General features: G+C 37.9%; 1 protein-coding gene and 1 pseudogene across 1 annotated transcript; both read right to left on the bottom strand.

Annotated features, from left to right (window-relative positions):
- Window positions 1-6838: 6838 nt before the first annotated feature.
- Window positions 6839-21836, bottom strand: LOC138396851 (taste receptor type 2 member 50-like; annotated as a pseudogene).
- A 117-nt stretch (window positions 21837-21953) lies between these two features.
- On the bottom strand, window positions 21954-40800 carry LOC138396853 (liprin-beta-1-like). Its single transcript, XM_069490542.1, is given in 13 exon segments — window positions 21954-22061; window positions 22203-22268; window positions 22949-23100; window positions 24425-24550; window positions 25256-25367; window positions 25454-25576; window positions 27414-27506; window positions 31564-31695; window positions 32645-32758; window positions 33855-33941; window positions 36550-36722; window positions 36725-36754; window positions 40737-40800. Coding segments are annotated over 13 exon segments (1380 nt in total).
- Window positions 40801-72089: the final 31289 nt, after the last annotated feature.

Consider the following 72089-nt stretch of genomic DNA (forward strand, 5'->3'; position numbering starts at 1 on the left):
TGTTTCATGTAGAGATAGATTATTCATTTTATTGCTGAATATTATTAATTGAATAAGTATTCACAATTTATATATTCTAATGGAAACATATATTTGGATTGTTTTGATTTTGGAAACTATTATGACCATGATGTCATGAACATTCTTTAACATGTAACTTATTCTTGAGCACATGAGCATACATTTCTATGATCTTGATCTAGAACTATTATGTTGCCTATTTCTCTTGATATTGTTCTTGATAGTTACAGTTTATAGATATTTGTCAATTTCGGCAAATAATATTTTTATGTACATTTGGTTATTCTATTATCTGCTTCATATCCACAGAATATCTCCTTTCAATTCTTCATGTTGTTATTTGCTTTTTTTCCCACAATTTATTTCACTAGAAGTTTATCAAATTTGTCAGTCTATTCAAATAACCAAATCTGCCTTGATTGATCTTATCAAATGTATTATCATTCATTAATTTCTAGTTTTATATATACTATTTACTTATTTTTACTTCCTTTGAGTATGTTTGCTTTTTTTTTTTTTTTTAAATTTTCTGAAATGGATATTTAGAACACCAATTTTCATTCTTTCTCCTTTTCTAACATATTTATTCTAAAGGTATTTCTCTAAGAATCTGTAACAGTTTCTTATAAAGTTTTATATAGTTCATTATACTTAAATTTGAATATTTTCTAATTTTATTGTGATTTTTCTTCAACTGTGGACTATTTTTAAATATAGTTTTCATTCCCATAGAATTTTCCATTTTTTTATTGATTTTTGGAAAAATTGAATGAAAGTCACAGATCATACTCTATATACTGACAACTTGTGATATCTGCTGAAATTTTTGTTATACATGTGGTCAATTTTGGTAACTGCCTTACGTTTGTTGAAAGTAACATGTGTTATATAGTTTGGAGGTGCAGTGTTTCATCCGTTCACTAGAGCTATTTGTTAATTCTGTTGTTCAAATTCTACTTATTCTTTCTGAGTTTTATCTTTTTGAACTATTATTTATTGAAACTTAATGTTAAACTATATTACCATGAGTATAGATTCATCTATTTCTCTTTGAAGTCCTGTCAAATTTTACTTCATATATTTTGATGCCATGTTAGTTGGTGCATATAACATTAGAATTGTAGTATCTCCATGGCCAATTTAACCTTTAGCCATATGAAGTGACCTTTTCTACTTTAATTTTTTTCCTTAAAATATACTTTGTATATGTTCAAATAATTATATTAGCTTATTTCGTTTAGTGTTTTATGGTATGGTTTTTCCAGATTTTACTTTTAACTTTTCTGTATTATTAGAGTTTAGACATATAATCTTATATAGCATACAGGTAATAAAATAGGAATTAAGGCTATGTGCTACCATTCCATTTCTTGCAGGACGGTAATAATGTATTATTGTAGAAGTCCCCTCTCCCTTTTGTAGTTATATATTGTCATGTGAAGTTTTTTTGGTCAATCAAATATTTTGGAAATGACATGTTGCTTCTGAGTGAGTGCATTTGCTCACCAGTTCAAAACACTGCAAAGTCCTCATTTTCTTACTTTGACACTCAAACAAGGTCAAGAAAGTCTCTGTCACTCTGGATTCCTATGTGACTACTATGAGCACTGGACATGTAACAGAAACTAAAAACAAACAACAAAAACTTTTCCTAGATGAAGTCCCTGAGATTTGGCAGTCTTGTTCACTCAGCATAGCCTAAGATATCTGGCCTCTTAAAATGGGGTGCTGCTGAAACAAAGCACCTAATACATGTGACATTGGCTTAATAATGGCTTCACTAGCAGTGAGTGGCAAGAAAAACATTACTTGTTACTGAAAAGCAAGTTACAAAGTATCAAAACACTTGATAAACTGCCACCTATGATTACTTGGAAGGTAGATCATATATTTGATGATTTTGTAACTTTAGGAAAAGAAAATTATAATCGAATAATATTAATAGTGCATTTGACAACATATTTTTAATTGGCGTCTGAAAATAATTGCCTACTGTCAAACTAAATAGCAAACAGAGAGGAAGACTGTCTAAAAGAAAGTGATATTTATTTGGAACTAGCATTGCAATGGGAATATGTGTGCCATAGTAAACTATGTGTGTATTCAGAGAGATAAAGGAAGACAAGAATTTTTAAAGAAAAAGTGAGGGGGATTATATAATTGTTTTGAGATGATTATCCTTGACTACAGGGATCACTCTCAAGGGTGGTGTCAGTCTAAGGTCGGACAAGCAGTTGCTGGACAGATGTCCTTGCAGAAGTATTTTTGTTGTATAAGGCTGCAGGTGGCCTTTGTGCAATGTTGTGATTTTTGTAGTCTTCCGTGGTAGCTCTTGTGAGCAGTCATAAGTGCATGAGAACCCCTCCTTCATGGCCGTCCCAGGCTCCATGGCAGGATTTTAGCACAAGTGACTCCATTTTGATTCTGACAACTTTTACACTACTTTGCATGCAGGAACAAGAATTACCAGAGTCTAGACACTTGGGATCTTTGAATGGAAGAGGCAATAGCTTCTCCACACCAAATAGTGTTTGAGTTTTAAAGCCTGGTTTTAACTCAACCTTTAGGCTAAGATTATTTCAAGGGTATGGTTGTTAAAACTTCTATTTCATATACAGATGAAGGACAAACTAATAGTAATTGTTCTTTCAGTTTGACAAAGTAACTCAAGGCACAGAGATTAAATATCTGATTTTCCTGATACAGCCTCAGAATGCTCAAAGCATCTGATATTAGGTCCAGAGAGAAAGGTGCGGGGGTGAAAAAGCAATGAAATACAGCAAATACAAGGATGGCTAGAAAAGAACTGCGAGTCATTCCCTGGCATGTAAAATTGACTGCAATCCAATACATAAAAACCTGGTTTTGAAAGAGTTGTACTTCTGAAAGGACTGCCAGCCAAAACGCAGATGCATGTGTCAAAGTAAATTAAAATGGAGACCAGGCCTGAAGAATCCCTGAGCAGACAAAGCCAGTTAGGCCTCATAAGTGACTTTAACTGTGCTTTATTTACAAGCATAAGCAAAACTTAACTTAAGCTATTTCTTATAAATCCCTATTTTAAAGAAAAACAGAACCTAAGCTCAGCCAATTAGAAGCAGCCAGCAAACTTGGCTTTCCAACAGAGTAGACAAAATAAGGCATCTATATAACTGTACTTGCTTTATTTCTGTGTGTCTCCTACAAAGCCTCCCCTTTGCATTCCCTCAGTAGAGCTCCTGACCCACTTCTTGTTTGGAACTGCCCAATTTATGAATCGTCATTTGCTCAAATAAACTCTTTAAAATAAATTTTTAGTGTGCCTCAGTTTACCTTTTAATACACATTGAGTGAAAAACCCATTCTAGAGATACAGTTTAATATATTATGAAGATAATAGGGAGACCACAGAAGATACGAAAATCTCTTGAAGATAATACTTTTTTTTCCCCTAATTCTAAAGGTACATCTTTTTTTTTATATATATAACAATTCCTTTATTCCTCCCTCTCAGGACACCTTCAGCTATCGCAGGCCCTAAAGGAGACCTGCCCTGCTACAGGACCCTAGAAAGGTAACAGTGCCAACTACATAACCCTCATGTTGGCTATGAGAAGGGTAAGTGGGAGGAAAGAGCCATCGCCAAGAAAGAGAAAAACCGAGGCATGTGGCAAACCTAACAAATGCGTGAAGGCAACGGTCAGAAATCCAAGTAAACGATCATTTGCCATTTTACCAGTTCTGTGAAGATCTTACAAGAACTCCCATAGCAATGGATTAGTGTTACCATCAAGAAATGCGTTTGGGAGATAAGCTGGTGAGAATGACTGAGGTGATGGAAGTCGATACCCTGTTCTTTCCTCAGCCAACACAGTGGTGAATCCCACAATTAGTACTACCATGAAAACGGCCTCCTCTGACCAGGCTTCTCTTCAGATAGAAAAATCCACGATTTTATCATAATTTCTCATTTTTAATTAAGGGATTGATATAATAAGGGCTTAATAATTTTTATTGTTTCAGTCCTTCTCTGTTACTATTTCTTTTAATGCCATTAAGAAATCAGTTCTACTGTGGACAGGGCCATGTTGGTCTTTATGAAATCATAACTATCATTATTCAAACGATTTAGCTAGCAATTTCCATACTAACATGTATTTTCTTTCTTATATAAGAGCCACAGGTGATAATTTTCCATATTCAAAATAGCACCCAAACAATGAAGTCTAGTGTTCTCAGATACAAATATGGATGGTTTTTCTCTCACTGTTTTCACTGTTTGGTTCACCCTTAAATGCGACTTATGAACACATTACAGTCCTCAATTTGGAGACTAGCAGGAGATTAAAGAATGAAATTGACAGATTTCTGAATTAAGAGATGGCAATCAGCATCACCATCACTATCAGCAGCATCATTTATTAGATTTTAAATCATTTACTAGCAGGAATAAACTCAAAACCAGCACTTTGGATTCAAAATCAGACCCCTTATACCATTAGTCATAAATACCTCTGTAGCCATTAAGTTTTAATTCTCACAGAGGTACTATATTCACACTCAGAAAACATACTGATAGGCTAAAAGACAAAAATAAATACCATGAATATTTATTCCACTGTTTTAGCCATTTTAATATATTCTATTTCATCTAAACAAAGCTTAAATGCATGTTCATATGAGTATGCATACACAAACACCCACAAGTATGCTATAAAAAACTTATTCCATATCAATAAATCATAAACATTAGTCATTCCAGTTGTTTTATGAGGGGGAAAAAGTTTCTATAATCAAAGAAATTCGGACAGCATATAGTATATCCTCCTCTTGGATTTTAACAAAATACCTTAGCATATTAAGTGCTCAGAGAGGTTCTGCAGCACAGAACATTGTGTAATGTGCTTCATCTGGTATTTACCAACTTTATTTTGAAAATGAGAACTGTTTCTACGCAACATTTATCACATCATGTTAACAAAGGATCCTCAGGAAACCCACTGAGCAGTACTGCTTTGTAACATCTTTCTTAATAATTACAGAGTGGGACATAGACTTATGTATTATTCATTTATTTTAAAAATATTCTTTTTTTTAATTCTTTTAAAATATTGTTTTGGATGTTTCACAGTATTTCATATAATAAACCTGCTATTATTTGAGTTTCTCCTCACCCAAAATCATGTTGAAGTTTGACCCCCAGTGTGGTGGTTTTGGGAGGTTGGCCGTATTGGGAGATGTTGGAGTCATGGGAGAAAATCCCTCATGAATGGCTTGGTGCTGTTCTTGCGGCAGTGAGTGAATTGTCTTTCTGGAGAGACTGAATTAGTTCTCCTGTGAATGTTCCTGCAAGCGTTTGTTTTTATAAAGCCAGGGTTGTTCCTGAAAGCTCAGCACTTGTCCCCGAGGCCGAGGCCGCAGCAGAAGAACAAAGACAAATAGTTTGATGAGAAGGAAAGAGGAGTTTATTAATTTGTTGGCAAATGAGGAGGATGGAGACTCCCGTCTAAAAATGTCATCATCTTCCTAATAAGCAGAAATACAAAGTTTTTAAGGGAGAGTTCTCAGCTTCAGGCTATATTCTGATCTGTCCCACCTCTTGGAAGAGGATCTCATGACCTCCACCCATCTGGGAGGCCCACTGGGACCTGCACCCCCAGGGACAGTTCTGCCAGGCATCTCCTGTAATATAAAGAACAAAGGACTCTCCCTTGCTCCTCCTGACCACTGGCCTGAGGCAGGCATGCAGGTTTTTGTTCCCAAAAAGAGTGAGAATGTTTTAAAGAGACAGAAAATGTTTTTATCATTTTTTAGCCATTTTGTCTTTTACAAGGTGCCTCTTGGGTTTGCCTCTTTGTGTCTCTTTCCTCTATGACCTTCTGCCATGTTGTGATGCAGCAGAAAAGCCCTCACCAGAGGCTGAGCGATGCCAGCACCATGCTTCTTGAAATTCCCAGCCTGCAGAACCATGAGCTAAATAAACCTCTTTACTTTATAAATTACTCAGCTTCAGGTATTCTGTTACGGCAACACAAAATGGACTAAGACAGAAACTTAGACTAAGGAATGGGGTGTTGCTATAAAGATAGGTGAAAACATGGAAGCAGCTTTGGAACTGGATGAAGGGCAGTGGTTGGAAGGGTTTGGGGAAGCAGGTCAGAAAAAGACTATTGCTGGGGACGCAGCATTAGGGTGATTCTGATGAGGGCTCAAAAGAAGAGAAAAAGAGGAGGGAAGTTTGGAACTTCTTAGAGGTTGGTTAAGTAGCTGTGACGAAAATGCTGATAGAAATTTGGAAAGTAAAGGCCGTTCAGATGAGGTTTCAGATGGAAATGAGGAGGAACTCACTGGGAACTGGAGCAAATGCACCCATGGTACACCGAAGGGAAGAACCTGGCTGCCTGGTGTCCATGCCCGAGAGCTCTGTGGAAGGCCAAACTTAGGAGTGATGACCTGGGGAGTCTGGTGGAAGAAATTTCTAATCAGCAAAGTGCTCAAGAAGTGGTTTGGTTATTTTTAATAGCTTTTTCTCAGTTACTACAGCAAAGGAATTAGCTAAAAGCCAAATTTCTAATTAAAAGGGAAGAAGAGTGTAAAAACTTGGAAAATTCACCATCTGGCTATGTAGAATAGAAAGAAAGAACATTTTCAGGAGAGGCTCCTAGAATGCAAAGAGAGACCTTTTGATAAAGAGATGAGCAGGATAAAAGGCAGCCAGGGGCTAATAGTCAGAACAAAGGGAAAAAGGCCCTGAAGGCCTTTCCAAGCTCTTCAAGGTTGCCCCTCCCAACACAGGCCCAGAGCCCTAGGAGGACAGACTGGTTTTGAGGTACAGGCCTCAGGCCACTGCACTCCACCACCTCCAGGCACTGACCCCACATTTTATCCACTTGAAGCAGCCCTGGCTGAAGCAGCACCAGGGGCAGCTGCAGCTGCAGTTGCTGCTGCTGCTCCAGAGAGCATCAATGGAGAGCCTGGGTGGTATCCATGTGCGTGTGGTATTAATTCTGCAGGCCCACACATCACAACCATAAAGCTGCATCTTCTTGAAATGTTTGCGTAGGGAACAGATTAATAGCAGAAACCTATCAGGGACATTGTAAAAGAGTATGAAGTTTGCTAGAGTAAATATAGTCCTATTCGAAAGGTATATAGTGCTCCTCAATTTCATCTTTCAAGTCAACGTTTCTTTCATATTCTTTTATCTTCATACTCTTATCCATGTTTACCACTACAAGATGACAAGACAAAAAGACCAAAGTCCCCAACAGTATCACGAAAACTACACTCTTAACTCTCCTTTTTAGGTATAGAAAAATATGGTTGGAGAAATTGGCGATCTCGACCAAATAAAGTATACTAAGGCTAGTTGCAAGTCAAATGCAAAATAGTTGGTGACTGCCCAGGTGACATGAGCAATAATTCTTACTTCTAGATGATATAACGCTGATTAAACACAGTTGAATACCAATTTAATAACATTATTCAGAGAAAACCAAATCTGGAGACCACGAGAGCAGTGAGAATTTGATTAGCTCAGAAGATCTTTCCTCTCTTGACCCAGTAATGAAGTTCACCAGTGCTATGAAGCCATTGGCAAATGTCCAAGAACAAATTCTGCATTACTACAGTGGAAATGTTGCTCAGTAGTAAACTTACTGTGTCTGGAAGCAAAAAAAAGACAAACCTATTCTTAGTGGTTGTGATCCCTTAATATATTAACCTTAAGTTCTACTGGAACCTGGTTTTGATTGTGCAGTAAAGTGTTCGTTTTCTTTTAAATTCTGTTACCAACCTCAAGCAGGAAAGCACCAGAGTATACTATTTGCTACGTTCAGTGCTGTCTTTATGGAAAACATTCTTATTCCCAAAGCAGCTCAAAATAACTACTATTGATATACTTTGTGTCCTTACCACACAGGCTGGAGTCTTTCATAGCTGATGTTGGCATGAAAGCTGAACTGTCATTTGTAGCATGCAAATAAAGGTGTATTCGCTTTCATTGTTTTGCAGTTTTTTGCCTTGTCTAACCTCTACATAATCTGGGTTCATGAAGTTTAGATGTTAGCTATTAAAATTTTTAAACTTAATACATAGATTGTGCAGGAAATGGCTACATTGGTAGACGGAAATTAGTAATCCGGAGATGACCTTAATGGCTTATTACCATTAAGGGTTTATTTTACAAAAACATTAGATCCATGTAGAAAGGCTTAAAGGAACTCATCTGTAGGTTTTTCAAATTTTTACTATCAAAAGCTTCCCAGTTTCCCTAGGAATCCCAAGGAAAACTAATATTCCCTCACATTGGGAGCTGATAACTACTTACTTATATTTAGCTTTATTGCTTACAAGCTCATAGACACACACCAACACACACATACCACCACCCATACATTTCATGTAGTTTACAGAAAATTCTAACGAGCCATAAGACATAAATTATTGTCCTGTAATTTCCAAAATAAAAAATGAATCTCCGAGGGCTGATTTAGATTTAAATCCTTTTCTTTCACACTCAGCTTTTTAGTCCAGAGCCTGGTACTGCAGAAACTGCCCATGCTACCAAGCCAAGAAATTAAAGACAATTTTTAAAAAGTGTATATATATGCCTTTTTTTACTATGTACTACTATTATGTTTCTAACATTGTCTATTAATATATCTGCTTTTGTCTGTTTATTGATTTTTACAAAGAATCCTTTAGTCTGCTCTCATCTGTATTTTATTTTAGTTTTCTATGTCATCAATTTCTTCTTTATTATGTGCAAATTATAAAATAGTTAAAAATACAAGCTTGGAGACCAAATTGCTTGTGCTAACATTTCAATTGTCCCATTTTCTAGCTGTGTAAACTTGTTAGGTATTTAACTTCTTTTATTCTTCAGTTTCCTTAAAGACTTAATGTAGTGCGATTGTTTTCAGGATTAATCATGATAATGTATATAGAAAACTGATGTATAGCTGTCTGTATACAATAAAACTAAGTGAACACTAATATTATTATTAATATTATTTTGTTTCTAACTTGATTCTACTTTTTAAAGATGACTTTGTCACTAATCTTATATCTTCTTGAGTTAAATATTGGCCCATTCATCTTTTAATTTTTTTTAATAAATACATTCATAGATATGAATTTTTCAGCTTTGGCTGAAATTTTCAAACTTTCAGTTTAGTTAATGCTTTAGTTGTTGTTCAGTTTTAAATTTGGGATTAACCCCAATGTGTGTGGGTTTTTTTTTCAAGATTTTTTTAGCTATGGTTGAATTGGAGAGTAATTTACTTTCCCAATTTATGGCATATTATTATTGTTAATCTTATTTCATTAAAGTATTCTATTATGGTAATCTGAGAACATATTTTGTGTAATAGCCATTCTTTGACATTTATTGAGAATTTGTTGGCTTAGTACATGGTCTATGGTTTGAAGAAGTTAAAGGTTTCACTCCAATGATTGTTCATTCTCTGTTAGTGAAGGACTCTACATTTATCTATTAAATTAAACTTACTTGTGTTATTCACATCCTTTTTATAGTTACTAATTTTGCTTGATCTATCAGCTTATGAAATACTTGAATTTTTATTGTATATTGATTCAACATTTTGTCCATTTTTAAAATTTCGATTTATTTATTTTGATACTGTATTTTTAAAAGCACTCATGGCCATAATTATTATATCTTATTTATTGTTGTTTTATTAACTTAAATATCTCTGTTTAAATACTGATACAATTCACCTTAAAAAGCATTTCCTTTGATATTAATATTGCTCCATCAGCTTTTGTTTGGTTGATATATTAGTTTAAGATTTAGCTTCGTATTACAAAGCTAAAGAAATGAGTAAAAACATACTAGTGATTTAATTAAGTGGAAGTTTGTCTATCTCTCATCTAACAGAAGGATCCAAAGTTTGGATGCCAAAATGCACATGATAACACAGGGGGTCTGCCAGGAACCAGGAAGGGGAGAATGCATGTTTGAAAGCCCCTAGCAGGCCTTTGACCGTTGGTATCCTTACATCTTTGCCCACGTATTTTCTACCATTTTTTATTTATTTCTTTTAGGTGTGTCTCTTGTATATAAGATATAATACACAAAATTAAAATATATCAAATTTATAAATGTATAAAATATATAAAATTTAATATTAATATGTTACATATATAACATATATTTACTAATCTAAAATTAGAGTGTTTCTGCCTTTTAATGACTAACTTAATTCATGTAGTGATTTTTGATAACTCTGAACTCATTTCTAATGTCCTACTTGTGGTTTTCATCATGCTTTCTCTTTTGTTTTCTAATTCTCTTTGTCTGCTTTGTCTTGGATTGATGGAATTGTTGCTATTGCTTTTTGCAAGCCATCTATTTAGATGTTTACTTCCTTTTCTATTTTTTTATTACAAAACATACATTTGTTAATATACATAACATGTTTCTGTTTTTGATCATGTTTCAATTAAATCACTGTCTTCTTTCAATCCAGGAAAAGTTCTTGACATGTTTTAAAATTTCTTTGCACTATCACTCCCTTCCAATATGTGCTATGTAGATTTTTTTGTTTTATTAACCACCTTTATTGAAGTATAACTGCATAATTTATGTAGAATAAAATTTAGCAATTTTGAGTATGCAGTTTATATATTGAATTTTAACACTAGCTTGCTTTAAACTATAAAATATCAATTTTATTACAACTTACATACAGCCAATGCTTACTTATTTTCTCAGCATATTTAACATTTTATTTGCTCAATATCACTTCTTCCATCCAAATTTTCCCATCTTAATTTATTTTTTGTCTTTCTATTAGTCTACTCAGGCTGCCATAACAAAATACCACAGACTGGATGACTTAAACATCAGAAAGTTATTTTCTTATGGTTCTGGAGGCTGGAAATCCAAGATGAAGGATATGAGCTAAAACTAATATCCTAAGCCCTCTGCTAACTGAATGGACCCCTCTTAGTCCTAGGAGTCCCCGAACACCTTAAAAGTGAGTTCCCAGCCATGACAGGCTGGGAGCTATAAAGCACAATTACACATGCACATGATTTCTCTTTTCATAAATACAACTCCTCCTGTAGCTTGTTAAATATGCATATTTAGCCACCCTGCTCAGTATAAAATCCTGTTCCCCTTTTCTCTCCCTTTAAGCATGTGTACCTGGCTTGTGGCTAAGAGCTGTGTTTCCAGGCTTGCCAGAATGGCTGCTGCGAGCTGTAAAAAGACCTTTTTATGGGAAATCATGCTCTCCTTTTTCCAAAGTATAACCCTCATTATATTTTTAGTTAACAGAGGGCTGCAGGGTTGGTTTCTGATGAAGCCTCTCTTGCTGGCTTATAGACAGGCCACCTTCTCATTGTGTCCTCACCTGCTCTTTCCTCTGTGCCCACGGACTCCTGGTGTCTTCCAGTCCCCTTGAATTAGGGGTCCATCGTCATGACCTCATTTAACCTTTGAATATCTCCTTAGAGGACTTATCTCCAGATACAGTCACACTGGAGATGAAGGCTTGAACATGGAAAATTAAGAACATTTACTATAACCACCAAAATTATATATTCTTTTATGTGGTTTTTCCACCAAACTGAAACAAAATACATATGGATTTTGGGGGCATGTAAGTCAGCCCATGGTAGTCTTTCTGAAGGAGATCCGTTAGTAGCATTTTCTGTGAGGAGGTATTTTTAGTAAATATCCCCAGTCTTTTTTATTTAGAAATATTATCTAATTCAATCCCACATTTTAGCCAAGAATTCAGGATTATAGTTACATTCCTTAGCACATTGAAAATATGAATCAATTATCTTCTGGCATATAATTTTTTGATAAGGTTTCTCTTGTTATTCAAATTAGGTTTTCCTCCTCCTTTAGAGATTATCTCATTACTTTGCGAATTCCAGTTACTTTCTGAATTCCAGTTTGCCTCTGACAGTGAAATTTTGTTACAATATATCTAAATGTGAATGTGTATATGGTGTTTCATTAAATCCAGAATGCATAGAGTAAAAAAATATACCTTTGTTTTAGGTGCCACTGTTAACAAGTATCATTATTTTAACTGGTCACAGATCACCTTAGTAAATAACAAAGTACATTTGATGCTTTTTAGCACAGATTTTATTAGAGTGCCACATGCAGAAAAATAAGACAAGATTCTCTCTGAAAAAGATTTTAAAAAGTATGTATTTGCAACGCCAAAGTCAGTATGTTTATTGTTGAAACACTAAGAAACACTCCATCTACAAAGATATCAGTTATCACCACAATTACTTAACATTTTGAATGTTCAAGTCAGTTCATTATACAAACCAACACCAACAAATTAAATTATAAATAATTAAAAGGAAGAAGTAAAAGTAATCATCATAAATCAATAAATGTAGATGATGTAATTTTCTATCTGCAAAAGACAAACAGAGTGAGCTGAAAACACGAAGCACGTGTAATGGTTTAGCAAAGAAGCTGGCTTCTAACTCAATAAACAAACAAAAACAATCACTTTTGTTTGCAGTGTTGGTGAATAAAAGATTGAAAAATTGTACAAAGTTACTTGAATTGGAAACATATTAATTAGGTACCAAATACTATAGAAAAAAATTAAGAACATTTAATATAACCACCAACATTATATATTCTTTTATGTGTTTTTTCCACCAAATTGAGATGTGGTTATGAGCAGCCTGTTCCTGCTGATGCGTCATCTGAATTTGGGGGAGAGCCTCACTCTGCTGGGGACTGTTCCTCTGCCCTGAGCTTGTGTCTCCGTGCACTACTGGGTAACACAGAACCTCAGCTTCTTCATGTGAAAAATGTTATTGCTCATATGTGAGTGTTAGAAAGTTATGAAGTATACAGATTACAGATTTATTTGCCTCATACATATTATATCTTCCTCTTTTTAGTGGCTACCTATGACATAGGCCCACTTTTTATTTTATAGCATATGTTTCTTATTAAAATATCTTTAAAAAACACATACAAAAGATGTTCAGCACAGATATGTTCAATGAATAAATGAGTAGATGAACTACATTAGGAGAACAAGACAATCCATTCCAAACACAGAGCCTGCATGTGAAGGGATTTCTTTGTGAACATAGGCTAGGAGCAAATTCATAACTTCTAAAAATATAGAAGATTCTCTTATATAGAAGATTTAACAATATTAAACACAAGGCACATGACCGTGATTCCCTCCCTTTTATCTCACACCTTTAACTTGTTTTATATTTTTCACCTATTAGTTTTTATTTCTGCCATAAAACCAATATTAATAACACATGCATATAATCAAATCACTGCTAATAATGCATTTGTTGATCACTCATGAGTTACTTTAAATTTCTGTCCCTATGAAAACCTGGTTGCATTCTTATTTTAAAAATCTCAAAAAGGTTAATGATTGATACAAAACTGATATGTTACTATAAAGACTTCTTATATATAAGTGGTCCATATTCATATCCTTCTATGTATAAGTATGTTAATATACATTCTTGTATATATTCTTCCAAGTTGTAATATGTTTGGATAGTGTTTATTTCAAGCATACTTTCATAAAACTCATAATTTATACATAATGGGAGAATATTGGGAAAGTATAAATTTATATAACATACAAGAATTTCTTATAAACTGATTTTCCTCTCTAATACTCAAGAGGATTCCCTAAATGGTGTATGGCTTGAGGGCTCCCCATCTTTGAACCTACACCGAAGCCACCATAGCACCCAAAGACAGGCCTGTCTCAGCTTACTGTTGTACAGAATCAGGACACATGAGTGGCCTGAAGGATAAGCAATTACAAAAGCCTGGCAAAATATCATGATCAGAGTTTTCTCCAGCAAGTCAGAGCTCCAAATTGGTATTAAATAAGACAAAAAGAAAATGGCGTATAGTAGGAGGAAGGCCACCACAGCTTGCATGGCTCTTATGTGGACCGTGGTGCTGGCATCTGCAGATCCTTTGGCACCATGCTGCATCTTCTTAACATGTTTCCACAGGGAAGAGATTAGCAGGATAACAGTTGTCAGGGACAAAGTAAAGGGTATGACAGTGAATGTAGTGTTGGTGAATAAAAGAAGAGTGGAAAATTGTACAAAGTTACTTGAAATGGAAATGGAAGTCCTGTTTCTTTCAAATCCATTAATCCAGGTATTAACATGGATGTTTATCAGTGCAATATTAAAGAACAAGAGGACCAACGTCAACAGAAGTATCACTGAAACCACCTTTTTAACTCTCCACTTTAGGTAGAGAAAAATCGAGTTGGAAAAATTGGCTATCTTGAGAAAATAAAAGATGCTGAGGCTTGTAGCAAGCCAGATGCTAAAATGATTGGCCACTGTCCAGGTGACAGTAAGTGTTCTAGAGAATTTTTCAGACATAAATAAAGCTGGATTAAACATAGATACATACCAACTTAAGAATATTAACCAGAGCAGAGCAGTTCTGGAGATTGCCAAAGCAGAGAGGATTTGATCAGCCAAAGAGACCTTTCTTCTCTTCACCCAGTCAACACAGTTCACCAGTGCTATGAATCCATTTCCCAAATTTCCAATTATGAATTCCACAATGAAAATGAATGTAAATGTGCTATTTATGACCCTATCCATTGTCTGCAAGAGAATGCTCCAATGTTTAATATCACTGCTGAAGATTTCTTAATGCATTCATCTCAAAATATTACATTTATCTGATTCTTGAAAATTCAATAAACTCCCTTTAAAAAACTGTTTACACAATATTAAATCAGCAACCATCAAGACTAGCTAATGACTGGATTGATAGCTTTCTTCATAAAAATCTTTGTAGTTCCCCGGACAGCTCAGCTGAGCTTCATCCAGATACTGTGTGCCTTACATACAGTAGGTTGAAGTCTCTTGTAGTGGGTGATGAAGGAAATGCTGAATTCTCATTTGCTAATATGCAAATAAAGAGTTATTTATTTTCATTGATTTGCTTGCTTTCCTTTTTTTTTTTTTGCCTCATCTGTATATTTGAGTCTGTCAACTTGAGTTCTGGGTAAGTACTATTACAAAATTCTAACATACATAGCAGGCAACAAGAATCTAAAGTGGTATAAGTGGCTTCCTAAGCACTGAGGCTTTGTAAACACTCTAAAGTTAAGGGTAGGGAAAATGGGAAGATGGCAGTGAAAGGGTACAAAGCCTCAAAGAGGAATAAGCCTTGTTTTGTTTGAGATCTACTGCACACTACGGTTAAAATAGTTAATAATACTGTATTGGACATTTCAAAATCTCTGAGAGAGTATATTTCAAATGTTCTCACCAAAAAAAAAAAAAAAACTTAGGTAATTGAGGTGATAAATATGTTAATTAGTTTGATTTAATTATTCCACATTATACTTATAAATCATAACATCACTTGATTCTCCATAAATATATACAAGTATATAATTTGTCAATTTACAGTAAATTTTTTTAAAAGAGATTTGATTTTTTTAAAAAAGTTAGTTCTGTAAAAGGACTTATCCACAGTTATGTAAAGCTCTTCCTACAAAGTAACAGTTTTCTAAATTCATAGAAGTCATCATTCCTAGAATGCTGGGTACCAAGAATAATATTTATTTATTGTTTACCTTTTACAAGTGCATGCATACACACAGATTTATTTATTGATTGATTTGGATCTAAATCCCCTTCTTTTTCCAATAATTCAGGCTTCTTACTTCTTCAACATTTATTATGCATCTTGTTCATGCTTAGCATTGTGATAGTTAAGACATTGTTTTAAAAAGGCTTACAAGTTTATATTACATAATATTAAATGTAAATATTCAGTAAAGTTTGGTAATATTTTTTCTATGCATTTGAAAAGAGATAGAAATCTTTCTGTTGTCCCATATAGCAATCGCTCGGTTTGAATGAGTTCAAACCCTCCTCAGAGACCCTCCTCTTCCCCTAAATGATGTTAACTACAACTGGCGCCAGAGCGAAAAGCCCGAAGCTTAGAGTCAATCAATCAGGAGCCAACGCGATCAGCCACTTCTAAAAGAACAAATAAACTAAAGGGGGATGGAGTGCAGACTAGTGTGTCGTGTGCAGACCAGTGTGTCGTGTGCAGACTAACGTGTCGTGTGCAGACTAGTATGTCGTGTGCAGACTAACGTGTCATGTGAAAACTAGCGTACAGAAAAGTATAAAAGCTTAACCTTTACCCCAGGGCCGGGTCCTAGTTCGTGGAGAGGCTGCTGCGTTGGTACTCTGGGACTTGGACCCTAGCTCGAGCTAGCCAATAAACTCCTTTGCCTTTTTGAAGCCTCAATGACTCTGCCTCTCTGTTCCTGGGGCCAAGGGGAACTGGCTCTAACAATACTTACCAGCCAAGTTGGGAGGACTGCCAGCAGCTCCCCCAAACCCTCTTGCCTTCTGAAGAGTGCGAGCAGATGAGGACGGAGGCAGTCAAAACCATTCCTGGCCCGGATGGGCAACCCACGACTGACCCAGTCCAAGTAAAATTTGTCTTCCTTGCCGGGCACCCAGTTGGGACCCAAATGAGAAACAAGATAAGGAGTCTCTCAATGGGTATCACCAGACTCTACTAGGAGGCATACAGACTGTGGCTAAAAGGCCGACTAATTTGTCTAAGATAAACAAAACCATACAGGGACCTAAGGAGCCCCTGGCCGCGTTCTTAAAACGCCTCTTTAAAGCTTACTGCCTGTATACTCCCATAGACCCAGAAGCACCAAAAAATAAACGTGCCGTTAATATTGCCTTTGCCACTCTGTCGGCCCCAGTTAGTAGAAAAAAACTACAGAAATTGAAAAGATTTAAAAAAAAAATGGTGTCTAAGTTAATAAAAATTGCCCAGAAGATCTACAACAACAGAGAAGACCCTGAGACTGCACAGTCTAAAGGGATGGCCAAAATTCTCATATCTACTATGATAAAAAAAAAAATATATAAAACTAAGATACAAGGAGCCTAAAAGACCAAATCGAGATAGAAAAAAAAAAAAAAAAAAGACCGGCTTAGTCCGTGACCAGTGTGCCTATTACAAAAAACATGGTCACTGGAAAAATAAATGTCCCCACAAAAAACATGAGGGAACCAAGTCCACGCCGGTCCTTATAAAAGACACAGGCTGACGGGGCCGGGCCTCCATCCCAATAAGCCCCCAGGACCCCAAAGTAACTTTAAATGTCAGAGGCAAACTTTAGAGTTTTAGGTAGACACAAGAACAACATATTCCGTTGTCCAACAAGCTAAAGGGCCCCCTTTCTAAAAAAAAACCTCTAGTTTAGACTAAAACTAAAACCCAGACTTTTTAGACTCTCAAACAAGCTCTCACAAACGCTCCTACATTGGCTTTGCCTAATCTAACTAAACCTTTCCAATTATATGTTGCTGAGAACCAGGCATAGTAAAGGGAATATTAACCCAGACGCCGGGACCCTAAAAAAGACCAGTGGCTTACTTATCTAAAAGACTAGACCCTGTGACTTCAGGTTGGCCAAACTGCCTGCGAGCCATTGGCACAACTGCCATTCTGGTCAAAAACGCCTCTAAACTAAACTTGAGGCAGGACTTACCAACTATAGCCCCACACTCCCAAAAGGTGGTTTTCAAACCCCTACATAAGCCAATATCAGGTGCTGTTGCTAGACCCCCCCCAACATGCAAGATTCACTTCCTAAAAGCAGCCTCCCTCAACCCTGCCATATCTCAGAGGGAGTCAGGTATACAGGGAGGCTGTTGTGACTGCTGACCAGGTTATCTGGGCACAGGCTCTTGGACATAAAACCCCAGCCCAAAAGGCTAAACTCATACCCCTGACCCAGGCCCTCAGGCAGGAGAGGGCCTTTACAACAACACATGTACAGGGGACATTTTACCAAAAATGAGGACTGACTCCCCAGTGATGAGAGATGATGCTTTCACCGAGGCGACAACAAAAAAAGTCATGCAAAAACCAGTGGGGCCTCTCCTAACTCTCCCTGCTCTGCCAAAACAGCTCTTGCCAGAGTCTCCAAACTACACAGAAAAAAATTAAAAAAAAAGTTAAAATAAAAAAACCCCTAAAGACCAAAACTAATTCAAGAGGTCGGATATTCTCGACTATACCACCAAGCCCAGCAAACTTCAACAAGGTGCCACGTCTACACTCAAGTAAATCCAGTCAAGTACAGATACCGGTAATTATTTATATTCATTAATACTTTCTCTAGATGAACAAAAGCTTTTCCTACAAAGTCAGAGACAACACAAATAGCTATAAAAAAACTAGTTACTGAGATTGTTCCCCGATTTGGCCTCCCACTTGCACTGGGGTCCGATCATGGCCTGGCGTTCATCACCCAAACAATTCAATTATTAACTAAGACATTAAAGATTAATTAAAAATTACACTATGCTTATAAGCCTCAGAGTTCAAGACAAATAAAAAAATAAATAAAACTTTAAAAAACATTAAACAAGTTAAAGCTAGAGACTGGCGTAGACTGAGTAAGCCTCCTCCCCTTTACTCTACTAAGGGATAAATACATTCCTTATATTAAAAGCTTAACCCCATATAAAATCATGTTCAGCTGACCGCCCCTACTTATCCCCAAGCTGGGGGAGGACAAAATAACAGAGTTAAATAACCATTCCCTTCTTAAGTCACTATAGGCCTTACACTCTGATGTCCAACAGACCCGACACCTTATAAAGGCCACTCATCCTAGACCAATTAATCTTCCCCCTGAAAAAGGCTTCATTTCAGGTACAGCCCCGAAATCTCGTCTAGATAAAAATACTCCACCCCACTACCTTGGAGGCAAGGTAGACTAGACCCCTGCCAGTAACCCTCACCACGCCAACAGCCATAAAAGTTGCCAGAAAGCACCACAAGATCCATCAAACCCAGATTAAAAAGACATCTTCAGATCAACTCCCAGAAAATAAATTATCCAACCAACTGAAGACCCGCTGAAAATAAGACTTTTCAAAGACTCCTCTCGTTCCTCCTAATTACTTACTTTAAACTGACCAAAGGCACCCCCCCAGCAACCTATAAACTACACTTAGGTACTTACAAAGACAATAAATGACACTGTCATAACATAAAATTCCACTCCATACTTAAAAGATAAATCCTTAGACATAAACTAAACACCTTATTTACTTAAGACATTTGTGTGGGAGACAGAGTGATACAAATAGCCAAAAAAAGTTAAAATAAATTATTTTTAAAAAATGTTCTAAATTACAAATGTAAAAAATATTTCAAAATCTTAATAAAATACACAATAACTCAACTTTATCTTTCCAAAACTTAAAACTTAATGGCGATATGGCATCTCTTTGGTTCTCCTGGAGAGAGCTGGAACCCATTCTATTAAGTGAAGTATCCCAAGAATGGAAAAATAAGCACCACATGTACTCACCAGCAAACTGGTTTCCCTGAGTGCACATTTGGGCATAACACCAATTGGGTATCGGACAGAGGTCGGGGCTGGGTGGAAGAGATGGGTGTATACCTACTTGATGAGTGCCATGCGCACTGCCTGGGGAATGGACACGACTGAAGTTCTGACTGGGGGGGATGGGGTGGGGGGGAGGGGAGGGGTGCACACCTACATGATGAGTGTGATGTGCACTGTCTAGGGAATGGCCACAATTGAAGCTCAGATTCGGGGGGATGGGGAGGCATGGGCAATGTATATAGCCTGATCTTTTGTACCCCCTTAATGAGCTGAAAAACAAACAAACAAAAATAAATAAATTAAAAAAAAAATCAATGATTTAATTCCCCCTAAAAACCAGTGGGGAATTTTAAGGGCCAAAAACTTCAAGACTACTGACTGTTATAACTTTTGACCATATAATGTTAAAAGGCTAAAATTTTAACATTGTCAAAGCTATTTCTATAATGTCGTAATATAAGTTTCGTGCCGAAAAATCATTAACCTACTATATCATTTCCGTAAAACTACTTACTAAAGACAGTGCCCAAAGTGTTCCACATGACCAAACCCTAAATTGCCCAGGTCCTGTTATACCAAGACATGAAAGTAATGTAATGTTACTTTTTGCCCCTATAATCATACTTGCTCTGCCTCAATGATTTTTCACTCACAATAAAAACTTTCTACTTCAAAAGCTCAAAACTGCTCTCTGTGCCGCCGCCTTTGGCAGTACAGGGAGTAGTCGCTGGCCAGCTAATAAAGCCTCCTGATTTGGCTCAATTTGGTCTGTAAGTGGTCATTTCTCATGTCTCAGACCATAACAAATATCAGCAGTGCATGATATTTGTAGATAAAATACATCATCAAAAATTTTTCAACCTTATTATATATCATCAATTAGTTATGTTATATTGTCCTGAATAAAGAATTTTTGGCATCTGTAACCGTCTTCTGGTATTCTCAATCGGGTTCTGTTAATAACAACAAATTGAGTTTTTCAAGTGGTGACACATAGTCATATTAAAATAAAACCCAGGCTGGGAACGGTGGCTCACGCCTGTAATCCAAGCACTCTGGGAGGCTGAGGCGGGTGGATCGCTTGAGCTCAGGAGTTCGAGACCAGCCTGAGCAAGAGCAAGACCACATCTCTACTAAAAATAGAAAGAAATTATCTGCCCAACTAAAAATATATATAGAAAAAAATTAGCCAGGCATGCTGGCGCAGGCCTGTAGTCCCAGCTACTCGGGAGGCTGAGACAGAAGGATAGCTTGGGCCCAGGAGTTTGAGGTTGCTGTGAGCTAGGCTGATGCCACGGCACTCACTCTAGCCTGGGTAACAGAACAAGACTGTGTTTCAAAAAAAATAAAATAAAATAAAATAAAACCCAAATACAGTAAGAGGCCAATACAGGTACCAAATAATGAATGGTAGGCTACCATGAGGAATTACGTAGCACTGAATAAAAAATAGAATATTTTTTCTAATATTGCTAAAAAAATAAATACAATGGGAGATTTTTGTTGCAGCTTTCTATTTTCTTTACAAAGAATATTGGGGCCCATTGCTAGCTACAGAAAAACATGAACTACATTTTATCATCACCAAATAGCCATTATAAAACTCATTTTGCAGCCTCAATTTTTTTGAACTCTGATTGAAACAAAATGTTCAGAAAAATATTCAGATTTTTAAAAAGCTCCATTCATTGATAGCCTGAGAAATGTACACTTAATAAGTTTAGGCAGATTATTATTATTTTGATGTAATGATGTATTTTAAAAAGACAAAAATAAGAAACTTAACACTGTAAAGGTTTTTGTTTTGTTTTTAGATTATTCAGAAATTGTTTCTACAAATTTTTTGGAAGAAGGAGCTTATGGATATAGTCAAGTTAATAGTATACTAATGTCCCTCGAGTTCTTCCTTATGAGGTAAAAGGATTACACGATTATGGCTGAAATTCTTTAACTGCTCAACAATTTTGTGGTGTTTCATCAAAAGAGGAGTTTTTTCCTATATATTAATTTAGCCCCAATGATCAACATTGTTAAAATTCAGTTGTGGTGAAAGAAAGATCATTCTGACCGCTTCAGGAACCAGCTGGTATAAGAAATTTTGATCACCGTATTTTTTTTAAAATGTGATCCTTTCACCAACTTCCTTATGTCACAAAATAAATGCTCTATTTTCTCCACACTGTCTATACACATATATTTAGAAAAATACATAAAAAGACAAGAAGAGGCAAGTAGAGGCGTGGCTGGCATTTAGTGGGTGCACTGAATGCTTTTTAAAGGAATCCCACATACCGATTTTGAAAGCACAAAATGTCATACTTACACAGCTGCAGTGAACCCAGATGTGACAAAATCATTCACACACTGGTTCCTGCTCCCCAAATGCTCCATACTGTCGATGTGAATCAAAAAACTGTGATAAAAGCCTCATCTTAAACGCAACACTTTATTAAATAGAATATATTACAGATTTTTACATTAAATAGGGAAAAACAATTACACTCTCATTCACAAGGGTCCAGGTGCTGGGGTCAAACATCTGAGTCTGTCTGTGAGGCTGGCACGGGGGGAGTGGGCAGCAAAGTCTTTAAACATGTCGTCTTCTTTTAACAGGGGCTGGAAAACAAGGACATGGGGAGTCACACACTGAAAGCCCGGAGCTCAGAACTGTGCATTCCCCAAAATGCGTGCAGTCCTTTGGGGTTATTCTGAAAGACATTTTTAAAATAATATTTTCAATTCATTTTACCAACTTACTGTCAGATTGTCGATGCCTTCAGAGAACACATCCATTTGTCTCACTGTCCCTTCTGAATTTTCCATCTGCAAACAAACCACAACATGACATACTCATTTTCATAATTTCAAGGAATGTGTAGCAAGATGAACAAAACTCTAAGAAGAAATAATGCAAATGGTATTGAATGGGGTAGGAGCAACGGAACACTTTTCATGATCATCTCCTCTCAGCGCTATTAGAACTGAAAAATTAGAAGAAACATTTGACTGACATATCTAGTCTAATGACTTTGGTAACAGTACCAAAAGGAGTTCTGGTTAAGAGAGCTATATGCAGTCTCGTGAGTTTAACATAAAAGGTTAGGATGACCTGTCCATTTCTGACTTGTTTCAATACATAGATTTCCCTAATACTGAGAGGGTAGAAAACAGCTAAATAGCACAGGCTTTGGAGCCGGCCTGACAGGTTGGAGACCTTGGGCAAGTCATGCACACTCTCCACGCCTCAGGTTTCTTATCTTTAAAATGAGGATAACAACACTCTCTATGTCTTAAGATTTCCATGAACATTACTATCTAGTAAGTGCTTAGGATAGTACCTGGAATGTAGTAAGTGATCTGAAAGTACTTACTATTACTTTATTATCTTTATTTTTAGTTATCTGAGGAGATAATCCCTGATTAGCAGGTGCGGTGTACAAAGTTTCCACTTAATGTTTGAGTGCTAGAAGCACATTCAAAGAGATGTATAGGATTATATTTACGGGCTCTAACCAGTCCAAATCACCTTTGTCACACAGGTGCATGTCCAAACCAGTTCCAGAGGCTTTCTTAGATGCACTTCCTGATGCCTGTCTCAATTCCACTGCACAAACATATTCTTTACCATCTTCTTGTTTCAGTGGCACGTTCATAGCTCACTGCAGCCTCAAACTCCTGGGCTCAAGTGATCCTCCTACCTCAGTCTCCTGAGTAGCTGGGACTAGAGGCAAGGACCGCCACAACCTAACTTTTCCATTTTTTGTAGAGACAGAGTCTGGCTATGTTGCTCAGACTGGTCTCAAACTCCTGGCCTCAAGTGATCCTCTCGCCTTTGCCTCCCAAAGTGCTGGGATTACTGGTATGAGCCACCATGCCCAACCATTCTTAATACATAAAGCATTACGTAGTCTTGATAAATCTAAGAATTCTAGTAGGATTTATTTCTTTAAGTGCTTTCATAGTCTCCATCAATTGCGAATGCTTGTTGAGCAGTTATTGTCTGCCAGACACTTAACACATACTAACTCATTTAATCTTCACAATCCCCTTTTTGAGTAGGTACTAATTACTATGATGAGAAAACTAAGGCACAGAGCACGGAAGTCATTGCTCAAGGTCACTCAACTGGTAGAAAGTCGTAAGGCCAGAAATCAAATCCAAGTTGTCTCATTTTAGAGCCTACTCTTAACCACCATGCCATCCCATCTTTCCAAAGCTATGCTAAAGAGTACTTATAATTATTGTCTGTGTAGAATTTAAGTCCAAGAACTGTTCTGATACAGATGTTGTTGACACTTTAGCTCTGGCTCCTCAACTAGTTCCCATAGCCCTCACTTTCTGTATAGTTGTTCACCAACCACTGACAAATTGCACCACTCTATAGATGATGGACCCATCCAGTAGGCCCAGCATAACCAATGACTTGGTTTAACCCAATGACAGTACTACTACAGGAGCTCATGAGGCTTTGAGGAGTAGTACAGATGCAAAAGTCCATTAGTTTGGTTGTTCTTACTTGCTAGACTGTCCCAAATCTCAAGGCCAATCCAATGGGGGCCCTACAGTTGTCCCTGTCCCTCTTCTTTTGAATTCAGACTCAGACATGCTATCTGCATTGAATGTTGTTGACAACTAACTTCTCCAACATCTGAAGAAGACACAACACACATTGCCTTATTAATACCTAGGGAGGCCTTAGACTTGCTAATCAGAACATTTTTAGCTGGCACATATATTGCAGCCTATCCTCTTTGTATGTCATTAACTTACACATACAAGTTTAAACTCTAACTGAGACCCAATGAGTTAATGAATCCCAAATCACAACCTTCCTTCCATAAGAAGAATATAAAAGTCTTACAATTCCATACCCATTTTTAGCCAGTTTTCCAATTATCGCTACATTTGAGCCACATGTAAGACAAGGCCCAATCGACTTGCTCACTCTTTTACTTACCTTCGAAAGAGTTTCATGATACCTCTGAATTTGTTTTTGGAATCCTGAGATGGTGGAGATCCCAGAAAGGTACTGTTCCCCCGTGAACCTTTCTGCTTAGAGGATGCAGCCAGATCCAGGTGCTCTGCTGTCTCTTTTTCTGTGTCAGCTATTCCAAGAACAGAACAAAGATATGATGTATTTTTAAATAGGGTATGAACATGATTAGGTGTTAATTTTCTTGGTGTTAGCAACTGTTAAGAATTCTTCTTCTGTTGGTCTATAAATCGGTGATTTACAAAGAGCACCCTGTAAATATTAAACATGGAACACAAATGTATGTTCTACTCTACAGTTTATTGTGAGTAAAGTTAATAAACTTAAAATTGCAACTCCTTTGAAGATTAAAAGAGTGCAAAGGATTGCCATATTCTTTCCTCAAGTGATTTGAATTCATAATATTAATAAAATTAGTCTCAACATTGCTGTGGCATTTGGTACCGTTGAACTACTTCCTACATCCTTTAAAATCATCTCTTTTAGCATCGTGTCACCATACTCTCCTTCTCCTAGATCTGTCAACTGATAGTTCCTTCTTTGCTGTAGCACTCCTGTTCTCTTCTCCTCCTCCATTCTGCTCCAAGATTCTGTTCTAAGTTCACTCTGCAGGATCTCTTGACAAGCTCACCCAACTCTATAAGCTCAGCACTAAATAATGGCTTTACTCATTTATAAGTAGGTGGCATTAAAATGACTGGGCCTCAACTTTCTCTCCAGCCTCAGTATCTGAATGTGTATATTCCCAATTCAGTGTGCCATTCTCGTGATGAGAATGTACTATTTAGTAATCTAAAAGAACCACCCAATAAAGTACAGAATTGTCCTTCTCCAGCTGCAGAAGAGGAAGGTAATGGATTCCCAGGCACAGTAAAGAGTTGTGGAGAATCCCCTGCAGGCCTGGGCCGAGCTGGTTTATGGTACTCTCTCTTTGATGCTAAAATTACACATTGACTAACAGCAGTCTCTTTACAGATTTGGAGGATTTTAACAAGAAAACAAATGTTAAACATACATTCTTACCTCTATCGAGAATTTCAATCTCTTTTCTTTTCATCTTGCAAACAAATTTTTTTTGTAGCCTTTTTATTTCAGATTCCTTTTCTTCTAGTCGTTCTTTTGAAGATGTCACTTCATCCTATAAATTATAAATTCATTTTAAAACAGTAGATTATGACTAAAAGAGAATATTCAGAAAGCATCTGAGCTCTTTAAATCAATAATTAGATTTTACAGATGAAGCAACAATCTACAAGAATTTAGACACAAACATCCAAAATCAGGGGCAATGAGAAGCAGGAAGCAAGACTATTAATAGAAGTCCAATTAATAATAGTCATGCTTTAATTATTTCAAGTTTCATTGTGATCAAATTAAAAATAGATCTTTTACAGTGTAATTAAGACCAAAGCAGCCCTAAAGATTAAATCTCATGTTAAATACTAAAAAACAATATGTGTATATATATATATATATATATAAGTTAATCAAGGAAGATAATCAAATTAGATATTCAGTGTCATGAAAGCAAAATAAATCCAAATTGGAAGAGACTTTCTTGACATTCACTCAGCGTTTCAATTTAGCACTCATGCTCCTTGGACAAGCAGAGAGCTTATGTAGTGGGTATAGTAGCAAGTCATGACCAACTTTAGCCAAATCTGAGAACTAAATAATTCATCTTCATCACTAAGATGAAAGAACAGAATCTCCTAAAATCAATGGGAAAAAATACATTTAGGAAACACACTTTTAAGTCCTCTTTTTATTTTTTAACTACGCAACTGTAAAAGATTCCAAGCCCATTGACCTATTTATTAATGTTTTAATTTCAGTTTTACTTTAGTAAAGAATTAGCTTTAGCAGATTTAACTTTTGTTGGCTGCATTTAACATGAAAAATAGAGTTATGCAATGCTAATAAGTATACCTTTATATTCAATAATCCATTTCATTTTCAGAGGTTTCTAAGGATATTTATTACACATGATACTATGTGAAAACATAGCTCTCCAAAAAAGTTAGGCTGACTTACAGCAGGAGTGGACGACAAGTACAAGAAATTTTCAGTAGCACTAGCAAGAAGTACTGCCCTTTTCTCACAGCACTGTTTCTAAGCAGTGATTTTTACTCACTGCCATGATATAGTAAAGTACTGTATATTTATTTACCTTCAAGTAAGTTGCTAAGGAGAAAAGCTGTCTCTGCTGTTGATATGCAAGAGAATTCTTTCAGAGGTGAGCTTCTACAATTATTTTACCATGGTTGGGTCTCAGATAGTCTAAGACTGTTAGATTTAATTTATAAATTAATACTTTTATTCACCTGCTTATTATTTTTCACTATTTCATATCTTTCTGAAAACAATATTAGGGATCACGCCATCCCTTTAATCAGCTTGAAATGTATTTTTCCTAAACAGGTGACGCACATACAAAATGAATGCACACACCACTAAAACCACCATCACAGCCAAACGACACAAGACAGAAAGCAACAGGCCGTGGATCCCATGACCCAAGTCTTCTGCCCCATCAGTGACTCCCATTTTTGTTCCATCTGTTGATTTTCTCCCATTTTTGTTCCGTCTGCTGACCCACCTTGATTTTCATGCTAGAAAGCTTGGCCATTCAAGACTGGTACAGACAGAGACAGAGGAGTGAAAGCAAACTATAGATATTAATAGAAAAAGACAAGCTAAAGAACCAAGAGAATAGCATCAGTTTAGAAAGGAGGTTAGCTGTCACTCACAGAAATGACAGGTTATGTTCTGTCACATTAGTTAAGCCCTGATTTTTATTCAGAACACCAGTGTTTAAATTCAAGAAGCTTCCCAGCTTCGGGGAAAACGTCATTCACTTACAAAATACCTTCTTCCTCATATATTAAGCAGAAAACATATTTTACTTATATTACTGGTTATACATGAGTAGTAGAACCATTTGTTTAAATCTTTTAACCAGTGAGAAAACTTACTTTGGTTGATTTAAGCTTTTTTTCATACTCAGTTCTTTCACTGTCCATTTCACTGACTTTTAACCTCGAATCATTGACCTCCTGAATTAGCCTCTGTCCAAAAAGAAACAAGGAAATACATTAGGAAAGTGGTAACACAGTTATCTATTCCAAAATAGCAGCTTGGAAATCTAAAGAAGTCAATGGCGCCTAGGTTAAAGTGTATGAATTAGATGAGACAAATGGAAATGAACGTATCCCTTAAGAACCAACACATCTTTCCATTTAAAACACTGCTTTAAATCCCCAATGCCCTGCTCTAAAGTGAGGGGCTTATGAAAATAAAAGGTGACTATAATTTTGATTAAGAAAGGTAGCTTAATATCTGACTTACTATGATCTATCAGATATTTCTAGACTAAAATTGACTACACGAACTCCGTCTTTTAAAATAAGCCACATTCTTTAGTAATGCCATTTACCTTTAGGGCTTTTTCAGTGATATATGGGTATTTATAAAAATATTTTTTATAATTTTTTCATTTGTCTACAAAAATACAGATTGCTTATCAACCCAGTCTGGGAGAATGGAGTAAAATTTGAATCCTTTAAACCAGATTTTCCACTTGAAGGTGGATGAGGGCCTATAGTTTACACATATATTCAGTATTATACTACAATTTTATATTTGTAGAATGAAAGAGAAAGCAATCCTGATGTTTTCATAATACAATACAATTTGACACCTTTCCTATAGCCACTTCTTACAACAGACTAATTTACTTGTAAAACTTGCCTAAATATTCTAAGGAGTAGTCTCGTATTTATGGCCAGAGCCTAGAAAGTAGGAAAAGGAAATTAGAGTGCTAAACAGTAACAACTCCTCCAAAAGAGAAGCTCAAATATTCTGTGCAGGAGGCCATTTTTTTATCATAAGCAACAACAATCCCTCTAATGGTGAATATGTTTGGCTCCTCTCTTTTTACAAGAGGCCACTAATTCATAAACTACATAATAGAATTATACAAGCGTGCAAAAAAAAAAAAAAAAAAAAAACCAGAACAATACTATAAAAAGTAAAACTTTGTGAACAGGGATTATTCTAAACTTCCAAGTGTAATAATTCAAGTTCACAAACACTAGGAAAGGGACGCTACAATGAAATACACTTCCCAGCAAACCCACAGGCTTTTAAATTGTGATCTCTTGTAAAGTGGGGAAAAGTACTACCTACCATTATTATGTAATTACTCCTTAATAATTATATTTCAATAACAGAAAAATCTATTTTCTCCTTTTATGAATGAGGTCAAGAACTGTTTCACATGATTCAATAACATTTTATTTGTGATTCCTTATCTAACAGCTCAGGATTCAAGTTTTTAAAATAAGCCAGTTTCTCTCACTTATTTAAATGAATCATTTCTGCATGATATGACTCCTTAGTGATCTCCCTTCATCAATATGGGGTATGTGGATGTATATTTACAAGGTGTCCCAAAGGTCTCCACACATAGGGAAAATGGGAAATCGTAGTTGTATGTTTATTTACAAAATAGCCATTACACAATTTTATAAAATTTTTCCTTTGTATGGCAACTCCACATAAATATATAGTTATACTTTACCACTTTCAGAAATAGTGACAATTTGCAAAGAAAAAACAACTGAAGAAAATGGAGTTACAAACTGGTATCCTTTTCCTATTTTAAAAAAACTACCTCATTATCTTTTGCAGCAACACTTTAAACATGAATCCAGATTTTCACGCTGAAAAAAAAAAAAAAAATCTTCTCTTCCCGTGACAACTCAGGCTGGAAAATCTGGAAATAGCACCTTCATGTGAAACTTTTAACAATAAAATACAAATTATTTTAATTAATTTCTTATCAAAAGTTCAGTTCTTTAAAAAAGAAAATCCCTATTAAGTTTCCCTTTTCCGAGAACTCTTCAGAGCTCCCAAGGAACTCCATCTCTGACGTGTATGTTCTCACCAGAAGGGGGCAGTGGTGAGCGATGCTAACCATCTCCCATCTATAATAACTGAGACAGGCAAGTCCTGAATTTTCCAAGGTTTAAAGACTTTTATTCCTAATCCTTTGGAAATGCCTATACTTCTTCCTCACGGCAATATTTTCTTACAAATTAATATCAAAATAATCGAAAATTCTAAGACAAAGTTAAATATTTTGAATTCAGGAAATATCCAGGGAAATATTTTGCTTTTATGAAGGAAAGAATAACAGGAACATAATAATATTCAATTCAGTTTTAATTCTGAGCACTATTTTAATTATTTTTATATATAACATCACAAAGTTTATCAACTCTTCCATAATCTCCCACTACATGCGTACTATGTTTTACCAATAGCATTGAATTTTTATTAGAAAATGATCAGGCATTGAGTTTACTGGAAGTTTGATGACAAGATCACTTTGCATGTGATTGGGAATGCATGGGAAAGTAAGGAAGCAGTGGGGGAAAAGTTTGATACAAACGGCAGCCAAACTCAAGGGATGTAAATATTACTCTGGAGTCTTACCCCTCAAAAAAAACCCAAAAACATTTGGTTACCATCTTGTACCCAAGTTAAACTAACAACAGTCATGCAGGCTAAGACTTCCCCTAGACTTTGCGTGCACACGGAGAAAGGCCACCTCTGTACCCATCTACCGTAATTTCTTCCCTGCGGCAGAGCTAGCCCCACTGCCCTGTTGTTTATCTGTTGACTGAGTTCTACTACTGCCTTTTATAGCAACTAAAGGATCAGGGAACGACAAAAAAGAGGAGAAAGAGGAAAACATCAGAGCAGATTTTTAAAGAAAGCACAAAAGCAAGAATTTTAAAACTGAGTAACTTTCTAAGTCTTATATTAAGAGCTCCTGTCTCGAGGATCGCTTGAGCTCAGGAGTTTGAGGTTGCTGTGAGCTAGGCTGACGCCACGGCACTTACTCTAGCCTGGGCAACAGAGTGAGACTCTGTCTCAAAAAAAAAAAAAAAAAAAAAAGAGCTCCTGTCTCAATCAGATGAGAAACATGCTCATATAGGTGATTGACAAAGAGCTTTAAGATTAAAACATGAACCAAGTAAGAGATTTCCTTTTGCTTGGGGAGGAAGCAAGACATATACCAAGACTTCCCATTACAGTTGGATTTTGACAGAAAATTTGATTTTGAAAATAGCAATGGAGTAAACCTCATTATCTCCAACTGTATAAAGACCTTTCATAGAGTGGATAATATAGGTAATGTGCCCGGTATCATGATGGCATACAGTCAGCATAAAATAAATGTCTGAGATAAAGATAGAGAGGAAGAATAAAGCATTTCCTCTCCTCTCTCCTTCTTGGTATCCATCTTCTAATCCAGTGTGACACCTCTCCACATTCCAACCAAAGAAAGAAAACAGAAAAAAGGAGGGAAGATGGCCCTCAGAAGGAATTGCTGCAGGTCTTTACATTTCATTTCAAATGAATAGATTTCAGAAGGATATGCTCTCTCCTCCAACCCACAAAACAAACAAACTAGAAGGCCTAGATTAACAATAAAATAGAGAAAACAAACAAAAAGCTTGTTTATCCACTAAAATGGGTACTTCAAGGTGTAGAATACACCTCAAATTAATAAAGGTATAGTAAGCCTTATTTAACTGGAATGATTTGTGTGTTGAATAGACTAAAAGTAGAAGGCCTAATTAACTGACCTCCAAAAGTTCTGTGATTTTATGATAATATAAGCATCTTCTCTATACAAATAAGCAAAATCCAATGACATAGTAAATCATCAGGGTGCCTAAATAATTACTAGTAAAACCATGCATTTAAATGCATTATTTACAAAATTAAGAAAACCAGTATGGACAAATGGATGGATGGATGGATGGATGATCCAAATATCCTAAAGTCAAAAGTATTTTTAAAGGGTAATGGAAAGATTAATATTGCATATCAAAAGTCTTAACAAAATTTTTTTAAATAAAAATTGCCATTTGCATTTAGTGATCAGATGTCAATGTAAATAAAGTTTATTCTTAAAACGAAGCAGGGTGAGGGCATAGAGTAATTAACTACCTCCCCTGCACACACCTCCAAAGAATTTCAACTTTGCCATAGGACTGTAGGTGAGAGGTGGGGGTGGGAAAAGAGAGACAGACAGAGAGACGGGTTCACCTCTATGTCTCTAAACCTGTCTTCATAATCCACTTTGTCCTTCTCCACAGCCATCACTTTTAACTTCAAGTCACAAATTTCAGCCAACAGATGCAATCTCTCAGTTTTAAAAGAAGTTCTGCTCAGAAGTTCCTATTAGAATTTAAGAGATACATTGAAAATTGTTTTATTAGAAGCAGCCACATGTGAGTTTATTTCATTTATGTGTACAAAGCAGCACCAATCAAGTAAAGGATGCAGTAAAGTATAATTACTGAATATATACAATTAAAACATTATTAACTTTAGTTACCCTTCTTTGAGAATCAATAAACACATGTCAGTATTTTGGGGGAGTTATATAGATGTTATGTAGTTACATAGTTATACATATTATGTAGATACACACACATATATAAACCTTATATATTCTTAAGCCTGATGATAACATTGATGATGATGATGGTGACATTGTGTTTACTATGTGTCAGGTGTTGTTGTGACATATAGTCTTTTAATCCTCCTGGCAATCTTATGAGGTAGAAATTCCTATTATCTTTATTCAAAAGATGAGGAAGCTGAGAAACAGAAAGGTTAAGAATTTTCCGAAAGTTATACAGCAAGGACATAGCAGACCAGGAATTCAGACCTGAGTGTTTTGCTCCAGTGTGTACGTTATCTGCTATATTACAGAGCCTCTCACATGTGAGCACCGTGTGTGCGGGCACATGTCTATATACATTATCAGTTTGTTCCCCAATAACAAAAGTCATATGTAGTACTTGTCTTTTTTCTTAATCATAAAATATATGCTCTTCGATGAGAGTTAGAAAACCACCTGAATGCCAAAAAAAAAAAGAAAGAAAAAAAATTAAAATAACCTAAAATCCTATTAATATTTTATTCCAGATGCTAATGACATAAATATTTTATATTGTGTGTGTGTTTTGAGACTCTGCTATTCTAGGTGTTTGCACAAAATGTGCTGGTCTAAGTCAATCTCCAAATTTACTGCTGCCTCACAGCAAACACAACATAGAAATGTAGCATCTCAAATAACTCAGCTGGAATAGCCCACCTTGGTGCTGGCTTCTGCACGAGCCTGCAGCGGCATTTTTTCTGTGGCCTTCAACTTCTCTCTGTGCTCTTGGACACAAAGCTCCAAATCTCTAATCTTCTCCCGCTGAGCCTCCAGCTGGCCTGCTAACACACTTATCTGTATTTGGAGTAAAATACAGCAACGAGTTAGAAAGAATGTGGGTCCTACTGCATACTTTATTTCTCTAAATGGAACAAGCACTGCAATGATCCCACCACTCATATGGTTGTAAAGAAGAATAATCTGAAAATTTACAAGGTGACAGTGGTCCTTCACATTCCTATTTATATGTAGCTTTTTGATCTAAAGAGTCCTATACAATTTCGGAGAAAGTTAGCATTGATTAGGGATGTACAGTGCTTTATAGGTTAAGACCATTTCAACCATTTATGAGAGAGTGTGTGTGCATACTAATTATCTTTCTGGGGACAGGGGACCATAGTATTAGAGGTTCAGAGAGGAAATGAAGTTAATGTTTGAAAGAGAAATTATCAAGGACTATTCCAGTTAGGATACTTCAAGAAGAATAAGGAAAAGAAACCAGAAAATTCAAATTCCATGAGATCTTTCAAGATGATTCAGATCAGAACTCAACACATTCAAGGGCCTGTGAGGATCTAGCTATTGGGTGATTCCTTCAACCTCAGTGCTTATTGCAAATCTCTGAGTTTTTCCTCAATAATCACCAGCCTAGAAAATATACGTCAATTCATTTAGCTCAAAATACAAAAGACAAATAACTGCCAAACATTTTAAAACATTATAAAGAAACAAACTCAAATTTAGCCCACAAGCAAGATCCACTCACTGTTGTGTTTTGTCTGGCCCATGGTATCATTTGAAAAAATTAAAAGTCTATATCCAGATTCAGAAATATACAATAATTTTCAGATTTTTATACTATAGATATTCATATGTTTGAATTCCTGCTATATATTGAAAATCAGATCAGATGACAGATGAGATCAAAAAGTCACCTCAGATGACACTGGGCCTCTATTCAGACTGGCCCTGGAGGAGCTGAGGCTGAGTCAGGGCAGCTCCCTCCAGACTGCGTGCACACGGCCCTGTGCTGCCCCAGCCTCACCATTCCCTGCTGCACTTACTGCCATGACCAGTCTGGGGGCTGTAAGCATTGGAATTTGTCATCCCAGTTTAAAATAGTCTTTATAAGTATGTTGTGAGGAAAGATCAACACTTTAAAATCACTTGCCTGATGAATGAAGGATTCTGTATTATTTTCTAAACGTGCCAGCCTTTCCTGATACATGTCTCCGTTCCCAGGAAGGTGTCCATTTGTCTGAAAAAGGAAATAATATGGGTGAGGTTGACCCTCTTTAAGATCGATGTATTGTGGGCAAATGAAAGTCACGTGTCTTTAATCCAAGGAGCCTGAACTGAATTCAGCACAGCTGTCATTGCCAAACAGAAAATAGGAGAATGGAATTTGGTTCATTTACCTCAAAATAGGTTAAGACAGGCACATGAAGCGTTTAGACATGTTTTCGCCAAACTACACAACAATTTCTTATCAAGGAGAGAATAATGACCCCAAAGGAACGGTGGCTGGTAATATTCTTCATTGACAGTAGACACACACCCAGGAGCAGGCAAAGTTTTGTGAGTGTGCGGTGGACACCCAGAACTGTTGAAGCCCTTCTCTCTGCCCCAGAAAACTCAAACACGCAGTCCACAAATGACGTCCCTGGTAGCACTGACTAGCCATGCTTATCAGCATTTTATCACTTTCTGTCTTAAACTCATTAACTTCTTGTGAGTTTGCTTGTCTGTACAATGGCATGTTCAGCTCCTGGGCAGAGCCTGTAAATCGTCTTGTGCCCTCCCTAGCACCTGGCTCCTCTGCATATATTGATGCTCAATCTTTCGTCCCCTCCCTCCTGCCCCCGCTTTTAAATATGATTTGGGTATATTTACGCATGGTATAAATGCCACAGGAAATAGAGATTGAGAAAGAAAGTATAGAATTTTTTTCTTTTCTCTGTGGTCATATGCAAGTCGTGAAAGACACATAAAAAACATCATTTGGAAACATGTAGTAGTATATGTGACTTTTAATAGCTTTTAAATGGTTCATAACCATAAAATATATGATCCCAATAGATTTCCTGATTCCTTATTCAAATACAATAGGAATAAAAGCCAGTTGGAATCCAAAATAGTTAAATGGGGCCATCTAGAGTTCAATTTAAAAAGCAACCAAGGCTGGATGTGGTGGTTCACGCCTGTAATCCTAGCACTCTGGGATGTCCAGGCAGAAAGATTGCTTGAGGTTGGGAGTTCAAGACCAGCCGAAGCAAAAAAATAGAAAAAAGTAGCTGGGTGTTGTGCTTGCCTGTAGTCCCAGCTACTCAAGAAGCTGAGGCAGGAGAATTGCTCGAGCCCAGGCGCTGTGGCCAGTTTACCTGGCATGTTTGAGAATCAGTGAAGCAGCCAAAGTGCCTCGAGTGGACTGAAAAGGGGGGGGGGAAGCATTGTAATGAGAGGTGAGGTCCGAGAGTCACGGGGAACCAATCCCATAAGGCCTTGCATCCCACGGTAAGCACTTTGGCTATTACTCTGAATAAGATGTGGTGCCATTGACAATTTCTGAAAAAATGTCAAAACTTTAACCACAGGTACTCTCTTAAGTTATTACCGTCACTGGCGGCCTCTGGATGTGGGTTAGGAGAATAGGTTCCTCTAACAATAGTAAATTCCTTTCTCACTACATGCTAAATATTCAGAAAAACATGCAGTAAAGAAGGGTGAGATAGGATGTAAAATGGGCTAAGGAATATGCTAGAAAACACCTAATTTCAGAGCAGGAGGCCATCCCCAAAGAAATCAGCAAACCTGGACACTTAAATCTCCGGAGGACAAACTTGCAAAGTAAATATAAAGTATAATAGCAAGCCATCATATATTTTAAAAAAGTAAAATATCTCCAGTTGTGAAGGTGGTGTGGCTGTACCAGCATAAAAGGATGGATGGTACTATCTGCACTCAGAAGGGGAGAGGTAAATTGGGTGGGAACACAAGTATTTATGCCACATCACATGAAAACAGGTTGTACTATCAAGCTTCCCTAAGCAAGTGGCTTCATTTCCACCACAGATCCAAAATCAGAATTGATTCTTTCATACCATGTTCATTAGTTTTTATATAAACACAATCAACTCACAAGCATATTAGTGCATCTTACTGAAAATTGAGTGTCCTTTAAACGCTTACGAAATACTATCATTCCTACCCTTCTCTTCAAATCTGTTTTTGTGATATTCTTTAGATTTTATGTGATCATGACATATTAAAACCGTGGTATTTACCACTGAGACCAGAGAAAGGGCAGCTCTTCCATGGCATCAATTTGGGGGAAGGATGCCTAGAAAGAGGCCTTGCTGTTCAGTGAGTCACACTCAACTCCATTTAACTCAAGAACTAGAATTGAAATGATTGCCATAAACCACTAGATGGCGCTTCCTACCAAGGACTGCCACAAACCTCTGTTGCTTTCTCAAGTGTCTATTCATTACACTTTCCATTTGGAATTCCCATCGGGTGCTTCAGAGTGAACTTCCCAATGTGACTGAGAAAACATCTGTTATGTGCAAGGTTCTTTCTCTTACAGGACTGTTTGTGGTGAGCCACTGTAGGCCATTCAGGCACAGTCTAAAAGCCCTTTTGATGGGCAAACTCAGGTGACCTGTCAGCAATCATAAAACGCAGACTAACAGCACTTTGTAAACAGTTATCTTTAGAGTCAAAATGAAATTGGAATCTCTTAAGGGACAAAATCAGAGTAAATCTCTTGTCTTACAATTTTTTTTTTCTTGTTGTAGTCACCTATGCTATGTTCTGAATTTTGGAATAAGCAACAAAAGATTCACAACACAGCCTGTAACATCTACCATTGGATTCTGAAGCCATTGAACAAGCACTTCTGCTGTTGAGTGTGGGATCTGGCATCTCAGGCCTTCCTTCTCATCTGTTTCCATCCCCTCTAACAGTCCAGACAGGTCTTCCACAAGGTGCAGAGCTTGCAAGCTTCCTGTGAACAGAGAAGTGGAAGACAGGCAATCAGAAACCCATTGGAATATTCCAGAGCCTTAGAATCTAGGTTAAAGGAAAAATCACAGAGAGAGACAATGGGATTTATGTTAGATAAAGCTGAAGGCGATAAACCAGTCTAACCACACTGAGGAATAATCAAAACAAGGAACAAGAAAACAATAATTCAATCATGTAAATCTCTATAAGTCATAGCCATTTGGTGCAAAAATAAAAACCATATAATTGGTGGTAAATATCAATGGTCCAATACCTAACAAGGAGGCCAACTGTGTAGTATAGAAAGATAAAGAGCCTGGTGGACTTTGGTGTGAGGTGTGCCGGCCTCACGGAAACCATGGATAAGGTGGCAGATGAGGCCAAGTGGAACCATGCATATACAGACCATAAAATCTTCAAAAATCCCTGAAAAGGATTTATACTGAAGTAGAAGCTGCATAGCACAACTTCAAAGCCATGAAGGCCACCTTCCACTTAACTTACTGGAATTTAATCTCCAGATTTCACAGAATTACATGTGTGCATTTGTGTATGTATGTGCGAAGCACATGTGTCTAAACATTTCCCCTATGATTTCATTTGCAGCCCAGCATCAAATGCTCTTGTTAATATCAGCCTTAAAAAAATAGTTTTACATACTGGGCACAGTGGCTCACACCTATAATCCCAGCACTTTGGGAGGCTGAGGAAAGAGGATCGCTTGAGCCCAGTGGTTCAAGACCAGCCTGGGCTGTAACAGAGTGAGACCCCTGTTTTGATAAAAATATAGAAAAATTAGATGGGCATGGTGGCTCACGGCTGTAGTCCCAGTTACTTGGGAGGCTGAAGCAGGAGGAGGGCTTGAGCCCAGGAGCTGGAGGTCACAGTGAGCTATGATGATGCCATTGCACTCTAGCTTGGGTAACACAGGGAAACCCTGTCTCAAAAAAAAAAGTTTTACAGCCACTTTTGTTTGTTATTACTTATAGGAGAAAACATTCTACTACTTTTAAATTCATACAACTGACCCACAACCCATTATGAAAACAATCATATATACCTCTCTATCGCTTTGATTTTTATTTTCAGTTCCGTCAGATACACATACTACATTTATACTTACAAATCAGTCACTGTGATGGTCAGGTTATCACCTCACATGTTTGAAGGGCTGCAATTGGATGATACACACAAACCAATGCCTGCGTTCTCTCCCCAGTTGGCCATCGGGCTTGATCAATTGTGACCATGGAAACAGAAATTCTTTCAGCTAGTCCATTCCACTGACTTTCCTAATACTGGACCAAATGATTTAGACCAGTATCTGCCAAACTCTAATCATAGTCACTGTTGACACGCTAGGCACAGTGCTGACTACATCACACAACCCTCTGAATCAATCCCCTAGCAGCCCTGTAGGCTGAGAGGGGAGGGAGAAACACAAGAGCATTAAAACCCAGTCAGGCTGTGGTGTTCTCTTCCGGCAGTTTTGAGCATTAGGATCACCTGATGATATTATTAAAAATATATGTGTCCGTGACAGTCCCTTCTGTTAAATTGCCTTCACAAAACAAGGCGGGCATAGGGGAGAGATGTATATTTAGAAAGTTTCCAAACATTTATACTCATTTCTCCTTCTCTCCCTCCCACCCCAGTTAGAGAATTACCGAACTTAATTTAAAAACATATAAACCCAGGTCCTACCTACCCACAACGCTTCTCACTGACTTAGTTTGAGGTGGGACCTGGGGAATGTTTGTCTTTCTTAATAACTGTCTGAAAGGGTCTGAGACCCTGCTGGGGGCTAAGAAATAAAGACACTAATATGATACAATATATAAAATGTAAAACCTTCAAACACTATTCTAGAAATATCATTTCTCTCAACTAGAGTTTCTCTAAGAGTGTACGGTAACGATCTCTGGTAAAAGCCTAGAATTGGTTCTAGTAATATTTTCTGAAATCATGACAGAGTAAGTCCATATCTTTTCCACATAGTATTTTCAACTAGTATTTGGAAGCATGTTGCACGCCCTGAGCGAGAAAACACTTTTCTACATTAAACTTAACCTGTCCAGATTTGGTTGTTAGACTTTTGGTGTTCATGTTCACCCCCCCAGACAAGTTTTAGCTTGCCAAGAACTCTTGAAAATGATATTACAAGAACTGAATGCAGTACTCTAATTTACAAAGGAGGTTAAATTGAAGTTGGGTCTCCAGGACATAGAAGTATAAAAAACTATGGCATGCCACTTCCCTCGGGAGAAAAAGAACCTTCTGAACAGGACTTAGAACAACCAAACAGAATAAGGTTAAATTTATGACCAGAAAAAATAAGCAGGTGGGGCCAGCACAACTAGAATCCAGGAGGAGTAGAGCTCAACTGCTTCTGACCTTGACCATTGTGGGGTGACAACCCCACCTACTGGTACATATGCATCCCTCTCCTCCTTATAATGGGTTCCTAAATACATAAAAGTTCCTCTCTTCAGACAAAAACTGTAATGTGACACGAGACCTGAGGTAGCCAGCATTCCTGGAGACCTCAAGGGTTCACTTGCTAGTCAGTCCCCTCTGCCACGGTGTGAGACAAAGCTGTGCTGGTTTACAGCCTTTGCTCTGCTTCCACGATAGACACCTGCTGAAGATCCTTGACAAGGGAGTGGTAGGATGAGATCCGTGTTTTAGAAAGGAGACTCTGGTGGGGTCGGGAAGGATAGACTAGAGCGGGAAAGCAAGAGTCTCAGGGGCGTCATGTGGAAAGGTTACTTGGTCATAGAAAGATAATGGTAGGACAGACAGGACAGATTTTAGAGAGGATAAAAAGAAAAGGCAGAATCTGGGAGGAGGCAGAATTTGCAGAACTTGATTAACTAAATGGGGAACATGAGGGACAAAATGTCTAAAATGATTTAAATTTCTGGCTTGGGAAAGTGTAGACGGAGGGTTACAAAATGAACTAAGAAAAAGACTATTAGAGGAACTTCCAAGGAAAGACAGTGAATGAGCTCAATGCTTTAAGTGATAATACTGATGTACTTATAGGACATTTCAAGGAGATATCTGGTTGTCAGTTAGAAATAGGGACTGGAAGCTTAGCAAAGAATTGGGATAGTAAATAGATGTAAATTGAACAAGCCAGGCTCAGTGGTGCACACCTGTAGTCCCAGCCACTCGGGAGGCTGCGGCCCAAGGATGGCTTGAGCACAGGCGTTGGAGGCTGCAGTGAGCTATGATCGCACCTACGAACAGCCATTGCACTCCAGCTTCGGCAACACAGCAAGACCCTGTCTCTAAAGAATAACAAAATAAATGTAAGAGTCATCGGTGGAAAGTGAACGTCGATTCAAGGGAAGAGATGAGAACGTTCATGGATACTGGGCAGTGCAGTGTCCCTCAAAGTGTGGTCCACACACCACGTACACCAGAATCCCCTGAGGTGCAGATTCTTTATCCTTGATCCAAGACCTAGGATGGAAGTGGAATTACTGATATTTTAAAATTAAGTTTGAGACTAATTCTGGCAGAAAATGAATAACAGAAATAAGGAGAAAATGAAGAAATGAAACCATGGGAACCCAAAGGCATTGTAGAGAGCCAAGAAATGAAAGTAAGAAAGTGAAAAGGTAACAAGAGACTTGTAATGAAAAAGCCAAGCAAGCAGAGTAAATGTCATGATCCCGTCTTTTTTTTTTTTTTTTGGAGACAGAGTCTTGCTCTGTTGCGTGGGCTAGAGTGCCAGGACGTCAGCCTAGCTCACAGTAACTTCAAACTCCTGGGCTTAAGCAATCCTTCTGCCTCAGCCTCCCAAGAAGCTGGGACTACAGGCATGCGCCACCATGCCCGGCTAATTTTTTCTATACATTGTTAGTTGTCCAGATAATTTCTTTCTATTTTTTAGTAGAGACGGGGTCTCGCTCTTGCTCAGGCTGGTCTTGAACTCCTGACCTCAAGTGATCCTCACACCTCGGCCTCCCAGAATGCTGGGACTACAGGCAAGAGCCACTGCGACCGGCAATGATTTTGTCTTTCAGAGGATGCAAATTACCTGCTCTGATACCATTCATCTTCTCTGATGCCGAAGCCAACATGTCACTTTCATCACTCATCATCTTCTTATGTGTCAAGCGCAAATTCCAACCTAGACCTGAAAAAATAATGATGTTGTCATTGTATCCTTTAAATGACACAGGCTTGCATGTGAGTTTGCTAATTCAGCTTCCAGTTAGAACTACACTTCCCAGTAAAATATGGAAAGAGAACTTCAGAAGTAGTGGAGCTGAATCAACCTAACCATTCAGTACGCTGTGGCCAATCATCTGTAGCACAAGACCACATGCCATACCTGTGTCAGGTAATAAAGAAGATTCAGTTCTTGCCCTCAAGGTCCTTAACATGCAATAGAATGGTCTCCATGCTCTATCTACTCCAGAGCTCTAGGACTCTGTGAAGTGCACCCGGGATGGCCGTGGAAGCTTGCTGGGGGCACGAGAGGTGCTGGCTCATTCCTCTCTGTACCAGCCCCACCAATCTCTGCTCTCTTGTTTGCTTTTTTCTTTCTGCATAAGGGTTTGCTTTAAGAATTTTCTAACAAAAGGATTCACTAACATACATGCTAAACACACAGACACACACAAACCCCTAGTGGTATTTTGTAGTGTAATTATACCTATCAGTTGAGTGCTCATAGTGATTCTTACACTTTTATGTAAGTTATCCATAATCCTTAATAATGACAACAAACCTATAAAATGGATACATTCATCTCCATTTTACAAGTGAGGATCAAAGATGTTTGATTTTTACATGGAGCACATCAAGTAAATATAGCAAAGACTAGCTTTTAATCTAGGTTTGTCTGACTTCCGGTATAACACTGAATTTCTGTTTATCTGATTTTATCTGAAGGACAGGTCTATACTGAAATTGTGTAACAATCTACTCATTGTTTCACCTGTCAAAAATATTTTGAGATTATGCTTGTAAAACACTTGGTCATAGACAAGAAAAAGATAAGATAATGTGATTTTCGACATTAATTAATGCATTTCAGGTACCAGACTAAGCACCCTTGTAGATTCTCTGAACAGACCTGAATAGGGCTCTTGTTACCTTGCAGATGCTGTAGTACAGCAAATACCTGGAAAGAAAGGGCTCACTGTTTAACAGAAACCTTTGCCCTCTGTTTCCAAGCAGCCAGATCTCACTTACCACTTTATTTTCACAAATATGTTTATAGTTCTGGTATCAGTTTCTTGACTCAATTCTCTACTCTACATTTATTTTAACAAAATACCAAAAATTTGTTGGGAAATATTACTTTGATTTTAGAATAGTTTCATCTAATGGTTTTCTAGAACTTTACTCACTTCAGAAGGTATAAAATATCATTTTATGTGGAATACTACTGTACAAAAATACTCAAGGTATGCGTTTACAGTACCCAGAAACCGAGGAATCAACAAATAGGTTATGAACTGAGGTTGTTCTAACAAATTGACTTGCACACTCAGCCAGTGTACAATCCAAAGAGGTGGAGCACACATTTAATAACCATACTTCAGGCTGGAAGACACAAAACATAAAAATTGAGAGCACAAAGGATTAAGCTGGATTTCATATGATATATGTGTATAAAGAAAACAAAGAGATACACACCATGCTCAGCTATAAATGTGAGAATACCAATAAAACAAAGTAACACCCACATTAGAAAAACACACTCACCATCTCACTAAAATAGAAAAAAAAATCATCTTTGTTAGCAGTTATATTTTGTGTAGAGTACAAACACTTCTTCGAATATGACAGTAGTATTTCCTCTCTGTTCTGTTCAATGAGCTTTTCAAATGTTCAGACATGAAGGCATAGATATCCTAGAGCATGCTTTTCAAAGTAGTGAAGAACCAGTTTTTATAAAAATTTCTAATTCCTTAGAGAATAATCCTTTGTTTAACATAAGGAAAACATGATGATGATTTTAAATTGCTATGAAAGTTCATAAATGCTTACTTTCAATCTCTATATTTCTCATGTTGCAGCCCACATGTACCAATAAAGACAAGACAGTAAATATAAGCAATAAATACACATATAATATGGGAAAGGTGGTAGGTGATAAGGGAAGAGAAATGGAGGAGGATAAGGGGGTCCAGTTTGGAGGGGTTTGCACATTCAATAGGTGGCCAGGAAGCAGTGACAGATTCAAAGGCCACAGATCTCTCTAATAAATTAATAGTAGTCAAATATAGGTAGTCTACTTCAGTGGTATTCCAAGTGTAGAATGCCTACAAATCAATAAAATGTAATGAGAGGAATGAAGACATGAACAGACATTTACAAGAAGAGGAATATTTTTCAACTAATAAAAATATGAGGAGATGCTTAATATCATTAATAACTGAGGAATTTAAAACCATGTGATATTGTTTTAAACCCATTCAATTAGGAAAAATATTTGACAACACTAAGTGTTGTAGAGGATATGGATTCACAGAATCTTTTGTTGTTTGCTAGTTTTTTGATGGAGTTTTACTTAGGTTGCCCAGGCTGGCCTCATACTTGGGCTCGAGCAAATCTCCTGCTTCAGCCTCCTAAGTAGCTGGGACTACAGGCATGTGACACCATGCCCAGCTTTACAGAATCTCTTATAGAATGGTGGTGGGAATGTAAGATGGTCTACCACTTTCAGTAATAATGTGGTGTTAGCATCTAAAATTAAACATTCACATTCATTTTCAATGTGCCAATATTTACTCCAAGGTACAATCAAGAGCAATACACGAACATTCATAGAAGCACTCTTTACAAGAACAAAAATATAAAACCAATCCAAATGTCCATCAACATGAGAGGGGATGAATAAACTGTGGGATAGTCACACAATGGAATGACATACAGATGTCAAAAGAAACTAAAGAAATATATGTGTAGTATGGATAAATGCATACAATATAATGGTTAAAAAATTGGTTATATATCAGCTAATCGATATGGATTATAAACATATATTGATTATATATTAATATATATAAAATTTATAAATATATACAAATTCAATATAACTGTAGAAAAAGAAAAAAGAGAACGATGCAACTTACCAAGTAGCAAGGTTAGTGCCAAGTTTTTGAGTTGCGTAATGAATTCAAAAGTGCTTATAACATTACTAAAAATAACAAAATGGGAATTCCAGTTTAGTAATGTTAGAATAAATATTATTGGAAAAATTGTCCCCCACATAGGGATTCAAAACAGTGGATGAAATATGAAATACAAAAACATTGTTTGAAGAAAGTGGAGAGTGACCAAAAGCAGGTAGAAACCGGAGGGAATTTAGCTCTTAAGAAAAAGGAACCATAATGGAAAAGATTCACATTTATACAGCTTTTACCTGTGAGCACCCCAAACCATGTGATGCAGAGTGGCCAGGACTCCCGAAGAAAACTCCAAACTTACTGGCTCAAAGGTCAGAATGGGGTAAAATTCTTGCATTCTACACAAAGATGTTTCATACTAATTCATGGCAGACTGTGATAAGAATCAATAATGTAACCCACTAAAACTGTAAAATGAAAACCTAAGCCAGGCGTGGTGGCTCACATTTGTAATCCTAGCAGTGTGGGAGGCCAAGGTGGGAGGATCACTTGAGGCCAGCAGTTCAAGACCAGCCTGAGCAAGAGTGAGACCCCATCTCTACTAAAAATAGAAAGAAATTAGCTGGGCGTGGTGGTGCACACGTGTAGTCCCAGCTACTCAGGAGGCTGAGGCAGGAGGATTGCTTGAGCCCAGGAGCTGGAGGTTGCAGTGAGCTATGATGATACCACTGCACTCTAGCCAGGGTGACAGAGTGAGACTATGTTATGGAAAAAAAAAAAGGTATAAGTAAAAACCCAATTGAGTTGATAAAATGGAATATTAATAAAAACTTCAATTTTCTTTAGTCCAAAAGATGCAGTAATGGAGGAACAATGGATGGTCGGGATAGAAGAAAAATAAAAAGCCAAGATAGCAAATTTAAACTAAACCATATAAATAAATAAGTTAAATATAAATGGAATAAACAGTAATAAGAGCCAGAGATCATCAGAATAGTTTTACAAAAGAACTATATGCCGTTTAGACAGCTGTACTTTACCTATAAATAAATATAATAGTATAAGGATGAAAAATAAGCTATATTATGCATATAGTAAGTATAAGAAAGCAGAAGTAGGTTTTTTTCAGGAGTAAGTATATTAATATGAGGGGAAAAATCTACAAATCAATAAGTATTACTAGAAGGAAAAAAAAAGAGAGATATTTTATAATGATGAGTGAATCCATCAATAAGCCATAACAAGCATACATGTTTTTGTAACCACTAACAAAGCTTCAAAATACATGAAGCAACCAAATTAAGGGAGAATTAGGTAAATTTAGTCCACTTATATTTAACATAATAGTTGACATGGCTGCATTTTAGTCTACTTCCTGCCATTTTTTACTGTTTGTCCCATCTATCATTTGTTCTTCCTTTTAAACCTTCTTTTCAAGTAGTAGATGAGGTAAGAGGAAAAAAAAAAAAACAGTAATAGGCCAGGTGTGGTGGCACACACCTGTAGTCCCAGCTGTTAATACTTGGGAAGCTGAGGCAGGATTGCTTGAGCCCAGAACTTGGAGGTTGCAGTGAGCTATGATGACACCACATTTCTCTAGCCTAGGCAAAACAGTGAGACTCTGTCTCAGAGAATGAAACAAAACAAAAACCCAGTAATATAGAAGATTGGAGCAACATTGTCAACCATCTTGACCTAATTCAATTTACACAACAAAACACCCAAATGCAGAAACATTCCTTTCAAGTCCACATGTTATATTCACCAGGATAAGGTATGTATACAAGGCCACAAGCTAAGTTAAAATAAATTTCAAATGGGTTTTAAAGAACTACACAGAAGAGTAAGAGCCAAAACCCGAAGTGGTAAAGTACTAATACTAAGAACAGAACGTCCATACTTAACTAAAATTCTGCCTTGCCCGTGGCTTGAGCTATTCTAGAGGCAGCCTAATTTAGCAGGCATCTGTGTTGATAAAGCTATGTCAATTTTCATGGCTAGGTCCAAGTATTTTTTAAAATGAAAAGGCAAAATAAAAAGCCTTCAGCTGCAGAGAGCTATGATGATGTCACTGCACTCCAGCCTAAGCGACAGAGTGAGACCCTGTCTCAATAAAAATAAAAATAAAAAGCCTTCAGAAAAACCCCATGCTCTCTATAAAGACTTTCCTATATCCTCAAAACCATTTCTGAGAGGAAGTTCCCTGGGCTTCCTCACATCATTAATTAATATAATGAAATATTATTCTAATACAATGGAATAATATCCTACAGTAAAAAGATTGAACAATTAATACACACAGCGATAGGTTGAGCAAAAGAAGCCACACACAAAGGACTATGTACTGTATGATTCCTTTTATAAGAAAGTCAAGAACAGGCAACTTATGATAGAAAGTAGAACAATAATTACTTGTAAGAAAGGGTGAGTGAATGAAGGAGACACTAGGGAAATTTCTGTTCAATATCTTGATTGGGATATTGCTTACACAAGTCTATGCATTTGTTCCAACTCATCAAACTAAGCAATGGTCTTTAAAACTTGTCAGGCATTAAGAATCCCAATGTCAATCCCATCTAAATTCTTTATTTTAACTGGGAAAGAAACATTAGTTGCTGGCTAAATGTTGAAAGCATAAAATTCACTCAGTCTATTTAATCAGGAATTCCCTTAAAACATATGTATTAATAGCATTGTTCAGTTTCTGGGGCAGATGTTATTGGTGCCCCATGCATATTTTCATGCACACCAGCCCGACTTTTAAGTAGGATATCAGGGAGCCCTCTGCTGTTGCACATGGTGGTCTGGAAATGCCAGGGAGTTAACATCCCCTGGGAGCAGTCATCAACTTTAAACACCACAGCACATTTTCTCCTGATTCATGTAATCTGCACTAGTTCCCAGGTTCCCAGATTTACCCAGAGGATTACGCTCCTCTCAGATTGGTAACTTGCTTGATAATGCATCATTTATCAGTTTTTCTTTCTTTTACTTCCCATTTCTCTAACAGTCTTTCCTATAGTTACTTTTCAAAGACACTTTTTGTACTCAAAAAATCAGGAATGAAGGTGATTGTTACAAATCAGAAATAAAATCACATTCAAAAAATGAACTAACTAAATAGATGGATGAATATAGGTAGGACACACATGGACCTATAATGATGATATGTCACAAATCAAGGATGAGGAATAATCCAAATATATGTACCTGAGGTCCAAAATAACAGAATATTCAGGTCTCTTTATCCTCATTCTATACCTACCTAGAAACCTGCTATTTATAATTTGGTCTTTTGGGCAGACAAAACCATTTGGAAAATTAAAACTTCACCATCCAATAATTCTTACAAGGGAGAAGATTTACTTGTGGATTCTAAATGGCTAATGTATACATACCTCTTGGAATACTTGCTGAAGACAAAGCTACAAAGAAAATAACTACCAAAACAAAAGAGTGGAGCTTGGGTTCAAAGTCACAGTTCAAACTGACGAAGCCCCTTGTTTCCTTATTTGTTGGGTGATGTAAACAGTGAAATGAAGCTCTGGGAGATGGGAAGCCATTGGAGGGTTTGGAGATGAGGAACAACATGGTCTGACTTCTGCTTTAAAAAATATGAGTCCTAAGAACACACTGAAGGGGAAGCAAAGGTAGAAGCAGGAAGAGTCAGAAAACCATTGCAATAATTCACATGAGAGGTGTCCTGTTGGGGGCTCAGGGCAGAGTGGGAGCAGTGGAGGTGGTGACTGGACCCTGGCTATGCATGTGTGACTGTACATATAGTAAAAAATATATATACATATAATGTATATTATTATATATTAACTAAATATAAAATGTATCTTACTATATGTAGAGTAAGGTATATGTGTATGAATTACGTTATAATGCAGAGAGAGAAATGCATAGATATTTACTGTACAGTTTGATGAGTTCTGACAAATGCATACATCTTAGTAACACACCCCTAACAAGACATCCACATTTTTATCACCCTGTGTTTATTCTGATGGAAATGCTCACCAAAATTGATATAGTGTTTGAGGGAAGTGACAGACTCAAGACTGTGGCCTACACCATAGAGGGATGGAGTGGCCATTTACTGAGGTGACTAACTGCCACTAACTGCCCACTCCCAATTCCGAGCATCACAAGCATGTCCTTTATCCACCAAAGGAAAGGAGCAAGAGGAACTGTAAAAGTACCATCCAGGGTGAGTCATCACCCCACTGTCCTTTATACTAAAAACTGACAACACTCCTGAATCTTATGCATAAAAACTACATGTCATGGCAGAATACCAAAGGAAACTTCATGACCACATCAAGTACTCCCAAAGCATTCTCTCTCTCTCTCTTTCAACCCCTTTTACCAAGTACCATAAGGAACCATTAGTTATCGCTACTAAATATTATTCTTGGCTAGGGAAAAGGTCTGTCTCTGGCAAGCAGGCTCACTTTACTTGGTCTGTGGAAGGCTGTCACTACTAGACTAAGCTTTTTAAGGACTAAGGTCCCACTCCTAATATTGTCTATACCAGGTTTACCACGGTGATCACAAAAGATTTGATGAATAGATAAATAACTGTTTCTATGCATCAACATAAAATTACTCTTTACTCAACAAAACCACATATGCTTTGGAGTATGCTTTGGAATAGGAAAGAATGGTACATTAATGGACTTGCTTGGCTCTTTGACATCTTAGAGCATCAACTAGACTTTGTTTTCATTTCAATAATATTCTGGCAACCCATACTTTCTAGGAAAGAGGGAAGGGGGCAGTGGAGAAGAAAAGAAGAGGGGAGTAAATATGTTGAATTGTCTTGAAAGCTGGCTTTTACCATAGCTATATGTTGAGTGACTTGGGCAGGACTACCAAATGACCAGTACAATCAGAATTTTCCATATTTTACTATATCTGGTAGGACTAGTGCTCCAAAGTGACATGGATAAGTTCACACATTTACTCATACACATATACATATATACAGTCAGCCCTTCCCATCCATGGGTTTCCTATCTGTGGGTTCAACCAACCGTAAATTGGAAATATGCCCCAAAACAACTAATTAAAAATAAAAATACAACAATAAAAATGATACAAATTAAAAACAATAAAGCAGAACAGCTAATTAATGTAGCCCTTACATTGTGTTAGGTATTATAAGTAATGTACAGATGATTTAAAACATACAGGAGGATGTGCATGGGTTATATGCAAATGCTATGCCAATTTTTGTAAGGAACGTGAGCACCCACAGATTTTGGTATCTGCAGAGAAGTCCTGGGGTCAATCCCCACAGATACCGAGGGACAACTGTACTTAAGTCAAACAATATTCCTCATTTACCTACCATGTACCAGAAACCATGGGCCAGAAACTAATCTAGGCACTGAGGAGCTTTCATTCCACCTACCATCTCCAGTTCTGTATTTGCTTCCAATCAAGTCCACCTCAAGAACCCCATTAAGGGAGCCCATCTGCCAGAGAAATATGTTTTTTTCCTAGTTAAGTACAACATCTGCCTTATTTTCAAGTGACAAACCTAAATTTGAATATTCTAAGTGATTGGGGTATACATTCCACTTAATGGGATACTTGAGCTTAAAAACAAGGCTCGGGAATAACAATATACTTCTTAGTTTTTAAATTTTTGCTGTTTAGGGCATCTGTACTGAATGTCTTTAATTAACTTCATCTCAGGATGCTTCAGTGCCTAACCTCTGTTAAACAATAATAGAGTGTTAAAATTTTATTTTCCCCTATGAAACTCCTTGCTGTGTCTTAGCTGTACCAAGCATGGCTAGAGAAAGCCAAGTTGGCTCCACTTCAAATGCCTGCTAGCTAATCTTCACTGGGCACTTAATGTTACTCAAGAATCCTTTTATTTATCATTAGTTCCCTCCCTGTCACAGTTCTCATAATGACTGTCTCTAAAAATTCCTGTAAAACTCTCCCCTAACCTGTTCCTTCTTAAGCACCTACCCTTAATCTCAGCACAATACTGACATCCCACCATACAGAGAATACCAGAGCCAATCCTGGGGATATGTCCCTTATCGAAAGTTCCCATGTGTACTCATTTGCCTGTTCTTGGCCTATAGCCTTCTGTCACGGGAAGACTCTCTGGCCGTAACATTCTTGATCTCATCCCAAGCTTTCAAACAATTACTCACTTACACTTCTATACCTTCAGTCTTTTCCATTCCTCTCTTTCCTTCTGCTCAACCAATACAATTTTGAGAGTCTTCTAGACCTAAAAATCCCATCCAAAAGCAAAGACACAAAACACACTCTCAACCACTTACCTTCACCCGTCCTAAGTTACAGATCTGCTCTGATGCCTCACAATTACTCCCTCAAAATGGAGGGTGCCGCATTCTGCTCCCCCTCCCCCACCAACTGCCACTCCACTGCCCACCCCAACATGGCTGCCACCTCAGCACCACCGAAAAAATGCCATCAAAGATCATCAGTACTTAAAGAGGTCACATGGCTATGAAGTGGCAGAGGAGGGATTCAAACAAACCAAAAAAACCTATAGGCAACCTAGGTGTTCATCAATGGGGTTCTCAGTATGCACTGGTGAAGCTGAGTCCTGAAAACTAGGGAAGAAGGTCCAGAAGAAAACCAGGTATTAAAAAACATTCCTTCCTTATCCTATATATTAGGCTTAAAAACAATAGAGATAGGGTATAAAAAGGAAAGGAGGAGGAAAAGGAGGGAAGAAGATGGGGAGGGAAAAGGAGTGAGAATGAAAAAAAAGAGAATAGGAATAACTTATTTAGGTCATTAAATATGAAATGTCCGATTGCAAATCAAAAGTTTAGTTTATTATATCTCAAACAGGAAGCTGTACAGTTAATCACAGTATGGCCTAAATTATCGACACAGTTTTGCCTTCTTAATTGTAGCTTGTTTATGCTAGCAGCAAAGAAGTCTGAAGAGCAAGTGACGATGAAGTCGCAAAAGGTGTTTTCCATAGCTTGTTGAGAATTGAAGATTTTTCCTTGCAAGAAGTGGTCCAAAGGCTGGAAAAAGTATTCAGTTGGTTCATCATCTGGTGAACATGGTGGATGACAGAGAGAGTTTCAAATCCAGCCTCTGTAGTTTTGTACAAGCAGCCCTGTTTGTACAATGTGGAGTCAAGCGTTGTCTTGCAAGAAGATTGGCCTGTCTCTATTGACCAATCTCAGCTGCTTAATCTCAAGCGTCCTCATCATTTCATCCAATTGGTTGCAGTAGAGTCCACTGTAATCCATTGACCAGGTTTCATGAAGCTATAATGGATAACACCGGTGCTAGACCACTAAACAGACACCATTAGCTTTTTTGATGAATATTCTGTTTGGGACTGAATTTTGGCACTTCATCTTTATCCAACCATTGTGCCCAATGCTTGTGATTGACAAAAAGAATCCATTTTTGATCACACGTAACAATATGGTGTAGAAATGGTTTGCCTTTATGTCATGACAGCAGAGAAAGGCAAACTTCAAGATGATTTCTCTTCTTACGCTTAATTCATACAAACCCATCTATCTAGCTTCTTTACCTTGCCAATTTGTTTCCGATGGTCCAATATTGTTGGATTAGTAACGTCAAACCTCGGTGCTAATTCACGCGTGGGTTGAGATGCATTCACTTCCACTACAGCTTTCAGCTCATCAGTATCCACCTTGGTCTCAAGTTGCCTACAGGGCTCATTTTACAGATTAAAATCACCACAACAGAACTTCTCAAATCACTGAAGTACTGTGTGTTCATTAGCCATATCCTTCCCAAACACTCTGTTGATATTTTGAGCTGTCTGTGCTGCACTGGTTCCACCACGGAACTCATATTTGAAAACAACACGAATTTTTACTTATCCATGGTTTCACAAAAATTGCTCTAACAAAATTGAAAGATAATCACAAGCTAGACCATCCGTTTGAAAGACTGAGGATGTACCCTCACAACAGTAAAAGAAGTGTCAAAGTGAAGTGTCAGAGATATCACCTGTCAGACTTAGTACCTAGGGAAATCGGATATTTCATACTCAGTAACCTAAATAATATTCCTGATGGCTTCTATGACATTCTTGAGGTAAGACCAAATGGGTGGATTTCTTGCCCTTTTCTTCCCTGTGTATCACGTATTTAACTTGACCATGTTAATTATAAGTGTCCAGTAAATCTATCCCATAATTTAGATTGGTGTAATTGTAGGTAAGAGTTTTCATGGGTGGGCAAAGGCATAAAGCAGAGGAAAATGCAGGTAGATCTCTGAGTTTTAGAGTATTTGAAGTTAGAAAGTTCTGGTTTGATTACTTCTGTGATTCTCAAAGGCTTTGGGCATTATTGACTATATAGGTAAATATCAGGCTCTTTCTTTAAATAATCCTAATGTAACTCTGAACCTGGTGTCCACTTTAAATCCAGCCAATTTGTTGCCTACAGACTCTCACTTCCCATTCAATGATTACATTCAGATAATTGACCAAGTGTATTCTAGTCTCCAGGATTTGACTGATCAGCCCCTATGTGACCCAGATTAGGAGCTCTTTATGGATGGAGGCAGCATTATGAAACAGGGGCAATGCAAAGCTGGGTATGCTGTGGTTACTGACCAAAAGGTAGCACAAATCCTACTCCCTGGGACATCTCAAAACCTATATCCTGTATGTCTTGCTTATCCTTTGGGGATTTTTATTTGCTTGACAAGGGAACTCTTTAGTTAAGATCTTACAATCTCTTGCCTCTTCTGCTAACCTATCTCACTGCTGGATCAGCTACCCAAAATTGTTTTCATAAATGACTAGGGGAATTTTAGGATGGAGATTCCATCTGGGGACCCTGGGCCAATATTTCCTGAGAGGGATTCCAGATGGGGATGGTTACTTCTTTTGATATACCTACTACCTTGGTGGGGAGAGGGTGGCAACTCAGCAACATCTACTAGAAACTTTCAGGTACAGGCCCAACATGTACGTTCCTTCTCATAACCAAACTATGTCACATTTCAGCAGGAAGCAGACAGATATATCAACGTTCTGATTCCCCAAGATTGAGGAATGAACTAAAAAGAATGGGGGAGTTGTAACCGATCACCCCAGTGTACAAATTTCAGTGACCTTTAATTTTTCCTTAAACTGTCTACTTAACCTTTTGATTTGTTTCCCAGAAATGGTGGATTTTCTGCAAGACAAAGGAGCTGAGTCTGAAGGCTCCTGGGCAGACTTCCTGATGAGACTCACTATCCCCTACAATTTGTTTCCAGTGCCTGGAGCCCCTTGTTAGTTATACCATGAACTTCCCCAAGGCACATGGCCCCTCCTTTAAAAGCTCATGATCTCTGTTAGTCAGAGAGATGGATTTGAAGCAGCATCTCCCATTCTCCCAACTAGATGTTTATCATATTAAAAATTCCTTTCTTCCTTGGCAATCAACATTGTCTCAATAATCAGATCTTTGGACCCAGTCTGAAACTCCCGTGTGGATTCAAAAACATAAGTTTGTGGTTTCAGGAGGGAAGCAGGAGAGTTTGTGAAACTTAAGAGAGAATGTGAGTGCCCTTGATGTAGTCTTAAAGTCTTTAGAAAAGAAGGGTGTGATCAATGGTGTCAAATTACTGAGAGGTCAAAGGAGAGGCAGGACTGAGAACTGGCTCCTGAATTGGGTGGAATGGCATCATAGATGACTTTGACAGAAGTGGAGTGCTGAGTAAAATAGCCTCTATGTGTGTGTGGAAGAGAAAATTGGAGGTGAAGAGGTGAGGGCAATAAAGATAAACAGCTTTTCAAGAATATTTGCAATAAAGATGGCAGACAAATAGTGTTGGAGATGGAGAAGTGTTAGGGTATAGGGGAATCTTGGTAAAAATGGGAGATAATACCACAGGTTTTCACTTCTTATTTTGGTCCCATAAAGAAGCACAAATTGAATGAACAGGGGAGAAAAGGGACATAATAGCAGTAGCAAAATCCTTGATTAGGTGATATTGTATGCATTTTGAGGGTTGCACATCACTCAGTCTGTACACTAACCTAAATAAAAACAATGAAATCCACACCAAGATACATCATAGTCAAATATCCAACAATAAAGAGAAAGAAAAGTCTCTAAAGTTAGAGAAAATAGATTCTCTGTAGAAAGGAAAACACTACAAATGAAAGCAGAAAAGATTATCAGAAATATGTAAAAGCCATAAATAAGTGGCATAATGTTTTTAAAGTGTTGAAATAAAGAACTGTCATTCCTGATTTCTATATCTGGTGAATTTATCTTTCAGGAATAATAAGGATATAAATGTATTGGATGAAGGAACCTATGAGAATTTTCCACCAGTAGACCTACCTTGAAAGAATTGCTAACATAAGCTCTCTAAATAGAAAGAAATAATAAATAAAGAAACATGAAACTTCAAGAAGAACGAAAGAATAATGGAAAAGGAAATGATGGGCAAATGCCATACATCGTACTTTTCTTTTCTTTTTTTTTTTTTTTTTTTTTTGAGACAGAGTCTCACTCTGTTGCCCAGGCTAGAGTGAGTGCCGTGGCATCAGCCTAGCTCACAGCAACCTCAAACTCCTGGGATCAAGCAATCCTCCTGCCTCAGCCTCCGGAGTAGCTAGGACTACAGGCATGCACCACCATGCCCGGCTAATTTTTTCTATATATATTTTTAGCTGTCCATATAATTTCTTTCTATTTTTAGTAGAGATGGGGTCTCGCTCTTGCTCAGGCTGGTCTCGAACTCCTGAGCTCAAACGATCCGCCCACCTCGGCCTCCCAGAGTGCTAGGATTACAGGCGTGAGCCACCACTCCCAGCCGTATACATCCTACTTTTCATCTTGAGTTTCTCAGTATGTCTGACAGTTGAGGAAAAATTACAACACTACCTGTTATAGTTCGAAGTGCAAGTAGGAAAATACTTAAGACAATTGCATTATATTCAGAGGAGGTCAAAGGGACATACAGAAGATAAGGTTTCTACACTTACATTATCAAACTGTTGACTCCATTAGACTACGATTACTTACACACTTTCAGTGTAACTCCTGCTACATCCAATTAAAGATTCTGTACAAAGAGATACACTCAATAATAGGACAGATAAGCCAAAATGGACATATAAATAATACTTAAGTAACACACAGAAAGGCAAGACATAAAAACTGAGGAAAAAAGACAATAAGCAGTAATCATAGAGTCAAATGACAGACATAAGACCCAACGTGTGAAAAATTATTAATACATTAAACCTAAATAATGTAAAGTAAACCACATAGTGAAAAATTGGGGACTTTCTGGATTACATAAACATAATAGCCTACACCATTATCACACTTTACCCAATATTTATATTTTATATAACATAATTTTATGTTAATTATTTTATTAATATTTTATACAATAAAATTTTGATGTGCATTTAGTTTTTTCAACTTATAATATTATTTAAAACATGTACATGATATCAGAATCCATGTACACCTCTCAGCTCAGCCCATGCCTGGCACAAGGAGGCCTTCACTGTCAGCTATGCTTGTGAGCACAGTCATAGGTGCCGTCCCCATCATTTTTGCTTGCTCTGTGTGTCACATTCCCCAGGTCTGTCTCAGGGGCCTCACTCCTCCTGATATCCACCCTATACCTGAGATACATCTCTTACAACAGGGCTTCAACTGCCACTCACACCAGGGGCAGCTAGTTGCATGGCACAGGTGCTATAACTCCTCTGGTTAGGCACACAGTTTTTTTTTTTAATTTTTGTTTGCTTGTTTTTATTAATATTTTAAAATATTATGGGGGTGCAAATGTTTTGGTTACATGGATCACTTTTGTAATGCTTGAGTCAGGGTTACATGTGTGCCCATCACACAGATAGTTTTCATTGTACCCGTTAAGTAGGTTTTCATCCATCTTCCCCCCTCCTCCTGCCTGCGTCACACTGAGTTTTACTTCTCTCTGTGCACACGTGTACTCATCAGTTAGTGAGCAATTTAACAGTGAGTATATGTGGTGTTTGTTTTTCCATTTTTTAGATACTTCAGTTAGGATATTGGTTTCTAGTTCCATTCAAATTGTTGCAAAAGTCATTAATTCATTCTTCTTCATGACTGAGTAGTATTCCATGGTATACCTATACCACATTTTGTTAATCCACACATGAATTGATAGGCACTGGGGTTGATTCCATATCTTTGCAATTGTAAATTGTACTGCCATCAACATTTGAAGGCACACACACTCTTAATCTTAATTGATCAGTGTAAGTTTAAAATGGAACTTTTATCCATTCTGGATGGATAGTAGTGAGTGACTAATTAGAGTCTACTGACTGTTTTCCTGGACAAATTTTGTAAATCATCCTAATGTCTTATCATAATAGCCAATCTAAAATCTGTTTGAAATTAAAAAAGAAAATAGGAAAAGAAACTGAGAAATGGTGACTGGCAGAACAAAACTGTCTTGTCTTAAAGAAGATGGATGCCTTGGAATTTCTTTTCTATTTAGTGGAAAGGCCCTGAGATAAGGGGCTTGATGGAGACAGTGGAAAAATATCCCAAAAGCTGATGGGCTCTGGTATAAGCTCACATAAGAGTGAGGGATTTACTGCATATTATAGAAAACCCATGGGTAAGCATGGAATATTTCTCTCTGAGCTAAGCTTAAGAGTTAATACGGTAAGTTCATGATTGAAAAACATTGTTGTATTATTTGTTGAAAATATATTAAAGAACAACAAAGAAACTTGCAAATTAACAATGCAACTTTATTAGTTTATTCGAGGAAGCTAGGATTTGCAAGTGATTATCTCACTGTTAATAGTGGTGCTAAAATGAGAATCCATATCTTTGGTCCCAAGTGTACACACCACTCCACAGAAGGGATTTCCTCAACTTATATATGCAGGACAACCTCCAAGTAAATCTGTACCATTTTTGGCTTGCCATTTATACTATAGCATGAACATACTACATAGTACAGGCATTTGCAATACTAAATTTATATGAACTCACACAGGTCCTCTCGCCAAAATCTAGTTTACAATTTACCAAAGTATGGATAACAGTCTTGAATCCCCACTGAATAAGTGCAGTTGTGAGGACTAAGAGTTCCTATCCTATCTGTGGTAGGAAGACCAGTGGCCTCCCAAAGATGTCCATGGACCAATTCTCAGAATATATGAATATGTTATGTTGAAAAGGGGCATTATGGTTGCTAATCATTTAAAATAGATTATTCTGAAATACCCAGGTGACGCCAATGTAATCACAAGGGTCCTTAGAAGTGGCAGAAAGAGACAGAGGCATCAGTGACGACAGATAATGACATGAAAAAGATCAGCCACTGCTGTCTTTGAAGATGGGAGGGGCCACAAGCCAAGCAGTGTGGGTGACTTCTAGACACTGGAAAGGGTGTTCCTTGCAGCCTCCACAGAGGAACATCCTTGAAGACAGATAGCTTTTGGTCGAGTGAGGCCCATTTTGACTTCTGAACTACAGAACTGCATAATAATAATTTGTGTTGTTTTAAGCCACTAATTTTGTGTGAATTCATCACAGCAGTAATAGAAAAATACACTGTGCATATGTTCAATTAATGCTTTCTTTCCCCTGGAACTTATCAAGCATTGTCAGGTATTTATAAGAAGGCTAGCAGAGGGGAATAAAATTATTATTGAAGCTAATCCAAGGCAACTAAGAAATATATTCTCTGGTGAAACAAAAACCAAGCTTGAATTTCAGTCCGAAGAAACATTTATTGAGCCCATACTAAACTGGATGTTGTTAAACAATGTCCCTTCTACACTGTGAGCAATCACCCTGTTGTTTCTCCTGAGCTGGGAATGCCATCCTTGGATCATTGATTTGCTGCACTTAGACAAGTCTCTATAGCGTAATGGTACACTGGTTCTGATCTTAGAAACTTCTCAGAAAGTGGTGGGTGACACAGCTAATGACATACTAACTTCATTATTAAAAGAAAAAAGAGAAAGGAAGAAAGAAAAAAGGAAGGAAGGAAAGAAAAAGAAGGAAGGGAGGAACAAACAAAGGAAGGAAGGAAGGGAGGGAGGGAAGGAAGGAGGAAGAAGGGAACTGGGGCTCAAAAAGTAAGCCCCGTATTTTCTCATGTACCACTGTGACTGTGGGCATGGGACTTACTTTCTGTAGGTGTAATTCACTCTCTTCCCTCTCTCTCCTCCTGCCTTATGTAAGATCTATACCCACTGTCCAGGTATCCTTTTTACTGCATGAACAACCACTTTGAGGACTTCCATATAAGCGAGGAGTGAGGTGAAGTCTTAAAACCAGACCTCCTCATTTAGAGCCCTTAGGATTTGGAGTTTCTAACTGAATTAAATGTTTTGCATATCAGAAAACCAGATGGTTTTTCTTGAGGCTGTCCCTAGCTGAGACTCCATGGACTTGACTGGAATTCACATCCTAGAGAGACAGGAAGGAGAGAATCTCCCAAAACTCAAGGCACATTTCTGTTTAACCTATGCTATTTGGTAACTACAAATACAGACAATTAGACATGGAGGAGATCAGGAAATAATGGGATCATCTCTAACCTCCTATTTGGATTTTACACGTGAATGTGGCACCTGGCAAGTGTTTAAGTTTGGAATCCTTTTCCAGTGTATGAAAACCATCACTGAAAATGCTATTAATTCTTTTGCAAGATATCAGGGTCAAGAGAGAAGAAAATTATAAACATGCACTGACATGGACTCTTTGCTTCCTGTGAAGGTGCTCTTCTGGTCTGCAGTTAAGTAAAGAAATGATGTTCACTCACTTCCAGTAAGTGTCACTCACCACGTGTTTAGCATTCTGTTAACAACCCCCAATACTGTTAGTAAATACAGGATTGCAATGAGTCTTTCCCACCAAAATATTTCAGATACTAACTGATCAGGCACTGTGCCAGGGCTAAAATCCTATCAGTGGATAAGATACGCATTTATACTCCATGAAAAGGATGTGGTTAAACATTTGGTCTTCACTCACACTTAGAAGTTCCTTAGATTAACTAGTGAACTGACCATATAGTTACTTATGTGCTAGAACAATACTCTAATCTCTCCCCAGGAGTGGTTTTCTGCTATGCAAATACGGTACCTGGTAGGGAAGCACACAATGGGGACAAAATTCCAGAGTTCCACTTCTTGAGTCTGTACTGGAATTCCTCTGAAGAAAAATCACTAAGTGGCCAAGAATAAAGACAAAATACAAAGATTTTGGGGTAAACTAGTTTTTCAGTAATGGGGCCATCAGATAAAAGTACAGCAACATCTGCTAGAAATAAGAAAGTAAATAATTTAAGAGAGAAAACCTCCTAGAAAATTACTCTCCCTATTAAAACCAAGGAAATACAGTTTGTTGGTAATTGCCACCGTCAGAAATCATCTCCTATTATGCAGGCATGGAAACAGACGGGGTCCAGTACTGTAGTAGAAATGACCAGATGGATCTGGGCCATGAGGCTGCTTCTTGCTCTTATAGACAAACAAGAGAATTTTCTTGACACCCCCACACCCCACCCAGGGTTGAAAAGTAAGGAAGACACAGCTAACATGAACCTAACACAGCTAACATTGCATACTAAGTAGATTGGTCAGTATAAATACTGAGGAGAGCACCATTTTCCAGAGGAAGTATATTCTGCAAAGGAGACAAGTGGAAGAGCAAGAATTTATAGTCACCCAACCAACCTTTTCTAACAGGCCCTTCAGAGTCCACTAAAATTCAATGTCTAGATCCCTGCACCTATTATGCAATCCTTCGTTACATTTGGAGCAGTGCTGGAATATAATTTGCTATCATTGAAATAACATTTAGCTTACTTAGAAATTTGGTTTTATAGCTAGGACCCAATGCTTCTTTTTAACAAAAGTATCACAGATCCCTCAGCCTATTGGGGTTTGAAGAGAGAATGCATAGAAATCTTAAGAATTCATGGGCAAATGGTGGGCATAAAAATACAAAAGACAGAAAATTTAAAAAAAGGTGGAGTCTTGGCAGAGGGAGTGTAGACTGGGTTTATCTAGAAAACAAAGAAAGTGAAAATTTAAAATAAATACAAACTCTATATAGATTTTGTCATTCATTTTAGTTTCTTTCTGTGACTATAAACCAAAGGGATAAAAGATTTTTTTATCATATTGGTTGTGAGGTTTACATTAGACGTTCATTAAACAACTCACTGGTAGACTTGAAATTATGGGCATTTGTTATAGAAAACTATATCTGTTATACTATTGGAAGAGAAAATAGGTTTCATTCATTTAAAATTGTTTTTAGGGTTGCAAAAATAGGTTCAGTTTTCTCAAAAATTTTGTTGAAAATAGCCTAGTGATTTTGAACTCATGAGAATGTTATATTTTATGCAGCCAGTAAAATAACACTATGAACTTCCAGTCATCCCCAAGGACAAGCTACATGAAGCGTCTTTGTCATGGAGTACCACTTCTTGCCATTTGAGCACCAACCACATGCCTGAAATTGTACCAAGTTCTGCAGACATAGCAGCAAGGAAGTGAGACGTGGTCACCACTGAAGAAATAATTATGCAGATTCTAGACCTTGTTAGTTTCCCCAAGCACATGTGTGCACCATCAGGGGGCCTTACAATAGGCCAAGATCGATGGCCACCATCATCCAAGAATGAAGTATGATGAAGGCTTCAGGATTACTCCACCCCACCCATTAGAGCCAAAGTCCGTCTGCACCACCACGAGGCCTATAGAGAGGCCCGTACAGCTACACACTGCCCCCTCACAGTGCCTGAGTGTGTCATATCAGGTTTTAGGGTTCACCTTGCCATGTCCAGCAGCACTGGCATGTGCAACCGCCTCCCATGAGTCTGAGGACAGGGCCATGCAGCCTGCTTTTAATACTACTGAAGTCATTCACACGTACAAAATGGGAACCTGAGGGTTATTCCACAACTGCTATGGCCATTGCCCATGCCAGGCACAACAACCAGGCCCCAAAGACCCGCTGACCCACCTGGATAACCACTGTAACTGCTGGCAATTGAGCAGGCCACTTGGGGCAGAGAATCAACCTGCCTGGACTTGCTAGTACCAGTGCCAATGTACAATGCTCGGGGACCCAAGGCCAGAAATGTTCAGCTCACAGCAGCCACCACTGAGGCCTGAGGACTGGGCCACTTGGCATCCCTATTCCCATCAAAGTCTCTCCACAGCATTTGCTAACAGCAGCAGCCTAAGCCACTGAGGAAAGCACAGACACCACTGATACTCATTACAGCCAAAGAAAGCAAATGGAGACTACACCCGTGCATGCAAACAGAATCAGAGCAAAAATGCACTACTCAACCAACACTATGGATTTTTCAACAGAAACACTCATCTCCTGTGAAAGCTAATCAAATGAACTGGAAGAAGTGACTATTACAGCAGGTGCCCAGATATCAATATAAGGACACAAGAAACATAAAAAACTAAGGAATCATGACATGTTGAAAGAAAAATAAAATAGTTCTCCAGCAAAAGCATCCATTTAAAAAGAAATCTATTAAATACTTCAAAAAGAATTCAAATTGTGATATTAAAGAAGCTCAGTGAAATACAGTACAAGACAACCAGTACAATGGTATCACAATTGAGGGCTGGGTGTGGTGACTCACACTTGTAATCCTAGCACTCTAGGAGGTCAAGACAGGGGGATCACTTCAGGTCAAGAGTTTAAGACCGGCCTGAACAAGAGCAACACCCTGTTCTACGAAAAATGGACAAATTAGTTAGGTGTGTGGTGCACACATAGTGCCACCTACTCTGGAGGCTGAGGCAAGGGGATGCTTGAGTACAGGAATTTGAGGTTACAGTGAGCTATGATCAGGCAACGGCACTCTAGCCTGGATGACAGAGCAAGACTTTGTCTCAAAGAAAAGAAAAAGCAATTGAGTATTCAATTCAGAAATCCACCAAAAATACAGCTATAATTAAAAAACTCAAATGCTGAAATCAAGGAATTCATTGAAATCAATAAAAAATATATTTGAGCTTAAAAACTAGATCAGATCAAGCCAAAGAAAGAATTTCAGAACTTCACGACAGGTTTTTTGAGTTAACACAATCAGACAAAAAGAAAAGGGAATAAAAAATAATGAAGAAAGACTATCAGGCACCATAAAGTGAACAATGTTTGAATTTTGGGTGTTGGAGAAAGACATAGAAAACATGTTTAATGAAATAATAGCTAAAAATATGCAAATATAGGGAGCTCAACGATTCCAAAATACAACCCCAAAAGGACGTCCCTAAGACACATTAGAGTGAACCTGTCAAATATCAAAGACAAAGATTAAATTCTAACAACAGTAAGAGAAAAGCATCAAGTCATATAGAAGGGAACCCCCATCAGACTAACAGTTGATTTCTCAGCAGAAACCTTACAGACAAGGTGAGAATGGGATGATATATTCAAAGTGTTTTTAAAGATACCAGCCAAGAATATTATCCCCATAAAAGCTATCCTTCAAAACTGAAATAAAAATAAAGTCTTCCTCAGACAAGCAAAAACTGAGGATATTCATCACTACTAGACCAATCCCACAAAAAAAATGCATTTAAGAGAGTTCTACAACCGGAAATGAAAGGGCGATATCTACCACCATGAAACAAACAGTCAAACGTAAAAAACTCACTGATAATGCAGACACTTATTTGAGAAAGAGAAAAGAGGCAGGTGTTACCAATGTAGAAAACTACCAAACTGCAATAGTAAATAAGAAAGAAAGAAAGGAACAAATGTTCCAAAAATAATTAAAAAACTCATGGGAATAAGTCCTCACACATCAATTATAACCTTGATTGCAAATGAATAAAATTCTCCACTTAAAAGATATTCATTAGATGAATTGATAAAAAAGAAAAGTATATGCTACCTATAAGCAACTGCCTTCACATGCAAAGACATATATAAAGAGATGGAAGAAGATATTTCATGCAGGTGAAAACCAAAAGTGAGCAGGAACAGCTATACTTCTATCAGATAGAACAGACATTAAGTCAGAAACAGTAAAAAGAGACAAAGAAGGTCATTATATAATTATAAAAAGATCTATTAACAAAAGTATATCATAATTCTTAATATATATACACCTAACATCAGAGCACACACATATATAAAGCAAATCTTATTAGATCTAAAGGGAAATATGGACTCCAATATAATTACACTTGGGGACTTCAACATCCTACTCTCAACATTAAAGAGATAATTAGTCAGAAAATCAACAAAGAAACATTGGAATTAAACTGCATGTGAGGAAAAAATAAACCTCATAAGCATTGACAGAATATTGTTTCTAACAGTTACAGAATATGCATTTTTCTCTTATTAGCATATGAAACATTCTCCAAAATAAACCATATGTTAGGCTACAAAATGAGTCTCAACTAATTTTTAGAAAATAAATCATATCAATTACCCTCATATGACACAAAGGAATGAAATTACATATCAATAAACAAAGAGACTTTGAGAACTCTACAAATACAAGAAAACTAAACAACATGCTACCCAATGACTACTGGGACAATTCAAAAATTAAGAGAAAAATTGAAAACTTCTTGAAACATGTAAAAATGGAAATACAACCTACCAAATCCTATGTAATACAGTAAAGACGGTGCTAAGAGGGAACTTTATATTAAATAGCAGCATATGCTTACATCAAAGAAGTAGAAAGATTACCAACCTAACAATGTACCTCATGAAACCTGAAAAACAAACCAAATCCAAAAGTACTAGCAGGGATAAAAATAATAAATATCATAAAACTACAAGAAGTGGAGAGTAAAAAAAAAAATTACAGATTATTAACAAAATGAACAGCTGGATTCTTTCTTCTTTATTTATTTCAAAATATCAAAGGGGTATAAATGTTTTAGGTTTAAATGGATCACTTTTGTAATGCTTGAGTCCCAGCTAAAGGTGTGCCCGTCACCCAATTAGTGTTCATAGTACCTGTTACTAGCTTTTTGCCCTCACCTCTTCCCCTTCCCCTCATTGATTTCCACTGAGTTTTACTTCCCTCCATGCACCTAAATGCTCATTGTTCAGTTCCAATTTAATAGCGAGTACATGTGGTGTTTGCTTTTCCATTCTTGAGACACTTCACTTAGGAGAATGGTTCCCAGTTCCATCTAGATTGTTGTAAAAGGCATTAATTCATCTTTTTATGGCTGAGTAGTTATCCATGGTATCAGATACCACATTTTATTTATATTAACCCACTTATGAATTGATGGGCACTTTGGTTGATTTCACATCTTTGCAATTGTGAATTCTGCTACAATAAACATTTGAGTGCAGGTGTTTTTTTTTTTTTTTTTTTTTTTTTTTTTTTGTGAACATTCTTTTTTTTCCTTTGGGTGAATACCCAATAATGGGATTGCTGGATTGAATGGTGAATCTACTTTTAGTTCTTTGAGGAATCTCCATACTGTTTTCCATAGAGGTTGTACTAATTTACAGTCCCTCCAATAGTGTATAAGTGTTCCTTTTTCTCTGCATCTACACCAGCATCTATTGCTTTTGAATTTTTTGAAAAATGCCATTTTCAATGGGGTAAGGTAATATCTCATTGTGGTTTTATATGCATTTCCTGATGATTGGTGACATTGAGCAGTTTTGCATATGTTTATAGGCCATTTGTCTATCTTCTTTTGAGCTTCCCAGTGTTCCAGAAAGAGAGGGACATGGTTGTTGAAAGAGCTGAAGGATGAAATTTACATCTTCCTACAAGTACAGTGGGAAACCTTGGAGGATTTTAAGTAAGAAAGTGATATGTTAGAACTGATATGGGATTTGGTGGCACAAGGATGTTCCCAAGAAGAGTCAGAGGCTGTTGAAGTCTTCTAGGGGAGAGAATCATGGCCTGAACCTGGGCCTTGTAATAGAGATTATGCACGTGGTCATATGTGGGAGGTATTTTGAGGTGGATTCAAGTAGTTTTGCTAATGGGCAGGGCCTGGGGAGAGTGAGAAGTCAAAGGTGACTCCCATATTTTTGAACATCTTGAGGAAGCAACTGTCATTGACTGAGAAAGAACTGGAAGGTGCTATGGGCTGAATTGTATCCCCCCAAATTCATATGTGAAGCCCTATCCCCAGTTCCTAAGAGCATACTATTTGGAGATTGGGCAAATAAACAGGTGATTATGTTAAAATGAGCCTGTTAGGGCAGATACACTCCCATCTGATGGGTGTCCTCATAATAAGTGGACATTAGGACACACACAGAAGGTGGACACCTGGAAGCCAAGAAAGGAGGGCTCAGAACAACTGAACCTCCCGACACCTTGATCTTGGACTTGGACCTCCAGAAGTGTGATAAATTTCTGATTTTTAAGCCACCTGATCTGTGGTATTTGTTAGAGAGTCTATAGCAAACTAATTCAGGGAGGGTAGGTTTTAGGAAGTGGAAATTAATAATTCTTTTTTTAAAATTCAAACTATTAAGGGGGTACAAGTGTTTTTGTTATGTGGATGAATTAAATAATGCTAAAGTCAGGGCTTTTAGCGTGCCTATCACCAGAGCAGCCTACATTGTACCCAATAGTTATGGTTTTATCCCTCACCCTCCCTACCTTCCTCCTTCTTAGTTTCCAATGCCCTTTACACCACTATGTGATGGTGTGTACCCATCGTTTAGCTCCCACTTATTAGTGAAAACGTGGTGTTTGTTTTTCCATTACTGGGATACTTTTCTTAGGATAATGTTAGACAATTCCATACAAGTTGCTGAAAAAGGCATGATTTCATTACTTCTTATAGCTGAATAGTACTCCAGGGCATCTGTGTGTATACATTTATACAAATACACATACTATATTTTCTTTATCCACTCCATAATTGAGGGGCACTTAGGTTTATTCCATATCTTTGCAATAGTGAATTGTGCTTCAATAAACATTTGAGTGGAAGTGTCTTTTTGTCATAATGATTTCTTGCCTTTTGAGTAGACACCCAATAGTGGGATTGCTGGATGGAACATTAGGCCTACTTTTAGTTCTTTGAAGAATCTCAATATTGTTTTCTGTAAATTCTGTACTAATTTAAAGTCCCATAAACCAGCGTATAAACATTCCTTTTATACTGCATCCACATGCCAACATCTATTGTTTTTTGATATCTTAATAGTGGCCATTTGGATCCAAGTAAGGTGCTATCTCATTATGGTTTTCATGTATCTTTCCCGGATGATTAGTGATGTTGAGCATTTTTTGATGTGTTTCTTGGCCATTTATATATCTTCTTTTGCAAAGTATCTATTGGGACACATTAAGTTTAAAATCCACATTAGCAGGCAGTGGAGGCTTGAGAGCTCTGATTCACCTAAAGGAGCCTCAGCTCCTGCTGCAGTCTGCTCCTCACTCTCACCCCACCTACCTCACTGACAGTGTCTCTTTCAGCTCTTCCATACCCTCTGTTTTGGTTGTGGGTCTAATGAGTTCGTAGCTGCTATTTATTCTTTCCTGATACTCTTAATCTCTTTCACTCATTGTGGACATTGGAGAAGATCACGGAAATGGCCTGAGCCATTTGAAGTGTCACCTGCACTCTTCCTGTACTTATCATGCCAATGAAAAGCCTGCCTTCCAACAGAAATACCACTTCTGTAGCCATCAACAGAATGACATGCGTCTCCCTGGCACTCCCTCTGCTCCTTCTCTCTGACCTTCCTTTCGTGTCTCAAGGGCTACCATCAACCACCTAAACAGGACTGCATCTCTCCAGTTTCTCTATGAAGTAGCATCTAGAGAAATCATAGGGCAAAAACTTCAGGGCACCTGCTAAACCCAAGCAACTTCTTTCTTCCTTCTATAAAGCACATTAATTCTAGCTACAACTGTTTTGCTTCCTACTTAGCCAGAGGACAATTGTCAAGTGGTAATATATTTCCAACTCAGATAAAATCAGTATTTATACCAGGGAGGAAACTACAATCTGCCTGATCTGTAGACACCTATCTGCAGACCACTCCTTTATATTCAGAAGCCTTCCTGTAATGGGAGGGGGGTCTTCAAAGTATTCATGTAAAATGCATATTAAGAAAAAACCTATGCATTAATTTTAAAAAAATTTGCACCAAAATAAACAAGCACTAACTTGTTATATAAGCACAGGATGCAGCTTCAGGCACTAAAAAGGATAACACAGCAAAGAGCTCTACCACATGCATTCTACTAAAATTGAAGCACAAACATCAAATTTATGGTGAAGCCTGGGTGAAAAATGGCATAATCAGTGATACTTAACACAATGTGTACGGAACCTATGCCCAAAGATATCAGCAGTTTGGAAATGGATAACCCATCTTAACAAGGGATGAGATGATGGAGGAAATGAAGCCTGCAGCAGCAGACTGTCCACATTCACTTACAAGGAAAAAATTAACTCTGTTTTTGCACCCATTAAAGAGGACCGAAGATTAACAGTGGAAACAATAGCCAACACCACAGCCATCTCCATCAGTTCGTCCTGCACAATTCTACCCGAAACATTAAAATTGAGTAAACTGTCCACTCAGTGGGCGTGAAAACTGTTGCACTTGCTACAGCTGCAGACAAGAGCAGATCTTTCCATGGAAATTTTAAACGAATGGGATCCAGATTCTGAAGATTTTCTTCCAAGAACCGTAACAGGAGATGAAGAGTGACGTTACCAGTGTGGTCCTGGAGACAAAGCACAATGGCAGCAATGGCTACCAAGAGGAGGATGTGGTCCACTCTAAACAAAGGCAGACTGGTCAAAGCAAAGGTCATGGCAATAGTTTTTTGGATGCTCTGAGCATTTTATTTGTTGGCTTTCTGGAGGACCAAAGAATTATAGTGCCTGCTTGTTCTGAGAGTGTTTTGAGAGAGTTATCCAAGGCTTTAGGTGAAAAATGCCCATGGAAGTTTGAGCAGAGAGTTCTTTCCCACAATGACAATGGTCTTGCTCATGCCTCTCATCAAACAAGGGCAATTTTGTGATTGTTTCAAAGAGAAATCATTAAACATCCACCTTATAATAATAATTTGGCTCGTTAGGATTTATTTTTCTTTCCTAATCTTAACAAATTCTTAAAGAGAATCCACTTTTAGTCAGTTAATAATGTAAACAGGACTGCGCTAACATGATTAATTCTCAGGATACTTCATTTTTAAGGGTGAACTAAATAGCTTTTAGTTCAAGTGTCTTGAACTTGTTGAAGTTCATGTTGAGAAATAAAGTTTACATGTTTGCTTTTATCTTTAACTCTGCTTTTCCACAGATTTGTTGAAATTCCTCATGCTTCTACAATCCTTGGGAAGGACCTGAGGAGACACTCATATTCTTAGCACAGCGTCCCTCATTCATACTTGTCAAGGGTCCTGTCTTGATCTCCAGTCACATGGCCCTGCCTGCTGAACCTCCAACCAGGCCGTCCTCACATTACCACCAGCACGGCCCCAACTGACCAGTAACACATGACCTACAGAATGTCTGAAATAATAAGGGACAGCCAGTGACACTGACACCCTAGATTTTCCATGAAAATCATAAAAGCATGATGAGGGAACTTCCTGATAAAACAGAAGAATCAGCAGCTGGAAAGAGTAACTCATGCAGGCACTCTAAAAAAACATTGTGGAAACACAGAATCTTGAGATGAAACTTTAAAAACCAAAGGTGAAACAAAGGTAATGACAGGAGCTTTATTTAAGAGACTAAATAAAGAAATTCTGTGAAAATGTATGAAAGAAGAAGCCAGATATAAGATGAAAACTAAGCACAGGGAGCATAGATTTAGAGCAAAAAAGGTCAACAAACAATTTTCAGAGGAAGAGTGGGGAGGAATGAGTGTCATAATATTGCAGAAAAAATACTCTGTGTTGAAGAACAAACAATTCATGAAACACATAACAAAGAAACTGTTTAATAAAAGAGCAAGTCAATGCATTTGAGGCTTTGTTGAGGGTATCACAGTATCTTATTTAAGTGTATAAATGTGGCCATTTAATTATCAGTGGGGGGATTTAAAAATATTTCCTAGGAAAAATAGGGGCCAAAAGAAAAAATAAACAACATTCTAGCAAATGGAAGAAGTCTTAAAATATGAAATAGCATGGCTCATTCAAGGAACTGTGTGTTCATTTTGTGCCTCTATAGAAATCCCATGGTGGTTTCTGTGACTGCTTTTCCCTAATAACCCCCTCACCAGTATCAATAACAGTAGAATGGGTAAGGTCACCTGTGTTCTTCAACACCAAGGCCTTTCTGATTAGGGCCAGATGCCAAGAATCCTTGACAATCTTTATGGGCCTGAGCAGGCTGTGGGTCAACCTTCTGTCATCCATGTGCCCAAGTGTGCATTGTCCTCACACATCTCAAAGGCTCACAGAAATGATCTCTGTATCATCCAAAATTTAGCACAATATCATATGCCTGCATATACACACAACATGAGTGATGGAGTTTGGTCCATAACAATTGCCAGAGATTTTGACCATCTTTGCTTTTGGCTATAAGATCACTTTGGAAACACGTATACTCACCTGCGTGCACACACCCTCATAGGAACACTATGGGGAAGACAGAGAAACAGTTTCATCAAACAGACTGATGATCAAACAATTCAATTCAAATATCTGTGCTGAGTGTTTGCATACAGTTTACCCAAGTCACAATTTGTGCCATTTAAAAATAACACACTAACAACATCCTAGTGACCCATCCTTCATGGCTAAAGTCCCAAAAAGTAATGAGGGATGCAGTTGACCTGCTGTGAACAAACCAAGACCTATTCCGTCAGGTGGTGAGGTCCTCCCAGGAGAGAGCTCAAAGGTGCCATTGTTCTGGTCCCCTTCATAAAGGGAGCTTCCCCATTTCTCCCAGCACAGAGTGTGGAGAGCAAACCCTGAGCCTCCTCCAAGATGCTGCTGATCCTGCTTTCAGTGGCCTTCCTGGCCCTGACCTCAGCTCAGAGCAGGAGTGAAGGTAAACAAAGGGGAGAGAAGGTGCTGTCTCTGTGCTTGGGCTTAGGAGACCACACTGTAGAGGGGAGGAAGGTGACAGGGCAGGCGGATTGGAAGAAAGATTGGGCTGCAAAGTTCTCATGCCAAGGAAAAGACCAGTTATGTCTATTCCACTCCAAGGTCTTATACTGTATTTAAAACAGATTGGAATTTGAAAAGCATTTTATCAGAGGGATGACAAGGTAAGATGTGCATTTCTAGAAAAATCTGTGTCATTGTGCTGTGAAGGATGGAGTGAAGGATGGAGTGGAGGATGGAAAGACTGATCCAGGGAAGCCGCGTTGTGAAGTTACCATAGTGATCAAAGTCGACAGTGGGGACAGTGGCCTTGCTGTACACTGGGGGCAGGATCACTGAAGGAGATGAACAAACATCTAAGCTAGTTCAGAGATAGAAATTTAGATAATAAATTTGTCTCTCTCTACATAGAGACACAGTAATATTAGGGCCTAATATTGTCAATTTTCTCCCACGTACATTTAACATTAGTATTTCAATATATTGTGAGGTGTTTGTGTATCTTAGCCTTTACTCTTCGTTGCTCCTCTTCAGGAAGCATGTTAATATAATTAAAATATTTAGAGAAGAATGAGGACATCAGGGCAGTAATATACAACACTGAAATACCCAGAGCTCTTACCCTAAACCAGCATTACGTTTTGAGACATCCCATGGAGGCCAAAAGGGGCTTTTCTGTTTTGAGTTGGTGGTTGACACTCTGCACAGTGACAACCCTGCCTCCTACTCATGACTTTCTCCCTTTCCAGCAGCATCAGAGATGAGGGAGGGGAGTTAACTTAGGGGATGCATACAGTGTGGACAGAAGTCCCCTTTCCTTGCAGAACACTTGACAGCCCTGATAGATTCGTGGTGTGACTCTAATTGCATCCAGTGCTTATTTTCCTAGATGTCCAGTCTGAAGGGTCTCCTGTCGTAGCATCAGGTAAATTCCAATAATCCTCAATCGACTTTCCATTTCTAGTTTCCCTTAAGATTTTCCAGCTCTACAGGGTCTTCTCACCATCATTTCCTCACCAGGAATTGATTACTGTGAGTGCTCCTATACACTCAGGCAAACCTCACCCGACCCTGGATCTGGGGACCATGAGCAGGGCCACCACCCTGAGTGACAGATCCCCTGGCTGAGATGACAGCAGGTGTTGGTTGCCTGATGCCCCAGGCCAGAGCTGACTGCTGAGAGAGGACAGATGAAGGGGAAGTGTCCTCACTCTTACTCCTCCATCCTCCTGAGAGCCTCAGTCTCTTCCTTCCTCCCCTGTGTTCCTCCCACAGTTCCTTGGCTTCAGGAGCCATGCAAAGAAATACTGTCTGGGTCTTTTTTCTCTGTGTTTCTTTACTCACCTTCGTCCCTGCAGCGGGTGAATATGTGGCACAGCTACCCAGTGAATCCCGAGTGGGGCCTTCACTTTGTCTTCCTCTTTCTAGTAGTATTTCTCTACTCAGGGCTTGGAGCCTGAGGAGCCAGCACTGGTTTCCATATAGGGCTCAGGGCACAGATTTGGGATCACAGTTAGCAAATTACCATAGTGGTCAATATGTAACTGGTGACATAACTGATATTTATAATCTGTTTGCTTTTCTTCTGTCCTCGGACACACTTTCTGGAGATTCTGAGATGTACAAGACCTCCTTTCTTACCAATTTGAAGGGCACATGCTTGTCCTGGGTCCATGAAGCTAGACTTTCTTTATCACCAGGGTAGGAACGAAGAGGGGACCTGCATAAGGAAGCAGTGGGCAAGAGGGAGGGTGGCAGTTGAGAGAAAAGCTCTGTGTGATGAGGTGAGAGAGGTAAAGAGGGAGAAGTGCCTTCCAGCACTGAGCTCATCTACTTTTGTGTCCTACCTATGCAGATGGAGAAAACGCTGAGAGCCCACAACAGGAACCCCAGGAACAACCTGCTGAAGATGGAAACCAAGAGGAAGGCCAAGAGCAACAAGGTGGTCCTGGCAAACCTCAAGGACCACCTGGACAAGGAGGCAATCAACAGGGTCCTCCCCAAGGACCTCCCCAAGGTGGCCAACAACAAGGACCTCCCCAAGGTGGCGGACAACAAGGACCTGCCCAAGGTGGCCGACAACAAGGACCTTCCCAAGGTGGCCGGCAACAAGGACCTGCCCAAGGTGGCCGGCAACAAGGACCTTCCCAGGGCCAAGGACCCCAGTAATCCACAATTCAGGGACAGGTATGATTCACCTTTTTTCTCAATTGAAGTACCTCACTGATATGCTTCTCAAACTTTATTGTGTCAATGAA

This window comes from Eulemur rufifrons, chromosome 16 (assembly GCF_041146395.1).
Source record: "Eulemur rufifrons isolate Redbay chromosome 16, OSU_ERuf_1, whole genome shotgun sequence".
NCBI classification, from domain to species: Eukaryota; Metazoa; Chordata; class Mammalia; order Primates; family Lemuridae; genus Eulemur; species Eulemur rufifrons.